General features: G+C 42.0%; 3 protein-coding genes across 5 annotated transcripts; all 3 read left to right on the top strand.

Moving 5' to 3' along the window:
- Positions 1–7,658: 7,658 nt before the first annotated feature.
- Positions 7,659–13,084, top strand: spo11 (SPO11 initiator of meiotic double stranded breaks). Its single transcript, XM_066702529.1, has 13 exons — positions 7,659–7,909; positions 8,000–8,113; positions 9,092–9,180; positions 9,499–9,565; positions 9,960–10,068; positions 10,418–10,504; positions 10,843–10,879; positions 11,136–11,245; positions 11,421–11,520; positions 11,748–11,785; positions 11,925–12,001; positions 12,235–12,346; positions 12,616–13,084. Exons 1-13 carry the CDS (start codon positions 7,809–7,811, stop codon positions 12,733–12,735), a joined length of 1,161 nt encoding a protein of 386 aa, XP_066558626.1. The 5' UTR covers positions 7,659–7,808; the 3' UTR covers positions 12,736–13,084.
- A 244-nt stretch (positions 13,085–13,328) lies between these two features.
- On the top strand, positions 13,329–20,362 carry rae1 (ribonucleic acid export 1). 3 transcript variants are annotated; one of them, XM_066702532.1, is made up of 13 exons: positions 13,329–13,437; positions 14,054–14,148; positions 14,419–14,523; positions 14,806–14,898; positions 14,987–15,073; positions 15,210–15,296; positions 15,762–15,833; positions 15,949–16,056; positions 16,351–16,457; positions 16,657–16,732; positions 18,671–18,865; positions 19,050–19,135; positions 19,840–20,362. In XM_066702532.1, coding segments are annotated over exons 2-13 (1,107 nt in total). In that variant the 5' UTR covers positions 13,329–13,437; positions 14,054–14,058; the 3' UTR covers positions 19,841–20,362. The 3 variants fall into 3 exon arrangements, with proteins under 3 accessions (XP_066558629.1, XP_066558627.1, XP_066558628.1); XM_066702530.1 differs by lacking the exon at positions 19,840–20,362 and having other exon boundaries at positions 19,050–19,139; XM_066702531.1 differs by lacking the exon at positions 19,840–20,362 and having other exon boundaries at positions 13,346–13,433; positions 19,050–19,139.
- Positions 20,363–23,700: 3,338 nt separating this feature from the next.
- On the top strand, positions 23,701–36,923 carry rbm38 (RNA binding motif protein 38). The gene is made up of 4 exons (XM_066702536.1): positions 23,701–24,285; positions 28,318–28,441; positions 29,205–29,259; positions 35,148–36,923. The coding sequence occupies exons 1-4, from the start codon at positions 24,076–24,078 to the stop codon at positions 35,449–35,451; spliced, it is 693 nt and encodes a 230-aa protein (XP_066558633.1). The 5' UTR covers positions 23,701–24,075; the 3' UTR covers positions 35,452–36,923.
- Positions 36,924–56,835: the final 19,912 nt, after the last annotated feature.

Raw genomic sequence — 56,835 nt, forward strand, 5'->3', positions numbered from 1 at the left:
GCCCCATGCTTTCTGGATCAGTTGTGGCCTGTGCATTTCTTAAAATAGATATATTTTTTATAGGTGATGAAAAGCTATAACAACTGTGTCTTATATGCTTTATTTGTTTTCCACGATTGACCTTGACCTTACTGAGACACTGTAAATATGCTGAAGAAGATTGGATAAGAATGTAAATAAATTGATACAAAAGTGGCCTGGTAGATTTGTTATTTAAAAGAATCAAATCCTGTTTGAGGTCAGCAAGGTACAGTGAGGGAAAAAAGTATTTGATCCCCTGCTGATTTTGTACGTTTGCCCACTGACAAAGAAATGATCAGTCTAATTTTAATTATAGGTGTATTTTAACAGTGAGAGACAGAATAACAACAAAAAAATCCAGAAAAACGCATTTCAAAAAAGTTATACATTGATTTACATGTTAATGAGGGAAATAAGTATTTGACCCCTTCAGCTTAGTACTTGGTGGCAAAACCCTTGTTGGCAATCACAGAGGTCAGACGTTTCTTGTAGTTGGCCACCAGGTTTGCACACATCTCAGGAGGGATTTTGTCCCACTCCTCTTTGCAGATCCTCTCCAAGTCATTAAGGTTGCGAGGCTGACGTTTGGCAACTCGAACCTTCAGCTCCCTTCACAGATTTTCTATGGGATTGAGGTCTGGAGACTGGCTAGGCCACTCCAGGACCTTAATGTGCTTCTTCTTGAGCCACTCCTTTGTTGCCTTGGCTGTGTGTTTTGGGTCATTGTCATGCTGGAATACCCATCCACGACCCATTTTCATTGCCCTGGCTGAGGGAAGGAGGTTCTCACCCAAGATTTGACGGTACATGGCCCCGTCCATCGTCCCTTTGATGTGGTGCAGTTGTGCTGTCCCCTTAGCAGAAAAACACCCCCAAAGCATAATGTTTCCACCTCCATGTTTGACGGTGGGGATGGTGTTCTTAGGGTCATTCCTCCTCTTCCAAACACGGTGTAGTGTGTTACCAATTGTTTTCTTGGTGACTATGGTCTCAGCTGCCTTGAGATCATTAACAAGATCCTCCCATGTAGTTCTGGGCTGATTCCTCACCGTTCTCATGATCATTGAAACTCCATGAGGTGAGATCTTGCATGGAGCCCCAGACCGAGGGAGACTGACAGTTATTTTGTGTTTCTTCCATTTGCCAATAATCGCACCAACTGTTGTCACCTTCTCACCAAGCTGCTTGGAGATGGTCTTGTAGCCCATTCCAGCCTTGTGTAGGTCTACAATCTTGTCCCTGACATCCTTGGACAGCTCTTTGGTCTTGGCCATGGTGGAGAGTTTGGAATCTGATTGATTGATTGCTTCTGTGGACAGGTGTCTTTTATACAGGTAACGAGCTGAGATTAGGAGCACTCTCTTAAAGGGAGTGCTCCTAATCTCAGCTCGTTACCTGTATAAAAGACACCTGGGAGCCAGAAATCTTGCTGATTGATAGGGGATCAAATACTTATTTCCCTCATTAACATGCAAATCAATTTATAATTTTTTTGAAATGCGTTTTTCTGGATTTTTTTGTTGTTATTCTGTCTCTCACTGTTAAAATACACCTACCATTAAAATTATAGACTGATCATTTCTTTGTCAGTGGGGAAACGTACAAAATCAGCAGGGGATCAAATACTTTTCTCCCTCACTGTACACCCGTGGCCCATATATATGTGTGTGTGTTTGTGTGTCCACCCCATTGCCATTTTAACATTTTCACTCTATTGAATTATGTATTTCCATATATAAAATGTAGCTGTTGTCTTACATTTTAGCACAAACTAAGTGGGAGGTAGGAGGGGAAGCTTATCTCTGATCATGGGCTTATTTATTTATGTATTTATTTGTTCATTTATTGGTTTGTTTATCGAATTAATGCCATTTAAATGCCTTTCAGCAGCACTTGCTGAGCCATGTAAACAGCTTTTTCCTGTTTGCTGAGTTACAGCCGCTGATTAAGTTGTGGTGGGTTCAGACTGGAGAGTTATGGAGGGCTTGGTTTTTCATAAGGCTCTGTGTAAAGCAAGGTCAGTCCCCACCCCCTGTAAAGTGGCACAATCAGGCTGAGGGATGTCAATCTTGGTGAGGACAATGGGAACAGTCCCCCTTTTGTTCCGGCCAAACTGCCCCTAATGACCCTCTCTGTAAACAGTGGCACGGGCTGAGGCCGGAGGAGTTCCTGCTCTGAGCAGTCTTTGACCAGGGGAAGCAGAGCGAACAGGAGACATCAGGCGTATATTGGCTTTCCATACACCCTACAGCCTAACACGCCCCTGCACCCTCACATACACTCCCTATGTGCCGATCCCTATGCTGTTGAAAAACATACAATTTCCTGCCACAGAGTTCTGACCTCAATCCCATAGAACACCTCTGGGATGAGCTGGAACAGAGAATCGGGGATGGGCTAATATGTGTTGCTTTACTGGTTCTGCTCATCTTAAAACAATTATTGCAGTATTAAAGCCCAAAGTCTGCCTACATCCGGTGAAATACATTGTGAACAGCTGTCTTTTGGTACATGTCTGTCATCATTACACTTTTATTTAATATAGTGTATTAGTCCTCACTCTCTCCCTGTGGCACACTCTAAGACACGTGCCTATCAGCTATCTTGGTGGACTCTCAAGGGCCAAACCTACCACCCTGTTACTGCTGTTATTGTGCAATCTAAACAAACTCCAACACAATACTTCCACCCTTCCTGGTCCAATTACAGCCTTCCCAAAACATAAATAAAAAGTTTTTCTTTAGAAAGTGAGGGGCTGGTGTTTTCTTATTTTGCTGTTTTGACCAAAATCCCCGCCCTTCGACCGTAATGACTCTTACACGCACTCTCCCCCACACAACAAAGACAGTCAAGCCTCTCTCTCTCTCTCTCTCTCTCTCTCTCTCTCTCTCTCTCTCTCTCTCATTGGCTTGCTCCAATCTACAAGTAGCCTGCAGGTTCAAGAATGACATCATTTCATGCACGCCTCAACTCCACTACAAAAAAAATAGGGGGCAACATATAACAGACGGCAATAGATGGCATTTGATTCCCTCTACTTAAAATGCAACACTTGTGACATTTGACCTCAGCACTAACAACTGTGACGAAGGTCAGATTAATATTTATTTCAATGTTTTCTTAAATACCAGAGTTGTGTGTTCCTTTGAAGACTGGAAGGAAGGCACAGCAGGCCATTCTACAGAGGATACAGTAAAACTTTTTTCCAGGGTAAACTGACCTTTAAATTAAGCAATGTGAAGTCAGAGGTCAAATTCTTCTCTGTCTACATTTTCACACAAAGCTTGCTGTGAGCTCCGAAGACCTGCCTCTTAGACATCTAACCAGGTGAAGCTGAGTGATTGCAAATGTCTGAATTAGCATTTGACACTTTGGCACAAAATGCCTATGAAAAACAACTGTTCACGTACAAAGATGAGATGGCCTGAAAAGCATTGGACTTCTGTTTTTATTAGTTTTTTGTTTCACTTTGGTTAATATGTCCCCATTAATTTTTCTTAGAATTGGAAACAGCTTGTTACATGTTGTTATTATTATTAGGAATTATTACTGGTATCTTTCATGCCCATAAGCTATCACTTTGTCGTATCTCTGCTTCAAACTTGTTGAGTATGAACGATCAATGGATAGTCTTATGATTTCCTAAACACAAAAGCATGTGATCCTTTCATCTTTCTGCTTGGCTGGACCCAGTGACGTCACTCAGCCCCCACAACCGCAACAACAGAATCAAACCAAGTGCGTCTCTTTCGTTTGTGTTACATTTGTGCCAGTGAAACCAATGCTTCAGCCATTCTACTTTTTAAGACTGGTAGCACAAACAAATTATATATAATTAATCGTTTGGATGGGGGGGGGGACAACTTCATCTGCTCTGACTGTTGCAGGGCATTTCCCCAGAGCAAAGAATACTAGTGCCTCTGAAAGTTGCTGTGCTGTATGGTAAGAAACAGACAATGACCTGGCAAGAACAGATCGTTCAGCCAATTCAAAGGTCGAATGTCATCATTTAGAAAAGCATCCATTTTAATTATGCAAGATCTAAGCACACTAACCCTTCAATGTGACTTGATCCTTTTTCACAGGTATTGATATTGAATTATATATTTTTGTGTTTTGTAATATCTTGCTTGATAATGTTGAGACTTTTTTATACATCATAATGCTCCTTGTCTGTACATATTTAATCTGTTAACTGTTAAGGGTTGTTTTAACAAGAAGGTGATGCTGAAGCAGATTTATGGTTGGTAAAGGTCTTTATTATCATTATAATAATTTATTTATTGGCAGATACAGTTTTAATAACAATATAAGAGTTTATTAAGAACTTTAAATATCTGTATTAAACAGCAAGAGTATTTCCGTACATTTTCGTTGTTTGTTTTGTTTTGTTTCTGTTAAAAGTCTCCTTTCAGCCACTCAGAGCAGGAGAACCTGAGCTGTCATCGCAATCTTGAACTGATCAATCACCACCTTTTTAGGCAACCCCCTTGATTCCCTGTAACTGTGCAACTCAGAGAGGGGCTGCGTTTTGTAACAGCAGATGGGAAACAGAGGGGGTTAGCCCGCTCTGTTTTCCATGTGTTGCGATTAATCTGACAGATCTCTGTGTCGTTTTTCTCCGGGCCTCTGACTCAAGCTAATCCCCCTCACCTGCAGTCATCGCCCCTTCGCTCCCGACCCCTTGCCCTCTGCTCTCAGCCAGTGAAAGCACACATCCCGAGACAAGCACATGACTCGGGGCACTCTCCTCGCTGCAGGTTAACACCTCACACTTGCCAAGATCTTTCACCATCCAAAAAGCATCAGGGGTCCTCACGTCTCAAACATCACTCCAGATGTTATGGCTTTCTTGCAGATGGAAGATTTTCTCAAAGAGATAGCAATTAGCCAACAATTTGGCTAAGCTCCTGCGGAAGCTGCTTGCCTTGACTTTAAGGAAGAGGTGAGGCCTCTGTTAAAGTTGATGGGTAAAATCAAAATGAGGGTCACGTTGGGGCAGAGGCCTCTTTCGTCTGTATCTAGGGAACCCAGATATCTTTCTAAAACAAAATATCTTTCAGTCCACTTGAAAGGCAGTTTATATGTCAATTGCCTGGCCTGCCCTAATTAGAACAGAACTGTCCCACCTATTATGTTGGGAAGTTATGTATTTATTTGTATTTTGGGTTGATTAAATGCTTTTATTTTTCAATGGTTTTACTGTTTTATGCTTAACATGAACTTAACGTATTTATTGTACCTGAATGCACATTTAATTGTATCATAATGCTAAATACGTTGTACAAAAATAATTTGATTCAGTTACAATAATGCTGAAGAAATATATCTTGAACAATGTTAAAACTGTCTTAATAACATTGAGAGAAATACTGTGTATTTTTTACTTTTAGAGTAACTATAATGCATTCCACAGTGACTGTTCTAGTCTGGATATGAGTGCAGTTACATTAAGAACACAAACAATAACTGTGAGATCACACAGCATCATTACTAGAAGGACAGAATTGGCATCTTGCATGTTTCGTGCTGGTGGTAGCAGAAGTAGGTCGTCCTGAGCTGGTTCCTTCACCCTGAACATCTGAACAACAGCTAGTGCAGCTGGGGCTCGAGACAGTGTTGTTCACCATACTTTATGCCATAAACTGCCTCAGGGACAGCGCCCTCTGAATGGAACAAGGCATTCATCTACTGTAACATTTGTCCCTGGATTCTAATACAAAGGCAAAGTTTGTCCCATTTATCCCACACTTCCCTGACTGTGAAAATGGAGCTCTGCTTTATATTTATTTGTGTTTTTGTTGCCAAAAAGTTCAGACATAATAGTGAAAAACACAGTCATAATAACATTATGGTTTGGTTTCATACAAACATACAAAAGCTCTGGGTCAAAGTGTCCTGAAACCTAATTTTGTATAAAAAAAAATGTACAAAAAAAAAATACACAAGACATGATATTTTGATGAGCCCAAATTAGAGAAAGTCGTGAAATATTAAAAAGAAAAGTAGCATTTAATTTAATAATTTTAATTTAAAGTATTGTTTGGTCAAATAAACCTGGAACATAATAGGAGGGTTAGGACAGGCAGTAGTAGTTGACATGGACTTTTTAACTCTTTACTACACACTTAAAGGACGATTTTAGGGCAAAAGAAGCCCATTTAATTTACTTACCCATAAACAAAAATTAGTTTGGCTCTTGTTCCTTAACTCGGTTACCAAGATACCTTGAAGCTGTTTTCTGACAATGAGAACTCTCTGTCTGAGGATGTGCGGGGCAACCGACAGGTTTGGAATTTGGTTTGGCTGCAGGGTCATGAAAACCATTTTTTTCCAGGGTCTCAGATTGAAAGCAAGCAGCCTGCAGCTGGAGTGGCGAGTGCACAACAGACCTCAGGCCTGCCAGCTGTAAATACACCCTTATTAGAAGCAGTTATGACATACTTTAAAAATTACAGCCGTTTCCTGATTTGCGGGATGACGGTGCTGTCACTTTATGTTCCACAGAAAACAAACATATTTAGGATTCAATTGCTGCTGCTGGGAGATAGTGGGAGAGTGGGGAGTGGTGGTGGAAAGGAAATCCTCACTATAAATGACACAATAGATTTGCTCTCATATCTCTCTGTGCTGAATTATGCTGCAAGCACGATATACTGCCTGTGACACCCATCAAACAATCATTCCAAATCTGTACCCAAGTCATTGTCTTGTCTGCCTTAACTGAATTGTTTCACGGGGGTAGCTGATGAGCCATGAAAGCTTTTAGATTCTATTATTGTTATTATTTAAGAAAAGTAAAAATAATAAATAATAGTGGTCAGATAACCTTCAACGAACCTTGCACGTCAGCCTGTTTGCTTAACTAAGCATTTTAGGCAGGGGGGCCCTTTACTCTTCCAGCCTCTTCAATTAATGGGAGGTAATCCCTCCTTCTCGACAGCTTTGACAATGTATTGACAAAATACTCTGGCCATTTATCACATTCAGTGTAGACAAACAATTTATGTCTAGGAGGAGAGAGACGTGCTGCAAGAGGTGCTAATGCGTCCCAGTGTGGCACAATGAGGTGCTAACTGCCCAGAGCCTGGGGCTAACTGCTCTGCATGACATTAATGTGTAACTGTGTGATGTGTGAAAAAGTGCAGGCACGTCTCTGAGAGGTTCATGGTCTTAGAAACTGGGCTCGAACTTTTAGAGCTCCGTGAAGCTAGCAACAGTTTCATTGTAGACATGTACAGAGCACCGCACATTATGGTAAAAAAGCAACGTAATTCTTATAATTGTATTTTAATACCCGTTCGACCATCTTCGACTCCCAAAGCGGAAGCTGCATTTTGTTGTCAGCAGCTGTTGCTCACTCACACTGGGAGCTTTACAGCCTCTTCACACGAGTAACCTGACAGTGCATACTCATATTTTAACACATCAATGCCGAGTTGCGATTTGCTTCGCTCCAAGAAAATAATTCTAATAATGACACTAATGTTTGGTTTCTTTATACAATCCAGGATGCTTGCGAAATGTAGACTACTAGATTATTACAGTTTCTGATAGCGCCACACGTGGAGTATGGGAACCATAGCCACTTAAAGCGGGGGTGAAGTGCGCATGCGTAGCGAAACCTGTTACGTTGTTTAGCATCTTTATTGTAGTGTTTTTAATAATTGTATTGTGGGGGGGATTATACAAGCATTTTTGTAAGACTATACATTTACATAAGACTGTTTATAATAGTGTGATAACCGTTCTTCACTTTTGAGTTTGTCCTGTTGTTTTGTTGAAGTATGTCTGAACAGCTCGCTGAGGTGGACAGGCTTCGGGCCTCCCTGTTGTCCAAACCCAGAGTCAGTGACCCGCCGCTGCCCGACGGCGGAGAGATTACCGGGTATAAAGAAATGGCAGCTACTAGTCTTTCCATTGAATGCATTTAAACCCGATAATACTCATAATAGTTATTTTTCACGTGTGTTTCCAGCGAGGACGTTTTGTTCCGTATCGAGCACATGGTCCAGTCGGTGGTGGGCAGCCTGTCTGCTGGGGAGGCCCCGGCGCTGGTTATCCGGAACAGAGCCTTGTGGTCAAACATCAGGTACTGTACCAGAGAGTAACTGTTTTTCTAATCTCTGCCTACTTGTCCAGTTTCCCTAATATCCCTATATATTTACATGTTGGAATCTTCCCAAGTATTTTATCAAAAGCAATTTAGTCTACAACGAATCCTTGTATACAATAGACCTATTACATACACGTAGAGTAAATATTTAGTGAGTGAGTGCTTAACATGAGTACATGGTTGACTGATACAGGTTTACTTATATAATGCTACCCTTGCAGAGACAGATTGCTTGCGATTTATGTCTATCGAGATTGGGAGTCATAATATTGTAATAGGTCTTCTAAAAAATTGCATTTATATGATTTAACATAAATATGTCATGTTGTTGAATAAATAAATATCAGTCATTTCACACAGGTTGATGTTATATTTGCAATGCTTTTAAGCCTCCTGACAGGCCGTTGATGGATTTATATTGTTTGAAAGGACAACCTGGAGACAGTCAGATAAACTGTTGGGTTTGAAATAAATCCAGAAAACACCTTGCCGGCAATGTGGCACATTGCCTGAGCCTTCAAGGGAAAATCACTTCCTGACTGTAGAAAAGTGTCATTTTGATGATGGATATGAAAGCAATGGAGGGAAAAAAATCAAAGCCAACCATTAAAGGCTTTAATGTATGCAACCTGCACAGACCTTGTGCCTGGAATGAGTTTGCACGTCTCGGTAAATCCACATCAAATGGTCGATAATAAAGACCCTGTCCCTTGCAGCGTTATGGATGAGAACAGTTGTCTCCAATGCAAAACATCTCAAAAATAGACAAGTAACACTGACTGGATGGAGGGATTTGAGATCTGTGAGTCATGTGAGAAATTTGTTTTCACCTTGATGAAAAGAGTCAGAAACAAAAAGATCACAGTGCTATAAACATCTGTGTTAAAGTTATTGTGATGCAGCGTTTTCTGCTTTTTCCACTCCTGACGGTGGTTCTTTACTGTATCGCTGAAGGTTTGACGACAGCATTGGCCTTCAAACCGTCTCAGACAGCACTGTCACTACAGTCAGAAGTGACTGCTCCTCATCTGTGGCAAGATTCGGTAATAATTCTCATTCCTTCGTTGTTTCTGCTCCACTGCACTGCAATGCTTATGTGACCATTTCAACCCAAATTGAAGATGAAATGCTCTTTATATAATTATGCTAGATAGTGAAGGTATTGTTCACAGGAAATTTATTTTTCAGTCCATGCCTCGACGGGTCAGGGCTGTTTTGGCAGCAAAAGGTGGACCTACACAATATTAGGCAGGTGGTCATAATGTTATGGCTGATCGGTGTATATAGACTTCATCCACTGCAGTATAAATTTGGGTGCATCTAGGCAAGCGATCTGAGTGTAACTTTGTCTTGTTTTGCAGCTTTAACCTTGAAGTTGCTGTCTGTGATTTATAAACTGGTACAGAGCAATACATATGCCACAAAGAGGTAATCTGATTTTTCACTCTACCTATGGTGTTTCTGGCTGTATTTCTAAAGCAATATAAACACAAACACCATTGCTTTTCTCTATAGATATTCACCCACAGGAATCTTTCCAATTCAGTCTCGTGGTGTCTTCTTTACCAGTCCCATCTTGACCTCTGAACCAAGCGAAAGGCTTGGATATCTTTTGTCATCCTCTGTAACTCCCATGTGATTTTTCCAGTCCCACAAAATACCCCTGCAACTGCACATCAACTTGACACCATATTGGAACTCCGCTCACAAACTGGTCTGACCCCTGAAGGAAAATAGCAAAAACAGAAAGAAATGTGGATTTAATAGTGCTAATGTTCTCCTCTGTGCTGCAGATGTGCATTTATTTTTCTCGTTTCCGCAGGGACATCTATTACAATGACACCCAGCTGTTCGGATCTCAGAGGACGGTGGATCTTATTGTGGATGACATTTCCTGTATGCTCAGGGTCCCTCGGCGGGGCCTTCATGTGGTGTGTGCTGTACATAACGTCGCACGTACCTTTTTTAGAAACCACACGCAAGAATGCATAAACTGGTTGGCTCCCAATACCCATCAATTTGGATTTGCCTCCAGACATATTTAGCACAATGTTGCTCTGAAAAATGCTCTGTTTAAAGGATGTTCCTTTGGTGTAGAGCACTGAATGGAAATGGAAATGTGTACATCTGAAGTGCATATGGCATTGGAACTAGAGTTCATGGCAAATCTCACTTCATAGATCCTTAAAGGTGTCTCTTAATGAGTGACAGTAATACAGTATTGACGTTGAAAGCTATGATGTATTTCACTGCTATTTATTTGTCCCTCTCACTTCCCAGCTTGCAACCTCTAAAGGTTTCATCACAGGTGATTTATGCTACACTGAGGAGGATGGCAGTAGGGTGAACTGTGAGTCCAGCTCTACGGTATGTGAATCGGACCTGCAGGCTGAGTTATCCACGATCGTCTTTGGTGTCATTCATCATATAAACTGACATTTACATTAGAACCACATAGCAATAAACTTTATAATGCCGTGTGACTTAAGGGCCTTGAAAAGGTCAGCCAACTTTTGAATGCTTTTGGCAGCTAATATGGGGCTCAACCCTTCTAACAGTGCATAGCTATAACATTTGAATAGGCAAAATGTGACGAGAGAATAAAGGGTCACAGCTCTTTGCGGTGACAGATTGTGTGAATATTGTGATTGCGTTCATGTAATTGTTAACACTCCACCTGAAGATGCTGCTCCGTTTCTGTTTAGCCAATCCTGGTTTCATCCAATGTGTGTGGAATAAAGAGTATCCTATACTTATTTAAACTTACTTACTTACTTAAGTAAAGGGGGGCATGAAACATGGTTATCATCTCTATGTACATCTGTATCTGTTTATAACATTAAATAACTTTCTCTTAGAAACACGAGTGTGGAATGAAATGTAAATTGATATAAAAAATCATATTACATAAGAAAATTGCCAGAATTGCTGTAATATGGCAGAGATCAGAGCAAAAACTGCATCTTAATTGCAAGTGCAGCTGACCTTAATGGATTAGACATCGTCTCGTCCGCAAAGTTTATCCTGATTGTCGAGAAAGATGCAACGTTCCAGAGGCTACTGGATGATGACTTCTGCACCAAACTGGCTCCGTGTATCATGATAACAGTGAGTCTCTGCCTTTAAACTGATTGAATCTGTGAGAGACACTGAGAGGTGGACAAGCAGTGGGACAAGATCGAGTTTTACAATTGCAAAGCAGATTTGTCAGTCTTGCAGTGTTACTGAATCGGCAGTCCACGCTGAAGAGGTCCCTGCCCTGTCTTAACACTGTGTCTCTCAGGGCAAAGGAGTGCCAGATGTGAACAGCAGGCTTATGGTCCGGAAGCTGTGGGACTCTCTGCTCATCCCTGTGTTTGCGCTGGTGGATGCAGATCCTCACGGTATTGACTTCATTGCCTGCCTGTGTTAGTGTGGCTCCTTCAAATCCTAGCATCTTAAATACTATTGTGTACGAATGACAATTTGTTTAGACCTGTTGAGTTCCTAGAATTTTTTTACAAGAAGAAATCCCCCTGCCTCTCTCTCCTTTAACTGTGCACTTTGTTGGAAGTAACTGGTATTGCCTGCAGTGAGCAAAAAGTGTTCATCTCATCTCTGCTTTTTCTAGGAATTGAAATCATGTGTATTTACAAGTATGGATCATTGGTAAGACTTGTTTCCAATTACATTTAAGAGGTCAATATTTTGTTTATGAAAAGAGATGAATGCACTCATCAGTGGCAGAAATTATTCCAAAACAATTGAGGGTCTGTTTATGATTGTGTGTGTGTTTCTTTACTTTAAGTCCATGTCATTTGAAGCCCACAATCTGACTGTGCCTGCAGTGATGTGGCTGGGACTCCTGCCCTCTGATATTGAAAGGTTAGACAGATGGTTATTACATTGTTCTGTAGCACAGCTCCAATTAATTTGGAAAGATTTCTTATGGAAATGTTCAAGTGCAGACGTTTTTAAAAGGTCATATGCAACAGTATCATACGAGAAGGAAGACCCCCTGTGCAGAATAGTCTCCCTACGGTTAGTTTGACTGCTACTATAGCACTTCCTGATAAAGTTATTAATCGTAAATAAATAGATTACCTTTTCCATTCCAGACTGAATGTGCCCAAGGATGCTTTAATCCCATTCACAAAAACAGACCACAGCAAACTCAATAGCCTACAGAAGAGACCCTACATCACCAGCCAACCCCTGTGGGAAAAGGAGGTAAGACTGCACAAGTTTTTTTCGTCACACTGGAGGTTTAACAACAGCTTACTCTCACTTGAGCACTGGGAGGTTATTAACCCAGACTCGTATTAATCAACATCAGGTGAGGAATTCTAGGAAAGAAAGAAATCTCAAATTGAATGATGAAGTTAAGTTTGTGTTCACATATACCGCAACCAATTATAATTATTTTACCATTGTTAAAAGACCTAGGCTCTATTTTGGTAGAAGATGTGAATGCTGTTTAATTAATTGTGTTGTTGCAGATGGAGCTGATGCTGAAATGGAAACTGAAAGCTGAAATCCAGTCCCTGACATCGATAGCCCCAGACTTCCTGACCCGCGTGTACCTTCCCAATAAACTGCACTACGGAGGCTGGATATGATGTCTTACTGCCCCCTTCTGGACGTGTCAGCATTGCATTAATTGTGAAGTGGAAGTTTAATTGTGTTAGTTCTGCTTTTTGTGTGTGCATTTTTCATCAAACTGCTGTTACAGCTAATTGCATTGTGTGTTGCTGAGTCTGTTGCCAAGTCTGCATGAGCAAACAAGATTGCTTTTATTTTTGTTCCCTGAAGGAATTCCGGCTAATATGTGTTATTATAAGGCAATCATTTACATGTTTTCTCGCAGTGTAATTTAAACTGCACCCAGTTTTCTGGTGGGGGATATGCGTGATTAACTGCAATTTTCTAGTCATTGTGTTCAAGGAATAAAAAGGTTCAAAATAAATGTGTCAAAACACAGTGAGTAACGTCTTTGTGGAGAGTGATTCAAATGAATACAGTGGAAGCATAAAAAATACTCCTACAGTTTGACTCTGCAAAGCTAAAGGAGTTAACGTGCTCTAGCATGTTTTGGGTGATTATGCCTTATGTTTTTGTTAGTCTTGTAGTCTTGTACGTATGTGTCCCGCAGCCCGACTACCCTTGTAAAAACGCTTGGGGAGATGGCGAATATTGTGCTGCTAGGCTTGCCGTAGATCCATGACGTCATCACAGTGCGCCGAAGCCGTACTGGGGGCGTAAAACACGGCGGCGGCATATTCCATTAACCTGGGCCGATTATCTGCAAATTGAGCTCGTGGGTAAATAAAAATAATTATATATACAAGTGTTTCTGTAACTCACTTATATGGTTTAGCAATTCTAAAGGGAAACGTTTTGATGTATTATACTGTTGTTTGTAATGCTTGCAGGGTACGAAATTCATTCAGAAGTCACGTATTTTATCATGAGAAAGGAAGCAGTAGTCTGTATCATTGTATTATTTTAATGTAACATGTCTTGTATTCTCTAAATGCTAGATCATGAACACCATAATCATAAGGGGAAATAAAGTTGGTGCGTTAGTTCCAATGCGGTAATCGTTTAAGCGGCATGAACCGCATACACAACAGCACTAAGAGCATGCGGTGAACGTTGAGAAGAAAACGAGCCAATTCAGATGCATTACACAGACATCGTAAAACAGTTTTATGCATATATATTTAATTTGTATTCGTTTGCCCTTTTGTTTCGCGACACATCATATTCTAAGCAAACATAGATTTTATATTGAGCTAACTGAACACGAATTAAATAACTACAATTAAGATTCCCACCGAACAGCGACTGTCATTGGTGATTCAGCATTCATTGGATAAAATAGTACGGAAAGCTGTATATGAAAGCCCTGGCCTGTATTTGTCCCTCTCGCTTCAGCTACGATGAGTTTGTTTGGGACGACTTCTGGTTTCGGAACCACAGGGTCCAGTGTGTTTGGCACCGCGACCACAGACAGTCACAATCCCATGAAGGTAAGTGTCTCTCTTAACCCCTCTATCCTGCTGGGGGATCAAGGGTTAAAGCCCCAAAGACTGAAATTGGGAATAGTGAGACATTTCATCAGAAGAGAGCACCTGGGCACATCCCCTGCCTGTTTACCTAGCAAAATGATCAGCCTCTTCTCCCTCAGTGGAAAAGAAAGAGAATTATGTTTTACAATGTATGAAACATTGGAGTTTGCATATGAGAGATTCCCAGATTACTGCAAATAGATAAACGTATAATTTGTTTATTTCCTGCAGGATGTTGATGTAACCTCTCCTCCAGATGATAGTATTAGTTGCCTGGCCTTCAGCCCCCCTGCCATGCCTGGAAACTTCCTCATTGGAGGATCCTGGGCAAATGATGTGAGTGACTGAAGCTGTAGTGGCAGAAGCTTAATGTTTTTGTTTGGGCAAAATATTACATGTGAAATGAGGCATGTTTACACCCTCATGTGTGGTGTTTGATGCACACAGCTAATCCAGTTTGGCTGTGGTTTATATCCTTTCCTTAAAAAACAACAACCTCTTACCCTTTGATTATTTTGGATTCCTTGGTGAGTCTGCTTCAGTTTTGTTGATGGATTTTTTTTTTTTTTTTAATTTGTTTAACATCACAATTCAAATCCCTTATGTCTGTGTGGACAGGTGCGCTGCTGGGAAGTGCAAGATAATGGACAGACTGTCCCAAAGGCACAACAGATGCATACAGGCCCAGTGCTGGATGTTTGCTGGAGTGATGTATGTCCTTATACATTACTTTTTTTTTAATTCTATAAGTTAAATATATTGTTAAAACTGAACATGTACTGTGATTTACATGTTTTAGGATGGCAGCAAAGTTTTTACTGCTTCCTGTGACAAAACTGCAAAAATGTGGGACCTTAACAGCAATCAAGCAATGCAGATCGCCCAGGTGAGAACTGTGAAAAAGTGAATAGGTATAAAAAAATTGATTAAATAACTAAATCAGAAATTGCATTAGTCCTTGGCAGTGCAGTTTTGCTACAGCTCTAGATTATTAGTATGACAGTGTGTTTTGTAAATTGCAGCATGATGCCCCTATCAGAACTGTTCACTGGATCAAAGCTCCAAACTACAGCTGTGTGATGACTGGTAGCTGGGATAAGACCTTGAAGGTAAGATTAACAATAACAGTACAGCCCTGTCTTTAACATGGTATTTGTAAATGACTGAACATATCTTATTAATGATTACCCTTTCAGTTGGAAGGAGAGCGATAGCAAGTTTTCTGGTGGAGGAAGGGGGAAAGAAAGTCAGTAGCGGGAGAGGGAAAACAGATAGAGGGAAGGTCAGATTTAGAGTGTTTCAGCTTAATTTAATGCATATTTAGCAGGATGAGACAGCAGAAAAGAGAGGAAGGTCTGGGTAATCAGCATAGAAATGGCAAGAGAATCCATGAGATTGCATAACTTCTGTCATGTAGTAGAAGAGATGTGCTTTGGTCCTGCAGATTTAAATCGATTCCTTAAAATAAACCCATTGTAAGGAATAGTAGTTAATCCCTTTAGGTGAAGGCCATGTAATAGTTTCCTTTTCTTCGGAGTATGTTGCCAATGTCATTTTTCTTGCCTCTCTTTCAGTTCTGGGACACACGCTCTCCAAACCCAATGCTGTCCCTGCAGCTCCCAGAGAGATGTTACTGTGCTGATGTGGTGAGCTACTACAAATCACAGCCATCATGAAATCAAATCTTCCATTAGTGCAAAGAGCTTTTTGTTTTGAAATGTGAAAGGAGTATGAGCTGGTGTCTCTGTGGTTGTGGTGCAGGTCTACCCCATGGCTGTGGTGGCCACGGCTGAGCGAGGCCTGATTGTGTATCAGCTGGAGAACCAGCCGTCGGAGTTCCGCAGGATTGATTCCCCCCTGAAGCATCAGGTGACCTCCTCGCTTCCAGTCTGCCTCGTTCCACTACATTGACTCGTAGACCAGGTTTAGGAACCACAATTAAGTGCCTCATTCTGTAAAATATTTTCTTTAACTGCCTTCAAAGGGGGAGATTCAATTTGACGTGCATCTACAGTATATAAAAGGTGCTGCTCAATCTCCCTCCTTCACCCTGTAAGATGCTCTTTAGAGCGCTGATGATGTCATGGTTTCATCAAAACTCTATTGTTCATTCTTCGAGGCCATTGGTTAATCCTAATCCGACTCCCACTGTCTTCCTCTCAGCACCGCTGTGTTGCCATCTTCAAGGATAAGCAAAACAAGCCCACAGGATTCGCCCTGGGGAGTATTGAAGGCCGAGTGGCAATTCACTACATTAACCCACCCAACCCGTAAGTGCACGTCCCCACCGGCTATGCTTGTTTGTTTTTTGTTGTATTTAGTTTCTGGTAGTACAGATGCACTCTGTTTATTATACGATTACAAAATCACAAATAAAAGGGAGAAAAAAAAGCTGCCAGTGATGCTAAACTGTAGTGTTTAGAAAAGCCCAAACCTGGAGGATTTTAAGTGAAAATTCTTTCTTCTCAGAGCCAAAGACAACTTTACCTTCAAATGCCACCGGTCCAATGGAACCAACACCTCGACACCACAGGATATCTATGCTGTGAGTATAGCTGAGCTTTCTCCAGGGGCTGGATGTATTAACAGGATCCAAGCTTGATCTTGATTTCAATTGTGTTGTACTAAACGGATCGGCGCTCAATCTGAGTTCAAATCCGAGCTCAAAACCAGAACTCGATCCGACTTTTTAAAATGGAGGAACTACGCATACTTCATTTAGTTCGCTGGCGTCAAACACGCATACTGTTGGTATTTAAAGTCTTTAGAGATTTTTGGTGAGGAAGGTGTACGAAAGCGGTACAGATTAACACAATGAAGCATATTAAACCCCACAGACATGATTGATGCTGTAGTGGGACCAACATCGAAGCGCAGTCATGTCTTACCCACACGTTTCAAGCTGTGTTTATTGTTGAGATTTTTTGCATCCTGCAGCTTTCAGCAAGTAACATTATCGATGTAGACAAGTCTGGTTAAGCACTGATAAACAACACAAATGTGACTTACTTTATTTACAAAGATTTGCACTTTCAGATAAACAGTATAATGTTGAACCGTGCATTCTGCTTTTGTGTCTTTTTACAATAATTTAAGTAAATAAATAAAAATTCCTTATTCCTCCAGTACCCCCATTGCAAACTCAAGACAACGGGTGACAGAGCCAACTGTAGCAGCTTTGAGAAGTGCCCCTACATTCCATAATATAAGACATTTCTTAACTCGCCTATTTTAAAAAGCTTTTAGTGATCTCTGTTAGTTGCATTTTTTTTTTTTTTTATATATATATATATATACTTTTGAGTTTGCTACTGCTGTTTTTCCTGTTTGGCCTTTTTACTGTCTGTTTTGACTGCTTGATTTGTAGTGCTCTGGGTATGAGAAGAGTGTGTTATAAATACATTTTTTGGCTAATTATAATAATAATAATATTATCTTTGTAGTTGAGGAGTTAAAGTGGCGTAGCTTGCAAGACACACACAAGTGCAAGAAACTGGAAAGGTTGTGTACTTTGTGCATTTTTTATGGATCCAATGGGCAGTGTCCTTCAACTGACAACTTTTCGGATGACGGACTACAAATTACGTGTCGGATCCACATTAACATGCATTGGGAAATGTAGTGAACAATTAAGATTGTTTAATTAAACTAGTCAGCAATATAGCACAGTATAGTTTTCTGAAAGGTTTATGATTGTCATTGTGTCATTAGAGTGGTAGACGTTCAAATAGCAGAACCAGTTAGGGACGAGTCGGTTTATGTATATAGGAAACTCCTTAGTCACCGCACACACTGCTTAATAATAGGATCAAAAAATCGGATAATTGGAGCCTGATCTTGATCTGCTTCATACAACATCTTTTCATGGTCTACCAGTTTTTTAAATGAATTGGACTGTTTTGGTTTGTTTTTTATTTTTCTTGTTTTATTTTATTTTTTTGATTTGTCCGATTCATTTTCAGTTATTTTCAATGTATTTGACATTTTTTGTTGGTTAGCAGGTTTGCTTTTAGCACATTTGTTTTTCCATTTATGCACATGTTCAGTTATTTTGAATTTAATCACTTTGAGATTTTAATTTTTTTTTAAGTGATTTTAGTAATTGATTTAAGAATTTTTTTTTTAATCATAAGTATTAAAAATTTGAATGTTTTTATATTTGTAAATTTAAAATACTACAACCTAATAAACAGTATTTACCAGTGAGGTAGAGCAGGCGCTGTGTATCAGGGCAGCTTAAAATACATACATAGCGGCTGTAGAAACATAAGTTATGTACTTACGTGAAATATATATATTTGAATCTAATAGCAAGACCTTCTCAGTGGCTGCCACTACAAGGAGCATCAATAAATCACATTGCTTTTTTATGTCCTAATAAAATATGAGAGCAAACAGAAGTTAAATTAAGTTGTTTTGATGAGCCGTCTTCTACTTAAACATTAATTAGTTACTGTTAATAAACTGATTTCTCCTCTGACAGGTTAATGCCATCTCATTCCACCCTGTGCATGGGACCCTGGCCACCGTGGGGTCTGATGGCCGCTTCAGTTTCTGGGACAAAGATGCCCGGACCAAACTGAAGACCTCTGAACAGCTGGATCAACCGATCACAGCCTGCTGCTTCAACAGCAACGGCAACATCTTTGCCTACACCTCCAGCTATGACTGGTCAAAGGTAATGACTGGTATTAAAGGCAAGACAGTCCGGAAGAAGAAGGTGATGCAATAAAGTCGACAGTGCCCAGTGCAATCTAACTGCAGCTTAGATTCAGAACTGTGGATATAGTATATAGTATAGCCAGGAGTGAGCAGATGTGTTGTGATGGCCCTAACTAAGACTCAATTGTGTTTAAAACCAGGGGCACGAGTACTACAACCCCCAGAAAAAGAACTACATCTTCCTGCGCAACGCCGCCGAGGAGCTGAAACCCAGGAACAAGAAATGGTGAGAGGGTCGGAGCACTCTGCCCCACCGTGGGGGAAGACCTTGTCACTGTCAGCTGCCTTTCTTCCATCCACTTCTTTCATGTCATGTGATATTTTCCACTGAGAACTTCATGGAGTGGAGTGTGTGCTGCATGCTGGGAGGGGTTTCATGTGGTAGAGACCTAATGATGTTAGGAAACTGTGCCTGGAGGAAAAGACTGGGTTTGTTTAAAAGAAAAAAGAAAGAATGTTGTGTTGGACAAGTAAGTCGGCTCGGTAAATAGAACCCGTTGTGTGGCCATGTTGTGCAGTAATGAGCGGTGAAAGCTGCTATTCACAACCAGATCATGTGTGGGTGAGCTTTTCAATAGCTTGATTTTGAAATGAGTCTAGGGATTTATTTATTTATTCATTTCTCCCTGTCATTCAAAATGTTATTTAGAAGAGCTGTGTGTACAAATGTAATTTAAGAGGTTTTAAAAGATTTTTAACTTTCTCAGTGTTAGATTAATAATATATTTTGGGGATACTAATTACTTTGGAAATCTATAGGAGCATGTTTTTTGCATGGAAGGGACTGGTTTCATTGAAACACAATCCCTGGAAATTATGCATTTTTTAAATAATGTAAATGTTTTTTTTCTCCTTATGGATAGAAAATAAAAGTAATTGCAAACAAAATAGGATGTTCTAATGACTTATTGCTCCCCCTCCTGTCTTTAGATTCTTCCAGCTGTGTCACATCTGTTTTGGAACACCAGAGGGCTGGGAGACTATAGAAGACCTGCCTTAATTTGTAAATAGCGAAGAACTCCTATTTGCTTGCACCTGGACCAGGGGTGGGGCACTGTGTATAAATGGACCAATCAGCAGAAGTCTTCTGCCCACTTTGATGCCAAAGGCAGGACTTCTGTGGTCAGGTGGTGACCAGGAGGGTGGGACATTTTCTTTCAGTAACGTTTTATTTTTTTTACTTTAGATGAGCGTCTTACAGATTTTGAGTTTGCTGTCACTACACGATGTAGTCCAGTATTATTTGCATTGTGTGGAAAAAACAAAAGCAGCTGTTCTGCCATTTCTCTTAAAAAAAAAAAAAAAAAAAAAAAGTTTGGGGGTGCGGGACGTTTTTGTTCACTCTTGGATGGAGTGTGTGCTCGCAGACAACAAAGCTGACGGCAGTTCATGTGTCAGCTACACTCCTGTACAGTGCCCATGTCACAAATAATAAAGTACTATATAAAAGTCATTTATAAAGTATGTAATTTATTTTGTTTGTTTTTTGTTTTATCAATTTAACACAGAAAAGCCCTGGTCCTGGTGTAGATCAAACCAATGCTGTGTACTGTTTAAGTTTTAAAAGCATGTCTTAAAGCTGAATCACCTTTCATTTTCTCTCTCCTCCTTTGTGTGTTTGGAAAACATCGTCGTCAAGGGCAGCACTTCCCTACCTTTTTTGGTGTCAGTTTATTAGCAGAGGCCTGCCAATTTCCTCAATGGTGTATTCTGCAATCTGATTGGCTACTATTTTTCTGTCTCTAGAAATCAGGGGAGTAGGATGATTTTTGTGCCCTCTCCTAAAATGTAGTTATACTTTAGAAAGTGTACATTAAAGTTTACACGGTAGGACATTACTGAATATATCTGACTTTCCTATGCTGTGATACAAGATGATACAAGATGCAAATATATATCTAAAATACCCTATTGTCCAGATCTGAAGTCCTGATTTTAGATCTGCATGGTGGCTATTTTTAATGATTAAACCGTTTATAAATTGAAAGAATGAAGTTACTGCTGTTTACCTCAGTAGTGTAGTTTATGTCTGAGAAAATTGTGTTTGAAGTCGAATAAATACTATCCAGAGTGGCACCACACTCTTAGGGTATATTTGATAAAATAAAATAAAAACTGTGCCCGAAAAATAAACAAACCAGGAAATCATGTCTGAGGGGCTTTCCAGTGTCACTGAAGAGGTATTCCTTAACCAGTTATTCATGTCCTTTGCGAACATTGTTTTATTCCTTTGCATGCATTTGGGTTGTGTATGAGGATATAGCTGGAAAAAAACAAAATATGTATTCAGAATTTCAGGTTGGTGTATAAAAATGTTGAAGGGATGATAGAAAAACTGGATCAAAGGCACGTTTGTTCAGGTGAATCTACGAGAGAGAGAGAGAATCATGAGGAATCGGGTACTTGGCAGCTTGGTATCAAGGGGCCGGCTGAACAATGGTAGGTGTGAAAGGAGAGCACGTTGGAGAGGTGAGAAATGGTTCTGAGGTGGAGGAAATAAGGCTACGGAAGTGAGAAGCATCTGGTTTATGGAGGTCATTATAAAATGACATCCCTGTGGCTGAGCTGGTGAGGGTCTGTGGAAGGATCTCCCAGGCTCCGTTCATGTTGCTGTTGTCTGAAGCGAATGTGAAGGTATGAAATATTTGAAATGTCTCTGTATAGGGTCACCTCTACCTTGGTTACTGAATGGCAGTGTTCTTCCTGATTGTTTTTGGTTATTCATGAGAAACTAGCCACAGGTTTTCTCCTTAAGCCCCATTATCTGTATGGTAATGTAACTTAAAAGTAGGAAAGTAATTTCAATTTAAATATGTAATTGCCCATTTTGAACAGAAGCCCATATGCAAATAGGGATTACAGTGTAAGGATGATGTGAAATGTGTAAACAATTCTCAAACCCTACTTCAGCTACAATGGATGTTTTTTACTTTTAAAGTCATTTTAAATCTAAAAGTCTTGATTTGCACTTGCACTGTAGTTTAATTTTACACTACACTAGAGTCCAACTTGCCCTTTGGCCATAAAGAGAATGTAGGTTGGCATGAAACAAAATCAATCTAAAATAAAATACAGAATGCAGTTAGGTCCATTGCTTTTATTGGCTTCTGCTATTGTTGGTGTGAAGTACGGGCTTGATGGATGCTCACACTGCCCTGCCGATAGTCCCATTTTTCAAAGGATCAGACAGACCCACAGGCTCGAGCCATTGTCTCCCCCTGCCCCCGGCCTTCCTGCAGTGCCCTTCCCACTGCTTCACAGCACACGGGACGTTGCTCAACAGAAAGCACAGACTCCGACACCTGGAAGTGCACAGCCACAAATAATGAAGCTACTGTAACAAGAAAATACACAATCATCACAAAATTGCTTGTGTAGTGTGTCAGTTTTACACTTACCCCTGGCTTATAGTGAAAGAATCTGTCGGGTTGGAGGGTTTGGCATCAGGGCTAACTTGATCGCTGAAGTTGGGATTGAACTGTTTGATTTGGACTGGTTTGGCACAAAGCTACAATGTCTGTAGGATGGACTGAGGCTTAGAGATAGATTTGGAGATTTATTTTAGGGCTTTTAAAACTGAGAGTTCAATTTATGGTTAAAGGTATTTGATCTAAACCTACTATTGTAATAGAAAATCTCTGTGTAAAGGATCCCTGTCTCCAAAGCCCAAACCTGCCCTGCACCGTCTCCGGGCAACCTGGATTCCGAGCAAACTACCCACAAAAACAACCTACTGTTGAGGACAGATGAGAGGGCCCTGCTGTCCACTGAGGGGCAGCATTGCCTGTGTGCCCAGTCCTCTGTGTATTAGTGTAGGCATCTTCACATAATCAGCAAACGGAAATCGCTCAAATGCACGATGAATATGTGAAGTTAAAGAGTAATCTCGAATCGAGCCCTCATGCAATATAGCAAATAAAGCAGGCGTTTATCAGTCGGAACAGCTCCGGTTGTCAGATACCGTTTATGTAGCTAATTTATACTTCTGATTCATTGATGATAACAAAAGGCGGTTTTCTGAGGCGGGTTTAGTATTTGCTCTAGAAAACAGTTTTTAATGTGTGGGTTTTTTTTTTTCTCCTGGCTTATCTGGCCTCTTCTATTAGGACAGTGTAGGCTTCTAAGACAGAGTATGTGCTGGTCAAATATTGGATTTTTTTTTATTTTTATTATTATTGTTCAAGCGACTTGCTCAGCAGCTGCAGTGCCCTTTTTCTGCACACGGATCTGTCCGTCAAACAGCATTTACCACCATTCTTTTGTGTGGTGCATGTTGTATTTATTGTGTGTGTGTATATATATACACACACACACAAATACAGGCTATAGTTCAATAATAGCTTCGTAGAGTGACTACAATCCTACTAGCTGGATATGCTTTTTGTTCTAAAGATACAAAGGCGATCACAACAAAGCAAATACATAAACAAAGCCCGTACACATTGCATTCATGCATTAACGGAGGTGGAAGGGGTCGCCGTCACTTCTGCATAAGTCTGTCCGTAAAATGCACTGATCTGAAACATTATTTGTAAGCGTGTAACTTCAACGACATTGCAGGGTAAAAGAAAGCGCCGTACGCAACGCTACTGTAGCAGGATCTCTTTGTGTTCAAGACAAAAGCAGGTGCAAGTCCAAAGCGTGTGCGCCGGGGGGGATGGGCGGGAGTCGGGTGACGTCACCGAAAACTACAAAGAGGTGTGACCCAGTGAAGGCCAGGCCGGCCGGCTATTGGATCGGAAGAGATAGGGGCGTGGTTTGCAAGCGGTCCATATATAAAAGCCTTTCCGGGAGCTCCAGCAAGCGGCAAGCGGAGCCACCTGCACGGTGTAAGTTGCGAGAGGAAACGTCATTCGTGCCCCCCCCAAAGGAAAGCGAAATTAAACCAAAGAAAGCTACATGGAGTAAACCTAAGCCTTCGAAGGGAAGACGGAAACAGCGGGGGCAGGATTAAAGAAAGAAAAGGAAAGAAAAGAAGAAGAAGAAGAAGAAGAAAAAAAAGCCAAGTGTCTATCTACCTCGGGATTTCCCCTTTTGTTTTTATGATTTATTACATGTTTTAAACGCTAGCAACACTTTGCCTGATGCGCTGTATTCAATGATACAGGAGTAGGATTGAAGCATATTAAGTATTATTGTTAATAATCTAGGAGTGATATTTATTTAATGCTTTTACATCAGTTTGTGAACGGGGCTCTGGACGCTATGCATCCAACCATCCAAAAGGACACTACTTTCACCAAGATCTTCGTGGGGGGGTTGCCCTACCACACCAACGACGCCTCGCTCCGAAAATACTTCGAGGTGTTTGGGGACATTGAGGAGGCTGTCGTGATCACGGACAGGCAGACCGGGAAATCGCGGGGTTATGGATTCGTAAGTATGCGCTAGAGCCCTTTGATCCCTCGCCGCTTAGCGGGTCGGTGATGTCACAGTGGTGCTCGCTCTTTTTGTGTGTTGCGTGCGATCTGAACTGTATAACTTAAATTGTGTGTGGGGGGGGTAGATCTTCATTTTTGCTTGCTCATGCTTTGTCAACTATCTAATTCATAGCGTGCATTAAACACCGCCGAGGCTGTCGCTGGAGGGCATGCACAGGCATGCCGACACCTTGGTTCTAGATCTCTCCCCCCAAAATAGTTCGCCCTGACCTCGAAGGCGTTTGCGTGCGGGAGAGCCCTTCCCGAGCCCTCCGCCGCGCTGCTTCGGGCAGTGATGACGGGTGATCGGGGCTCACTTTGTTCTGGAAATGGACTGAACGTCGGTCGCGTCCGTGTTGCGCAGATGTCCGTGGGGTCTGCGCGGGCCCGCCAATGGGATCGCTGGGATTGCGCAGAGCTGAGGGAATCTGCGCAACAACCGCTACTAAAAAGAGAAGCCACCAGCTCAAACCGCGCTCTTTCTCCGATGCGCTTCAACTTCAAAAGTCCAAATTGAGAATTAGACGAAGAAGGGGAATCGAGCGTGGTGGGGACATTTCCACGCACCGGAGCGCGTTTCTGCCCATGCGTGCCGTGCGTATTGTTTCGCGCTGAGAAGAGGGCAACTGCAGACGACCACAGCAGACCGTGCGAGGCGACGTAGCGCCCGGCTGTGGTGGCGGCGCGGGTCCGGGTTCGAGACCTGCGTGCCCAGGCTGGTATGCAGGTCTAGGGGTGGCACATGCTAGTGATCTGTAGAGTTAGTCTAATTTTAGTGGTGGGCTAGGCTCGACGACGTGTAATGAGAAAATCGACTGTATTTGAAATAAAGCTCGGCATTGATAAGCATCTCGGGAAGTACCTGTCTGTCCGCGATGTTGAAATCCACTTTCACTGGACAACCCGATGAGTGAAAGTTATCGTTGGAGTCTAACCCTGTGAATGACTTCATCTTGTGTCAAGGCATTTGCAGATTTCATATTTTATAGCGGGTAATGTGGGTATGTTAGAACGTTTTTACATCTATGTAGTAATTGTAAGACCTGGGGAATTGGACTTAATAGTATGGCAGTGACGAGCATTCATGCTTGGATTCGTCTTAATATGGAATTCGTAGGAACGGTGTAACTCGATTTTCTTGTTAAATGCACCATTTGTTGCAGTCTTCGACAGGGTTGTTGGCCAATTTTTAAAGGCATGTTGCCTTAATCAAGGTCTTTTTTTTTTTTTTTTTTTTTCTTCTGCATTACAAGAGGGGCAAATGCCAAAGCAAGATTCATTACTTTTTTCTATGCCAGCAATTGCACCCCTATCAGTCACGTTTACACGAATAACCTTCACTAAGAACCCTAAACATCCCAGGCATGGGGGTTTGATGTGGTCAGAGGGATTACAGGAACACAATAAGTACAATGCTTTTTAAGTGTGCCTGCTTGCCCAGTACCGTTTGAATGACTATTGACATAGTGGAGATTAAATGGCCTCTGTTTGAATTTCACCTGCTGCCCAGTTTGAAGGACACCTTATGTACCCACCACTGGACTGGAGTGTAAACCAAGTAGAGCTGTAATTTGGTGACACATGCTTCCAGTTCCTTACAAGTTAACTTCTCTCTTCCTTTATATGGTAGTTTATAGAGCAGAGCCAGATATCCTGTGTGTTTTTTGGTAAGCCAAGCAGAGCTGTGCATCGTTAGTTTTTGTTTATAGATGTATCAGGAAGGAGGGGTGGATTGTACTTCTCTCCATATGGACAGTTTCACACGGGTTTGACCTGGATAACTTCTTGTTCACACTTGGCAGTCCGATTATGGGACACTTTGATGTTAAACTCTACTTGCTGTGATTTCTTTTATTTAATTAACACGTGGGTCTATCCAAACACCTGCTGCTTGAGTCTTTGTCACTTCCATACAAAATGCAAACTTGTACCACCTGTTTCGCAGCCTGTCACTCGGGAATGTTTAACTGATGTAGTCAGGTTGGAGACACGGGGGGGACTAAAATATACCACACATACTGAAAGAAACTAATGGGAGTTTAATGCACTTTGGGTGAAACTGCTTTTAGTCAGACTTAAACATTTTCTGTAGGTCACCTAGACTTTAAACCGTTCTACAGTTCTGAAGCATTCTGTTTTGGGGGTCCCAGCTTTTATCAATGAAAGTGTAAAAATGTGGAAGTATCATTGCTGTTTTAGAAAGGATAGGATCGTTTGTCAAAAGGGGTTTATTGGCATCATGTGCTGTACCCAAATTAAGGTCATTAGGGGACTTCCTTGGACAGGTCCTGTTGCAAAGGCCTATAAACGATCTCTCTTTATCATGAGTAATGATGTCAGAGGTGATTGATATTTAAAGTATAATGCTTCCTTCCAGTGAAACTGCATGCCATAAGTTTTTTTTTTTTTTTTTTTTTTCTTCCCACACTCCCTCCCAGTCTTTGTTCTGCCTGATTTTATGCTAGTCTTCTGATTTGCTGAGAGGCTTGATCACAGCTGTGTGTGTAGATGTGTAACTGTATCTGATTGGTTCTGCTGATTCTAGCCATGAACTGAAAATGCAGTTCTAGGTTTACATGACAAACAAGAACTTGGGAATCCATGCATTAACGGATATTCAAAGCCGTGTCTTGAATTACTAGTTCTGCTGGTCCTCTAAATGGGAGGTGGGATTGGAACGCAATATATGTACCTCGCATATACCTTGCATCTTCCTTACATTTGCATCATACTCAATATGTAAGTGCACAATGTTCTTTGAATATTTTTTATATTTTAAGTCTGAATTCTCAACCCCAACTTTGAAATAGAAGGATTTCTGCACAGGGAAGTATCTTTTTCTACAGTCAAGATGCAGAGAAGACATTTTAAGCTTAAAATGAATGTAAACTTCCTCTATGCCCCTTCTGTGCTGAGGAGACAAATTGCCTTATCTAAACTGTAAGTATTGTGGAAGAGCACATTTGCTTTTGTCTGTGTGAGGCTGTGCAAGATGTGCTGAGTTGGGTGTGAAGAGCAAGTAGACCACCGCCAACCCCCCCCCCCCCCCCCACACATACACACGCACACATGCTGATGGCTGTGAAGTAGTTTTTAATATGAAAAACATGAGCCAATACATGTTAAAATTGTTTTATGTATGATGCTCTTCCGTTTTCAGTTAAGTGGCCATTCAAAGTTTAACTTCAATTAAAATAATTATATCAATATAGAGCTGAACAGTGGAGCACTGCAGCCTTGAACCTGTCACATCCAGTACAGCACTAATTGTCCGTCAGACTCGGAGTATGGCTTTCTTGCATGTTTGCTGACACCTGCAGCTGTGGCTTCATCTGTCAATGCTTCTGGTGTCACTGAGCAGTCCTGAAATGGACCATATGAATGAGTCTCTGCTTTCTGAATCTTTTATTTTAGTGTGCGGTTATTGTATAGTTTCTTAATCGTCTTAAGGATGGAAAAACATGCACGGCATACATGCTTTGTGTAGTGCTTTTGTGTTCCAGACTCTGGGCTATTGTGCTTTATGAAAACTACTGTAATGCAGTTGAATGTGCATACTTGCGATCAGATGTGGCTTCAACATGAAGAGGTGTGGCTTTCACATCTTATGGGAACACTTATTTTCCCTTCTGTCGCTACAGTGTCTGTTTGTGGAAGATATTGGCATTTAAGAAACGTTTTAGAGACCGAAGATCTCCTGGTATTCTGCATTAATCTGAATGCATTCAGTTTAAGTTGAAATGCATGCTTATACTCCGGATAAACACTGGTTTTGCTTACATGCTCTGTATTGTGATGCTTTTAGTGGATTAAGTGTAAAAAAAAATAAACAAGTTATCGTAAAGTAACAGCCTTTTTAAATTTGAAGACCTGAAGTACTACCTTCTTTTTTAGGACTTGAGGAATAAAAGTAGAATCTGTCAGTGTTTTTCCTCAGCAGCTGCTTGTCCTTATTGCATGTTCTGAAAACAGTGTATTTTTCCGGCAGGTGACTATGTCGGAGCGAGGTGCCGCTGAGCGGGCCTGCAAAGATCCCAACCCCATCATTGATGGCAGGAAAGCCAACGTCAACCTGGCTTACCTGGGAGCCAAGCCACGCAGCCTGCAGACAGGTAAGCAGTTGCCGCTTTTGCCCACTCTGAATACACCAGGAGAGGCCGCTACCCTTGTGGTATGATGACATTTCACAGCAACTTCAATAATTTACTTAGGAGAGGGAAAAACTATAAAGACTCGGTGGCCATCTAGTATTGCATCTGAATGCCCTTGTGTTAATTTGTCATCGGCAGCAATCCATAAGTTGCAGATCATGTTTGTGATTGGGTTCCCGTGGTTTTGTAACAAGACATGCAGTTTCCCTAATGTTCTTTTCACTGGTCCGTATGCCATCTACAGAGAGACCCAATAAGTCAGCTGTTCCCAGCGCAGCGGTCTCCACGCTCTGCTATTTATTAACCTGCTTTATCAGCGAGTTCCCTGAAAGTCATATTATTTATACTGGTATTGGTCATGCCAACTAATGGTAAAAAGCACTCTTGTTTTTAAATGTCTTTTTGGTCAGCTATCCATTTGAAAGCTGTGACTGTTTTCCCTAACGACTTGGTAGGCAGAATGCACAAGCTGAAAAACGACTCGGAATTTGAATGTGTTCTGTCATATTTAGCAATGCACTCTAAAGCGTGTCCCTGTCCTAGCTGTGATTCAGACTATCTTTTGCCTGACTGCACTAGGCATTTCTCATCAGGGCAGTAATGTGTGCACAGTCACTTCAGACGCCATGGATTCTTTTAATCGTGTATAAATCCACGGCAGTTGGGGACCTTCTCTGGGCTTTGTAAAATCCTCCACTCTGACCTACTGTTCCGTCTCCCCCAGGCTTGACCATTGGTGTTCAACAGATCCACCCGAGTCTAATCCAGAGGCAATATGGGTAAGTGAGGGGTTGGTGTGATGGGTCTCCCCGTCTGTCTTTGTTCTTTGTGCTCTGTTCTGGTCCACTCAGCGCTTTTTTTTTTTTTTTAAATAAGGCCGACTTAAGACCCTTAAAATGCAAGTGAAGGGTAATTATAGCTCTGCATTCTCGTAATTTGTTTTATTTGCAAAGGCTGGATTTGGTTTCTGCTCGGGTCACATTTGTTCCCACAACACTAACGCACCATGAAATTGGGCACAGGTGGACCCCAGTTGCTGCAAGGTCACAGCAGAGCGCCACAGGAATGTAGGAAAGGAGAATTGCCTTTTCCCCTGGGGAATTCTGTATAGTATTGTGACTCCCCTGTGAGTAAAGTCCCTTGGTGTCATTTTCCATTTTTTTTTTTTTTTTTTTTTTAGATAAATTGCATCACCCTATCTGCTGATCAGTATTGGAAGCATATCTCATCCTACATCAGTTTCGAACCATATGAACACCCTAGAATTAATGAAATCTAAGTTAGTCATTAGGCAAAAACAAAACCGCCAAAAAAAAAAAAAAAAACGGTCTGTAGGACCTCAACAAAGCACCTGGCTTACTCCATGTGTAGAGTGACTGTGCTGTGCAAACAGGCGGAAGAGCGAGTCATTGAGTTTATCAATTCATGGTCTAACGACTTCTGTAAACATTTCCAATGATGGGGATTACTGCTGACTTGTGTAAGCCCCGCAGTGCGCTGTCATTCTGCCAGTGGAGATGGCTATCGTGGTCACTGGTGTCGAGAGGTGGAACTGGGGCTGAAAAATGTTTAGCTTTACTTTCAACTGCGTTAGTTCCCAATTTCTATCAATTGTCTGAGATCAACCGTAGACTACAGTGAACCTACATGATCCAGTGCCTCATCTCCCCTGCCTTTCCTGGTTTTTAGTCAGAAGTGACAAATGTATCCGTTTGGTTCAGAGAAACTCCCTTGAGTTTTTGAATGTGAATCTTGAGCCAGTTGCACAGCTGCGCTCTCCCTACTTGACCCAGAAAAGGATAACTTGGTGCCACAGATGTGCCGTTAAAATGGCAGTAATCAACATTCTCTTTTCTGTTCTTAATACTTAATTTGTATTTGGCACTGGTAACCCTGAACGAAGACCTGTTATGTGAATTTAATAAATACTGATGCATGATGATGCCAGTGAGGATTAAAAAAAAAAAAAGTGTTTTTCTCTTTCTTAGAATTGTTTTTAATTCTCCAATTTTGCAAGGGATTAAGGGAGTGAAAGACCTTATTTTAGCTCATCAGCTTTGAAATTTTAAACAAGCTGCTCTTAATTATTGATCCAGATAGCTTTTAGGGGAACCAAGTGAACACTTTTGCCAAAAGGCCTCATAAATAAATGATAATTATTTGATCTCCTCTTCTGACACGCATGCAGATGCCAAGAGTTGTTCAATTCAATCAACAGTAAACGGACGAAATGAGATCCTGTTGCCATTTTCTGCAGTTGTCGTTCTCCAGGCAGGAGTTGTCCCGGGGGTTTAGTGTGCAGAGGCTTGTATCGTGTCTGCTGGGATCACAGGGCTGGAGTCAGGTCATCGCATGCTGGCAGTGCAGAATGCAAGCAATTCATTGTGAAACCGTACAGAACAAAAGTGATGTTTTGTCCGAACCATGCAGTTTTTGTGCGATGCAAATTTAAGTGTTTAAATTAAATGCTGCTTGACTTTAATCGGAAGGTCACTACTTAATTTTATTAGTTTAAATTTATTTTCCACTGGTATTAAATTACACATTTTCTTGTACACGGAGGATAGGTGGGGGATTGTTAAATTTACAGTACCCTTAAAAAAAAAAAAATGTAAGACCTTTTCAAACTGCCATCTTGTAAACGCAAAGAAGCAGTGGGTGAGCAGCTCGAAGTGCCTTATTGAGCATTTGAACAACAATTTTACATTTTACATTTCGAAACTTCAATTCCCTTATACTTTGGAGACGAAATATCGCCAATATGCCATGTGATAACAAAACACCCTGTTTGACCGCTGTTAACTGAGTTTTAAACATGGAGGATAGTTACAGACCTTGTGTGGTTTTATTAAATAAAAAAAGACCCACGATTGTTCATTCTACGCAAGCAGCTAGAATTTGACTCCACCAACTGTCTGTTCGGTGCTTAGTGCTTTGTGTTACTGAGGTTGGGGGTGGAGCGGTGCTCGGCAAAAAATAAATAACCTTCACAAAATTTGACAGGTGCGGCACGTCCATTCTTCTTGCCTTCAGTTCCATAAACAGCCTCAATAAAGGCTGGGGGGTGGCTTATGTTTCTGTGAATTCAGTTCATAGTTGTTTGTTTACATGCTCTTTGCCAAGAAAGCACCTGTCCTGACCATATTGTGAGATAAGTGTCCTTATCTCTAATGTCAACAGCAGATGGCCTTTCTGTTCTTGTTTGGGGGGGGGGGGAGGGGACAGGGGGAATTACTGGGCACCATGTGATTTGATTGCTGTTCATCGGTTTCATAAAGCGACTGAAAACGTGCATTTGGAGTGTTCTGTGGTCACCAGTTGCACAAAGGCCACTGTGGGCAGATGAGCCATGGTTGTGGTGTTGAGGGCACTGGTTGTCCAACTTGGCAGGAGCCCGAACTGGCGTGTTGCTCAGCTGGGGAAGCTGCACACCCCTGTGGTGGCTGCCAGGGAAGGCCAAAACAGAAGTGAGGTTATTTTGTTTTGTTTTTTTTGTAACGGAGGAAAGGGCTTTTACACATTTCCTGTGCAAACAAAAGCAGCTTGAGCCAGGGGGATTACAACAAAGAAAAAGTGCAAGACCGACTGAACGCAGAGCGCACAGATACCTCGGTGGGGAAGAGGTGGGGGGGAAGGGCGGTGACTGATTCTGGTTAGAGCAGGGGTGGCTTGCCTGTGCCGAACTGGGGTAGAGAAGGCTGTGTGTATGATCTGATTTTTACCTACTTATGTTTTCAAGGTCCCCATCTTCTTAGTTTTGCTGAAGAGGGAGGGGGGCTTGTATGTGAAAATTTGCCACAGTATTTAATAAGATGGTTTTGTAAGTTTTTTTTATATATTTTATTTTTAGTCAATCGAAAGGTATTCCGATTTCTTCAGTAAAGCTAAAGGAAACTAACATTTCAGCAGCCAAGCAGAGGTGTTACAAAAGTTTCCTAATGTGTGTGTTACATCTGTGGCTTGATTTTTTTTTTTTTTTTTTGAAGATAGGTGATTTTGGAAGGTAAAGCAACAATTCAATTTAAGCTCATTATAGATTTCCTTGTAATACATATAAAATATACAATTATGTCCATTTAAATCGATGCAGCATTTATTTCTGGCAAACCCATGCGACATTTATTCATGTTTTGATTTTTTTTTTTTAAGCTTCTTTCCTTGCTAACCTCCTAATTTTTATGTTACAAATAAATTGGCTTGGAATGATGTGAAGAAAGTGCTGCAGGCCAAAGGATTAGAGATTAACCAGAGATTAACTTCTCATAGATTCAGTTCTGAAGGACTGTCACCGTAGATTCACCCCCCCACCTTTCTTTCTCAAAAAAAAAAAAAAAAAGTGAAGAGGAAGCTTAAGATGTTGTTTTGCTGCCGGTGCGCTCTGGTGCCGCGCTGCATGGGGAGGGTTTGTGGTGACACCCCGGCCTCTCGTGACTCTTGACTACAGTGTGCTGGGAGGCTGCGGGTCAGGGGGGTGGCGGCCTGCTCGTCTCTGACAAAGGCTGCTGTTATGGGTGTACACAGTGCCAGGCCGGAGCACAGCGCCCTGCAGTGTGTGTGGATAAACAGTGTGTGGCTAAACCGTGTAGGCCGGGCCCTGGCCACAACCCAGCGTGGCACTCTGTGTTGGAGGACCCTTCTGTAGAGGCTTGAAAGGTTAATTAGAAACTGTCAGGCACATCATAGCACACAGGCCTTCCTTTCAAATACCAGCCCTAAAGCGACCCGAAAGGTTAACGTATGCTAGGGAAGGTTTTTTTTTTTTATTATTTATTTCCAGCTGCTTCAGCTTACAGGGAAATTACTGCTCTCCTCAACCTCTTCCATGAACTTGAATTGGTAGTGTTTTTTTGTAAGTCTCTTGTATTCCTGGCTTTCTACACTAAACTTGACTTCAAGTAAAATGCACAAAATCCTTAATTGCTTAATGAATGCTGTGCGGATAAGAGTGTGTTGTGTGTGAAGTATGGGGTCAGCTATAGAATAAACTTGTTTAAGACCGAAGGCAGAGCACAATAAATCTTAAGGTTTCAAAACTAGAGGCATCAAATAATTGTCTACAGAGAGGCACTTTATCTTTTAGTTCTTAAATCAACAATGGTCCCGAATTGTCCCTAATCTCCTTCTCTCTGGTGTTCTGGGGGCAGCTTGCAGCCGTCTGCACGGAGCCAGCCCTGCTCCTGTAGCGTCTGAGGTGTGGACTCTGTGTCCCTGACTGGAGGCCCCCACCCCACCCTCTCCCTCATGAGGGACATCGCCGGCGTCCTCTGAGACACAGGCTGTGGGTCTGGAGAAAGAGTGCTGTGCCGTGGAGTGTTTGTGTGTGTGTCTCTGTGTGTGTCCTGAAAATGGCTAAGGTTGTGTGTTCCGCCCGAGAGAAATTCCCTCCCTCTCCTAGCATGGCTTTGGTTTGCAGTGACAGTGGTGTTGATGGTTTGTTGTGTGACAATCACCTGGGGGTGGGGGGGGTGGTTTGGTGGCGGAGATTGTTCCACTAGCTTGTTGTGTGTGGTTTCCTCACTCGGACATTATCACCTGCCTGATTACACTTATCTGCTAGTTAAACTTTTTATTCCTTACATTTTAATTACCCAATTTCTAGCTATGAGCCTCCTAAGAAGTATACTTATACAGAATATTTCTGCATTTAATTGTTTTAGGAGTAGGTAAGGAAATAAGGCTCCTATGCCCTAGCAGTCTGAGCCATTAAATTTTTTACAAGCCTTGCATGATCAGACACCATTTCATCCTGGCTACCTTATTCTGAATAAACTTGCAAAGACTCACCACGTGGAGTTAAACTTAATGTAGCTTTTCTGCTTCATTTGGATTTTTTTTTTTTTATAACAGGAGCCTGCAAATTGTAATGCCCGAAATGGATCGTGCTGTAATGCAATGGGAGTCTCCTTTCCATGCCTTTTTAGGAGACGGACGCAAAGGCACGTCCGTGTTAATTGGATTATACGGTCCTATGAATTTGCTGCACACCAAAAAAAAAAAAAGTTCCTTGCCCGAATGTCATGTACTATTAATAGATCTGAGCAACACCGGGATCTAAAATGATTTGTATTTGCATTTGGCTCCTTGTGCCATTACAGTAGCTTTTGATTTGAAAAATTTCAGGCGGCTGTTTGCCCGTTCCTCTGGCACGAAGTCCGCACAGAGCCGCACATAGATGGTCTATTTTGCTGTCTGGCTTTTTCCGATTGTCAGTCCCTATAGTCTTCAGAGGAGCTGCACTGAGAGACCGAGGATGGAGGCTTGCGCTCTGAGGCAGTTAAAAATAGACCAACAAGACCCTCACACACACACCTCTCCAGCAGATAATCCAGATCCTGGACAGTCTCTGACTCTTGGGCGAGATGTACAGCATCACCACTGGGCCCTATATGCTCCTATGATTTTGGTGCTTCCTTGTCAGACTTTTTATTTCACTCGAAAGGCAAGAGACGCGGAGGAAGTCCCCAGCAAGTTCTTGGACTATGGTCGATGAGAGACTGCAGTTAAAAACTAGATTTGCAAGCCGTTACATTTTGGGTGCCCCAGGACTAAGACTGGATGTTCTGGTTCTTTCCAATCATTTTTACAGGCCTTGATTTTTAACCACTGATGCTTGGCCACAACAACTCTTCCCCTCTCTCTTGGCTAACCCATGTCTTTTTGTTTCCAGGCTAGCCCAGCAGTACATGTACCCCCAGGCCTTCATGCAGCCAGGACTGGTGATCCCCACCCAGATGTCCTCCGTGAACTCTCCCTACCTGGACTACAGCGCCGCCTACGCCCAGTATGCCTCCACTGCCTTCGAGCAGTACCCCTACGCCGCCTCGCCCGGCTTCCTGGGTTACAGCTATCCCACTAACCCGGCCGCCGCCCCCACCACAGTCCAGCAGTCCCTCTCTGCGGGAGCCGCGCCCCCCACAGCTGCCTTTGTCCAGTACCCCCCCCAGCAGGTACACCCCGACCGCATGCAGTGAGAGCTGTCTGGTGGGTTGGGGAATGAAGTATGTAAGAGTGGAAGGGGAGCGAAGGAGGAGGAGGAGGAGGAGGAGGAAGGAGGTGGGGTGCCCAAAGTAGGCTGGGGGAGGATAGGAGGAAGTGTGACTGTTTATTGCACTATGACATGATACAACCCGTGACACCAGGATGATGTTCTGGGCCTGAAGGATACCTGGCCGCATCAAGGGCTTCCAGAAACTCTTTAATACACTTATTTTTTATCAAACAATGGAAACCTGACCCATGTCTGTTGCCAAACGCAGTCCTGACCTGAGCTGTGAGGATCCAAAGTTACTGAAGATCGGAGGAGGAATGGCCAACGTCAAGCTCCACAACTAGGTTCAGTGCAGGAGTAGGAGGGCTGAACTGGAGGCTCAATAAACAATACCTGTGAGCAGAGGAGGAAAACGAGACCCTTTCACCTGTGAAGGGATGGAGGTTTTTTTTTTTTTTTTTTTTCTCCCCATTTCCCCAGGTTCCGTCAGACGCTGCGGGCTGGGCTCTTAAAGAGTCGGCCTTTCTCAGGAGTGGGAGACCCTAGAGGGGAATTTAAAAGTTACAGTCTCCCTAAAGGGACAAAAAAGTAATTTCTGGTCTGTTATGAAGAGATCCTAGGATGAGGACAATTCTAGACTTGACATGTTCTTGAAGAAATTAAAGTTGTCAAACAAAAATAAACCTGCAGGAATACTTATTTTATTTCATGAGGCCTTAACTACTATTTCCAGATTCTCATTTTCATACCCCCCCTCCCCCACTGTGATTATCATAAGCCATTCTTTATTATTTTTTTAAAGGAAAATAAACCTGAAATGTAGGTAGGACTATCTTTCATTGTCTTTCACATTCATGTTCACTTTTTCTATGTTAAGTTATTGTAGATCAAAGTAGCTCGCATTTGATTTCAATATGCAATCATACAATTGGGGGGGGAGGGGACAAGGAGTATTGGCTAAATATTTATAAGGTAGTTCACACTGTAATACCTGTGTATTTTGTATAACTGTTAATCATAAGATAATCATGTCAGACAATGCTTTAAAAAAAAAAAAAAAAAAAAAAAAAAAATGCTCATGTACACTTAAATATATTGCTGCAACTTTAAGGTAAATCTACAGTATTTATGTTAACCTATTTAAAGGAAAGAAACCGTTACATTCTTGTTCAGGATTTTTTTTTTTTTCTTTTTTTCTTCATCCCCATCCTGGGAAATGATCAAAACTCCTTTGAAAGCTTGAACAATGAGATGTTTGATTTTACCAGCAGGACACGATTAAAAGCATGAGTTGCAGAAGGATTTTTTTTTTTTTTTTTTTTTGGGTCGTTTCTCCTCTCACTCCACAGCCAGTTGTCTGTCATGCAGGTGTTGGAGCATTTTCATGTTATTTATGTACAATGAAGCCATAAAATTTAAATAATAAAAAATAAATTGTAAATATTGAAAGAAAAAGGAACGAAAGAATAACGTTTTGCTTTCACACTCACGGACGAGACCTGGCCCCATCCACAGGTCTAAGCAAACCTCAGCTGTAGTGGGAGGATGAAGGGAAGGGGGTCTACATTGTCTAAACGGACATCCTTCCTTGCGTCACTTGCCTCTGTCAAGTTCCATTACATTTTCGTGGGCACAGCTCACTGACTCACTGCGCTCTCTCTTCACGGTCTGCCCTCTGGGGTGAGGAAGCCTTTGTGCAGCAGTACAGTGGGAAAGGATTAGGAGGAGCGCAGCCTGTGAAAATAGAAAGCGCAAGGTTAAATTGCAGGCGGTCAGGACCTCGCATTCCTTCTGTGCGAGGCTTCGAGGGGCGCAGCACACTTTGCTCTCATTTCTATGACCGTTTAGGATTTGATTTATGTCGAGCTTGCAGAATATACGTGTGGTTTGCAGAGAAGGGGGGAAAAAATGTCACGTACTATGCAGTGTTGGAGTCTATGGAGTACTAAGCTGCCTGTTTTGTCCCATGGATTTGGGAGCCTTATAGTCATTGTCCCTTTGTGTCTGAATCCAACTGAGGCCTTGCTCTCTGTGGGGCAAAGGGAGCTGGACCCCCCAGGCCTGAGTCATGGTGAACCAGTTAGTCTCATCGGACCGACGGGCCTCTGGGATGTAGGTGGTACACTGGGAGGGATAGATTTTTAGTGACTGAACTTGTGTTTGTGCGTGTGTCGGTGTCAGTCTGTCACTGTCTCTCGATGAAAACTGAAGGGAGACCAGCTGGTAACATTTTTATTGTTTAGACAGAGTAGGAGGAGGAGTGTTTTTGTTTTGGCACGAGATCCCGTTCTCAAGCAGGGTGCCTCCGACGTAGCTGCCGCTGTTCCTGCTTCTGCCTGCAGTAAGTGCCTCTCTGCATTTGTTCAGATTGTCTGTGCGCTCTGCGTTTGTGCGCAAGTGCGTTATCGGGCCGAGCTGTGTTCAGGCGGAGATACAGGGGATGGTGGGGCCCTGGGTTATCAGTCTGTGCAGGCAGCCGCGCTGTCTCGGCCAAGGACTTGGGGTATTTCCAGTACGGAGATGCCTGACTTCGGAGGCTGTTGCCAGGGAGCAGGTAGAAGATCACTTGCAGCCAGTGCTGATTGGGTTTGAGGATCTGTTTTCGACTGCAGCCTCCCAGGCAAGAGATTACGAGCTTGTTCTAAATGCCTCTGCTGCTGAAGAAATAAACTATGAAAATTATTCACACCACCTGGTTTTCCCTGTATGTTTGCAAACACTTATTGCAAACTGCACACATGCAATTGATTTGGGTTAAAAGTAGTAGAACATTATATCAAATAGTTTTACCTTAACTGTTTTGTGTGTATACTGTGATCTGGACTCTTATTTGGCATATTTATATCCACATTAACTAATAGACATTAGTGTCCGGGTTATTCGCACGGTGACATTGTCCTTTTGAAGTAATTCAAGTTGAAGGGGGAAGGAAAACACTGCAGGAGCAAATGACTTGGCTAACAAAAATACTTTTTCCCTTGAGCACTTCTCTGTGGCGGAGACGCTGTCCGCTTACTGAGGTGAGAGAGAGCATTGCTGACTTGTTCTGCAGAGATTACTGTCTCTTTAATGCCTCCAAAGCTCGGTTTGAATTAAAGGCTGCCAGTAGCCCTGTTGAATAGCAAGGTCTTCTAGGCCTAGGAGTGTTTTCTGCTGAGTCACCAACAAACAAGCACCTACAAAATATTTATACAGTGTGTATATCTATATAGGGCATGCCAGTCCTGTCAAATGCTGAATTTGTAGTCTCTTGTATCACTTTCACCTTTTTCTGTAGTATGTAAAATGTATACATTTACAGTTACCCTGGCTGGAACCCCCCACCCCCACCCACGCTGAAAGTGATGTAATAGAACAACAAGTCTGTTGTTCTATGCATTTTATGGTTCGTCACAGCCTGAGCCCTTTGATTTAAAAAATGAAAACCCATACACCCACCCACTATCTCATGAAATCCCCACTTCAGTGTTTTCATTCAGTGTATAGTGGCACAAAGTTTTAAAACCAACCAAGAAATGCTTATAAATGATAATTTTGTTGTGAGGGAAGTGTGTGGAGTCAAGTCGCGTCTTCCACAAGGTTTTGTTGCTGCAAACAGTGGGTAGCACAACTGGCACGGCAAAGGAACAGGCCATCGATGGAGAGGAGATGGAAGCCGTATCTGTTCCTTAACCCCACATGGCAGCGGGGCAGCTGTGAGGATATAGCTATTCAGTCGAGGAAGACATCTGTCTCTTTGACTTCAGGAGGAGCTGATTTGTCTCCACACAGTGACTTCAGTAATGGGCCTATCCCTCTCTCAAAGAGGGGGTGGGGGGAGAGAAGCAAGGCCAAGTTAGGAGGTGTGTGGATTGCTGTACTCTGCTGGAAGCTGTCAGTGGGGCCTGGGGAGGGAGACATTACAGACTCCCAACAGTGTGTGGCGTGTGTCCCTGTCAATCCAACATTTTCCTGCAGCTGTCACTGGAAAAAAAACAAAAACAAATAAAAGATCTCTGTATCGGAGCACTAGCTTCCCAGGAGGGCTCTGAGGTCTGCTGTTGTGCCAGTGACAAGTGCCCACTGGCCTCTCTGTCTCTCGCACACACAACATCACTGACAGCGTTTGGCTCTTTGCAGCTGTGTTGTGTCAAAGTGCACCCTGACATCTCCAGGCCTGGCTTATGTCACTGTGCTGGACACTGTCCTTTCGTGCCGCTGCTATATTTACTGTGTCTTCTCGGAGCAGGGAGAAACCAGATCTGGCTGCTGAGTGACCTGTGACTGCCTTCTGCTCTGTGGAGCCAAGACTGATCTGATTCAGATTGAAAGGAACATTTTTCAAGTGCGCCTTGAGTGCAAAGGGATGGGTGATTAGGCTGAGGTTATCTACCTCCTAAATGGCTTTCACGCACCCTGGTTTGTCCACTGTAAGTGCAGTAGAAGATAACGGTTCTAACTGCGACTAAATTAAAGTCGGAAAGTGCAGATACTGGTTTAGATAGATTACTGCTAGTTAACCAGTGTATCTGAGCCAGCTTTGCGTGTGCATCTTTGTATGTATAAGGGATTTAATGTAGTTGAATAAATAATACTATACGTTTTATAAATAATACCTTAAGAAGTTGTTTTTGACCACTGATTCATTGTTCCGGATTGCTATAAATATTATATTTACATATAATTATGCTATTACTTCTGCAGAAGCCTGAAGTTTGTTTGTTTGTATTTAGTGTTTAACGGTTGATTGCAATTGTCTGTTTGTTTTTCGACTTAGGCTCTCACTGTATCGACAGAAAGCCTGGAGTCTGTAAGCCTGTTATTTGATCTCTCCGTGTCTGGAACAATTAGAGCCTGGGGGGCGAAGGCAATGAACTGTAATCAACAGCCTTGAGAATAAGAGGCTTCACGAAACTTAATGTTTTATGTATTGTCTGGACTTTCATTTGGCAACGGAAGGTCTTCTCTCGCACTGTAAGTTGGAATGGGAAATCTGACTACCATGTGATATTATGAAAAAGGCATCTCCGTTGATTGAGTGTTAAAAACAAATTCAGCGTACTGCTTCTTCATTGGGGGTGAATGATAATTGAAGCTCCCGCTGTTGCACAGGGAGGCTGTCTAAATGAAATGAAAAAGCTGTTGAAGGCATTGCACCGTGACACCAGGCTTGGTTTAACTGCTCAGCTGTCCTGTGCTGAACACCAGTTGCTGCTGTGTTAATAAGCCTTTGGTTTTTAATGCAAGAGTACAATGGCTGAAGTGTAACAGAAACCTGTTATATTGAAGCATAAGGGCCTGAAGTGAAAACAGTGTGTGTAACAGAATCTTGGTCAGCCTGCATATGCGTGCGTGCGTGTGTGTGTGGTGTGGTGTGGAGGGGAGGGGGGGGAGAAAAGCTGTAGGGTCCTGATTAACCCTGCTCTCGTCTCCCTCTCCCAAGCAGAACCACCTCCGCTAAGCATGAAAGCCTGGTTTCCTTTGGGTTGATTCTGTGCCAGATTTCCTTATCTCCTCTCCGCACTTGCACACCCATGACCCCACCCACGTCTCCTCGACCCCCAGGTTGGACCCCTATCTCTCATCCTCCCGAGGCGCCTCACGCACACATACACGTACACATACACCCCCCCACATGCACACACAGACAAATATATATGCACGCTGATGCATAAACTGCTCCCCCAGATGTTCTCGACAGCTGCAGGACCTCTTTCTTAATGTTAGCAATCGCAGTACCCCCTCCCTCCCCCCCAGCCCCAGCCCCAGCCCCCACACACACTCATACACTCCTGAGACAAGGTCTCACTGGAAAACGAGGCAGTAACCCCTGTGTACTGTAACTATAGTCCCTGGTTTCGTTTATTTGCATGTTACTGAACTGAAATAAAAAACTAAAAAACTTGTGAATTGTAGAGACTGGAGTTTAGATCAACAAAGCTTGCAATACAGGGGTGCCCAACTTGTCTCTGGTAGGACCACTGTGTCCCTGATCCTCAAAATGATTGGCTTTACTGCATCCCTTTTTTCAAACTTCATAAGGTGAGAGCTGTATCAAAGAGTCCCCATATCATATCTGCTGGACTGTCCAGAAACAAATGCTATGGAAAACCAGCATTTCTGGCCAGCCTAATTGCATTCTGGGTATTTCATGGTAAGAGTCTCTTTGTTCTTATACGTACAGTAACACATGCTTTGAAAACTCTTTACTTATGATCTCGTTGTTTTAGATTCACGAAACTCTACTGCTTCACTGACTTCTCTTGCGTTTCTCACATTCAGGGAAGTGACAGTGGTACACTTTAACACATGAGTCCATAAGAATTTTAATCGTTATCAGCCAAAACCTAAATATAGCTTCCACACAGCTCTGGTGTAGCGCCTTATGGGGTTGTTTCTGCTGGCATTTCAGATTTTTACAATCAAGAGACTTCTCTGTCGTCATACAGAATACAAATAGAACTTTTCTCTTTTTTTTGTTTTTGTTTTTTCATGTAGCTGAAAAGATGTAAAGTATCTTGACTGTTTAGCCTGCAGTGTCCCAGAGGAGACCCCTTGTGTTTTACAGTACAGCTTTCTGATTACTTCCTTCAGGCTTCAATCCATTAGGTCATATCTCTTCAACATTTAATGTGCAGTGAAGTGACAGAGGAATTCACGTAATGCAGAGTTAATTTGCTTATTTTTACTGTTGGGAAATGCCTGTCAGTATTACAGAATACCCTTGTAATGCGATTTACATTTTTTTTTCAACTAAAGCTTGAGCTTTTCTTTCTAGTCAGAAGACCACTGTAAAATCCACTGAAATGATAATTAAGAAAATGTCCCTTTATAAAAAGAGCTCAGGAAAACTAGCAAGGCAACCTTTGTGAACTGGGTGCATTTTTTTCAGTACTGACACATTTGTCAAACTGAGTTTTGGAGCAGTGGATTGTGTGATTGTAAAACAGACCAACCAGAAACCTCAGGTCCTCAATTTCAGTTATTTTGATATTCCATCCAACTGAGCTCGTGCAGCCAGGCAAATTGTGTTGTACGTTAAAAACAATCTACATGTACCTACAAATAAAAGATCTGTGATACAATTGTATTCTTCTGCACTGGTGAAAGTCTTGTTGGTGAGTCATTGGTGAAATGTGGTTGGGCCTCTCTCTGGCTCAGCCCCCAATCAGTGGTGGTGGAAGTCATGTTGGTGTTGGAAACCATGGGCAGATCAGAGTGCTGTGTGTGGGGGAACTGCCAAGTGAAGAGCTGAGTCTTTAATGGGGAATGTGACAGGCATGCACAGTGGCTTTCCTACTGCAGAGCTTCTGTTCAGACCAGTGGCCGTCATCTGCTTCTCAGTTCCAACTGCAACTTGTATTCAATGTAGGGGAAATTGTTGTATTTTTCCTTCAAATCCTCCTTCTGTCAGAGGTGATCAACCTCAGTGTTCAGATGTGTATTCTTGACTTTTGTGCTTGTCACTTTATTTTAGGTTATGTCTGTTTCTTTTCTTTTTTTACCCAGTAACCCCAAAGAACACTTTAACTGGTCAACTCCAACACAGTCATCTCCAGATTCTTGACTATGGACTCTATTGATATAATAGTGTGTATGTGTACATCCATGTTAAACTAGTATTATTGATTTCAGCCTTGTTCTGGTATTTATATATGGTATCTAAGTAATGGTGATGTTAATTTAATAATGGTTAAAGGGGGGCAGGTGTAGGATGGAAGCTGATTGATGGATGCCGGACTGCTATTCGACTTGAAAGGCAGCCAAAGCAAACACGCTAATCCCAGAGTTCATCGTGCTCTGCCTATACCCCATGAAATTGGACAACAGACAGTAGACCAAGCCCACAGTCCTGCTTTGAACACGAAAACTGATATTTAATTAAAGAAAGGAAAATAAATAGTCGGTTGAGGTGGGCGTCCGCTCTTTGTGTGCAACGTGTTTTGGCCTGCCTGTTGTGCTCCGACCTGGGGAGGTTCGGCCCACCTCTATAGACACAGGTGACTCTTAATGGGGCTGCCTGCTGTTTGCTCAACATCGGCAGTATTTACCCTGCCTCACAATGAAGTTGATTGAGGCGCCATGCTGTACCGCCACTGGAGACCAGAAGAGGTGTCCATTTTCCAGCTTTCGCAATGCTTAGTGAAGATCCTCTCTGCAGCTGGAAACAAAAGCGCCGGCCTGTTGACACAATCGTCATACTCTGTCATTACTGACTATCACAGCAGCAAACAAACCCTTTTTTTAATGAGCAAACCCAGAAACATGGCTTGAGATTCAGGTTTTGTTTTTGTTTGGGTGTTTCCACATTACAATGGGTTCAGTCTTAACCATTGCAATGAGAAAAAGCTCTTAGTGTGTAGCCAACAACGATGCATTACCTCTTGGAAATATGTCTACAGTATCTTCTAGAGCTTCTGCTTCTCAGTTACAGGTTATCCTTCATGTTGTGGTAATGAATAATTAAACACTTAGAAATACTCAAAGCGATAAATAATACTAATAACTTCATCATTAGCTTCCCCCTACAAGGAAGCACTCACAAGGTAAGATGCTGTCATACAATCGATTTTATATGGTGGAAATTCAGTAAATTGTTCAACTTGTACCTTACCATGTATACACACACAGCAACTAATGCTTCTTCCCTAACTCCGTGCTTTGTTTCAGGCCTTATCTCAATCATATCTCTGTAGCAGTTAGTGGTACATGGTTAGTGGTAGTGGTAAGTGTCATATTCCCTATCTGGAGGATGTTGAATCTTTTAATATTAACCAGATAGCACTGCACATATCAGGATGTGGTTACAGAGAAACAGGCAGTGATGACTTCTGAGCTCCTTTGAGCATGTATGGATTCCCAAGTACCTGGTCTCCATATCAAGGGGCCACAAAGCACAAGACACAGTCACAGACCTATCAAGTAACTACAGTTCATTATTATGAATACTACTAAAATGACCTTTTCCCTCTCAGAATACCTTTCCTTGAACAGGGAGCAGATACGCTATCTTCATATTTGATCTCCCTCCTTACAGTCAACTTGCCTCACTCTACACTCCTCAACTCTCAGTGATGCAGTGTCCCAGATTTTCACGTCTCATTCGATTCACAATTGAATCATTTCATACTCCACAACTTCCAAATGAAAAAATATTCTAGAAATTTGTAGAAAATGTTTTACAAATGAAAACTGAAAAAGCTTTGTTAGATAAGGGCCCACCCCCATTGTAATAGCAATCCTTGATTAATTCTCAGGTGTAAACAATCACCTTCAAAATCAAATCACATAACAATTTATGTGGCCTCCACCTGTGTTAAACTATAGTGATTCACATTATTTCAGGATAAATCCATCAGTTCCAGTAGGTTCCCTCTGCTGGCTAGAGCATTTCAAAGCAAAGACTCAACCATGAGCTCCAAGGAGCTTTCAGAAGAACTCCGGGACAAAGTTGTTGAAAGGCACAGATTTGTGGCATGACTTGAAGATTACTGTCTATCAACGCTCCCCAAGGAACCTGACAGGGCTTGATCAGTTTTGTAAAGAATGGTCAAATCTTGCCAAATCTATGTGTGCAAAGTTGGGAGAGACCTATCCCAGCAGGCTCACAGCTGTAATTACTACCAAAGGTGCTTCAACCAAGCATTTCAGTTTTGTATTTTTAATATTTTTTTTCAACAATAAAAACTTTTCCCCTTTACACGTATGGTGTGTAGATAAGAGGAACAAAATTGAGGCTCTGACAAAAAAATGGGAAAAAAGTATAGATTTTCTATAGGCACTGCATGTATATATATATACACCGATCAGCCATAACATTATGACCACCTGCCTAATTTTGTGTAGGTCCCAAAACAGCCCTGACCCGTTGAGTCATGGACTCCACTAGACCTCTGAAGGTGTGCTGTGGTATCTGGCACCAAGACGTTAGCAGCAGATCCTTTAAGTCCTGTAAGTTGCGAGGTGGGGCTCCATGGATCGGACTTGTTTGTCCAGCACATCCCACAGATGCTCGATTGGATTGAGATCTGGGGAATTTGGAGGCCAAGTCAACACCTTGAATTCGTGATTCATCAGACCAGGCCACCTTCTTCCATTGCTCCGTGGTCCAGTTCTGATGCTCACGTGCCCATTGTAGGCGCTTTCGGCAGTGGACAGGGGTCAGCATGGGCACCCTGACTGGTCTGCGGCTACGCAGCCCCATACGATCAACAAACTGCGATGACCTGTGTGTTCTGACACCTTTCTATCAGAACCAGCATTAACTTTTTCAGCAATTTGAGCTACAGTAGCTCGTCTGTTGGATCAGACTACACGGGGCAGCCTTCACTCCCCACGTGCATCAATGAGCCTTGGCCACCCATGACCCTGTCGCCGGTTCCCCGCTTTTCCTTTCTTGGACCACTTTTGATAGGTACTGACCACTTCAGACCGGGAACACCCCACAAGAGCTGCAGTTTTGGAGATGCTCTGACCCAGTCATCTAGCCATCACAATTTGGCCCTTGTCAAAGTCGCTCAGATCCTTACGCTTGCTCATTTTTCCTGCTTCTAACACATCAACTTTGAGGACAAAATGTTCACTTGCTGTCTAATATATCCCACCCACTGACAGGTGCCATGATAACGAGATTATCAGTGTTGTTCACTTCACCTGTCATAATGTTATGGCTGATCAGTGTATATATATGTATATATATATACTCACAGGCCTGGAATAGAAGAAAGTGGAGTCAAGCCAGAAACATGTCGAATCCCCTTCTGTGGTCCAAGGCCTGACTGTTAGGGCTTGTTTGGAAGCGTTTATTATACCTTATATATATGCATATGTGTCTGTGTTTTGTCTGTGTGTATACTTTATATGCATGCTGTATATATTAACAGTCATTTAATTCCCCGTTGATCATGCTGCCAGTTCCATAATAGGAAATCAGAGAAAAGCCTTTGCTGAGGACTTCACACCTTAAAAAGAAACACTGGGTTCCTCTGAGCCAGAGCCATAGCAGTGAAAGCACTGTGGGCTATGTGTGTGTGCCAAAGCCAGGTCCAGCAGGGAGATCTCACACACACACACACACACTTCCTCAGGACCTCGCCTGTTGGACGAGTGGCAGCCAGCTGCAGCCCGGCGCTGGGCAGAGTCGATCCTGACGGCTGTGTAAAAGCATTTCACACTTCTCCATCTCGAGCATGTGGCCGCATTAGCAGCGATTTAGCACAGCCAAATACTGCCGGATGGGTATTTCTCTATGTATGGTAAGCCTTGAGGAGGGCGGTTACTGAAGCTGTGCGTCTAGGCCTCAAAGCCCTGGTTGCTGTTTGTTGGCAGGGCTCCTGGAGGGGGATGTTTGAGAGTCTGCAGGGGAAGAACACTGGTGGGCGGTTTCACTCCTCCACTCAGGCAAAAGCACAGGAGTGAGAGTGACAGGAAGTCCGGGCAGCGTCCCCTCGCTACTCCACATCAATACAGTGTGGGCTGGGGTCTCCCTCCCTCCTTGATCCCCCCATGTCTCCTAGACTCCTCCAGTCTCTGTCTCCTTTGCTCTAATCTCCCAGTTCGCGGGAGTCTGTAGAACACTAAAGCTGTCTGTGGCAAAGATCTTTAAAGCAAATCTTTAAACTCAGCATTGTGTCTGTAAGGATATGATGACAATGTTGAATTGCTTGTTTAAGCAGCTTATCTGTGGAAGAGTTAGTAACTTAAGAAGAAGAGGCACAGATGGACAATTTCTGTGGCGAAGAGTTACTTCACTGGCCCTGCTTTATAAAGTTATGTTGTGTATTATGTATTGTTAATTGCACATTTTTCGAGAAATATATACGGAATTTAAATGCAACCCCTCCCCCGCCATGCACACACACACACACACACACACACACACACACACACACACACACACACACAGTTTAATTTTAGCAGTACTTTTTATTTTTTGCACTCGCTTGTTTATAGTTCTGGGGAATTCCCAGGTTTCGGCCTGCGTAGTATAAACCCTGTCAGGGAGCATAGGTTTCTGGTCTGAGAAAATCGAGCGAGAGAAAGTGTAATCCTGTCAAGCTCTGGAATAAGCAAATTCAGCTACGTTAAAGAGCGCTGTTAAGCAGCTGTAAAACTTTCATTGCAAGCAGAGTTGCTGGGTGTCAGTCTGCTGATGAGGTGATAGGCCTGGCCCAGTGGTTAAACTGTCGACCAGTGCTCAAATTTAGCCATTTAAAAAAACAAAGATCTGTTGAATCCTGAGTTGAAATTGGAAATGAAGCAAAATCAGAAGTGGCTTTAGAATCACATTGAAAAAGTCTGTCTGAGAGGATTGAAGTAACTCAGTATGCAGGGCCTTCTGTCAGACTTTCTGTCGTTTCTCTCCATCGTAACCTATGGACCCTGGCTGTGGATGTCACTGTGATTTGGGTCAGATGGGAATGACTGTAGAGAAGATTCAATGTCGTTTTGCCCTGACGTAAATTAGCGGAGGTGGAGTGGAGCTGCCACTGGGACGGTATTTCTGCTTGACAATCGTTGTAATCCAGAACAGCATCTTTCCGACAGTTGGCGCTTCGTAGAACTAACATGTATGGGTCGTGCTGATGCAGAAATTATTCTTCTAATGAAAAGAATGTTGACTTCTTAAATTTGTAGTTTTCATAGTATAATTATTTGCTGGATTCAATTAAAAAATGGACCTATTCGCCAACAGCAAACTACAAAGCTAAACTTCATAGCGGTTACTTTAGAAGAAAGAGGCATCTTTCCAAAAATCATTGAGTACAAATTTGGAGTTTTTTATTAGCAAGTGGGTCAAAGATTTATTCAAAATGTGTCATTCTGGTTTTGAGTAGAGACTGACATTTGCATATTCGTAAACACAAATAAAAGAAAAACCATCTTCATAAAGGCGATTCATTTGTAAGAACAATCCTTCCCAGCTCTCTTTAACTGAGCTGAGTCTTTAAAGAAGACACCATCAGCTGCTGGTAACAGCCGTACAGAGTTTTATGAGGACCTCCGCTCGCTACTGGAGAGGTGCTGGTTTTTATAGCACGATTAGATAGCAGGCCGCCGGAGTTGCCGCCATGTTAGTTTTGCAGGTTGTCAGAGCAGCAGTAAAAGATGGTTTCACTCCTGTTTACACTGCCCCCCCCCACCCTATTCTTCATAAGCTGATAGCACCTGCATTGCCATCTGTGTAGTGGCAGTGATTGCGGAGTGGAGATTACGGTGTATAATATCCGTCAGGGCTCCTGCTTTGGCGGGGGAAGGCAGCTGTCTATTTGTCGCAACACTTTTAAACAGTTTGACAGAGGAAGTCTGGCCCAATGTGCTCATGAGCCCTGACTGCACTGCCTGCACCGGCGGTCTGATTGATGGAAACTGAAGCGGGGAGGTCAATGGGCATCTGTTCTTTATTCAGATTGTGATGGCATGGACTTTTCACAGTTGTTTTGTATTGTAAGAGGCTGCTACAGAACTGTTTTTGTTTCTGCTACATTTTAGTCCACAGTTAATACATCTGTTGAAAATAAAATTGCTTTTTATCAGTAGTTAGTTGACAGTAAGTATTTCATTTGTATTTATAAATGATATCCAACAACAGTTTCTGTTCTCAATATGATTAATATACTATTTTGTTAGTAATAATAACAATAATCACAGAAAATATGTAATCTATGACAACTGTGAGAAATAAAACAAACCCATAAAGAATGAAAGAAACAAAGAAACAAAGAAAGAAAGAAAAAGAAAAAGTTTGTATTATCTGGTGTATTAATCAAAAATAATAAACTACTCACTACCTAACTACACTGGAAAAAATGTAAACACAACATGCAACAATTTCAAAGATTTTACAGAGTTACAGTTCATATAAGGAAATCAGTTAATTGAAATAAATTAATGAGGCCCTAATTTATGGATTTCAAGTCTCAAGTTTTTAGGGAGTGTGTGATTTATCCTGCAGGAATGTCCACAATTTCTGCGATCTTTCCTTTCAGCTCATGAAACATGGGACCAACACTTTACATGTTGTATTTATATTATTGTTCAGTATAGTTAGTGCAGAGCAATGTATGTGTTCATGTATGTATTACCTATGAGGTTACAGTTAACAACAAACAAAAAGAGGCCCCTTAAAAGAAACTGTGATGGTTTTATGAACCGCAAAGGCAAGAGCTGGACAGGGACCCTTAAGCGTGCGGGTGTGCCTTCTTTCTGGGAATCGTAACAGGAGTTTGTTTGTTGTTCCGCTGTGAAGAGAGAGAGAGAAAAAAATAAAAGAATCCAGGCCTCTGTTCCCAATCTGTTAGGCCGTTCTGCTCCCAGAGCTGAGCCAAGCTGGGACTTCAGTGGAAGGATCTGCAGAAACACTTTATAAGGACAGAAAAAAAAGCCAAGAGAGCTATATTTAGAGAGCATTTATCACGGTGTTGTATTCGTGACAGTTAATAATCTCAGCGAAAAAACATGCACTTAATGTTGCAGGACTTGCAAAAAAATATAAAAATACTTATGACGGTTTACAACTTTATAAATCAGACTCACACTTTTTCTTTTTTTTATCCATTTTGTTCGAATAGTTATAATTCTAATCCGACTTGATCTGAAAGTTTTAACATCTCTGTTTTCAATGAGCAATAAAGATTAATGACTAGATAAGTACATCCCTTATACTTCAGAACATCAGACCCAGTCATTCTTGAATTGGATGGCAAACCTATGCCATTTGAGAGTTTAATTTGTTGATTTATTCTGTGCTTCGTTAGTTTAAAAATGTGGATTCCACAGCCATTAAGAGACCGCCATTGGTTCAAAATAGTAAACAAAGCAAAACACAAATAAATAAGTATGAGGACTGTTTCAAGAAAAAGATAAAACTGCTATTAAATAATACAACTTTGTAACAAACTGGAGTATAAATATATCTTCTGTTACCCTAAATGGTAAGCTCCAAAAAAAAGAAAAAGAGAATACATTACAAAAACACAATGGAAGTGTTCTTTGTATCTTTTGGTGCTCTGGTTCCTTCTCAGTTTCTTTTCTTGGTTTTTGCTTGTTGTTTTGTCATTGTTTGATTTGGAGTTTTTCGTACTTCCGTGGAAGTTGAATGGAAAAACTCAAAATAATAAGGTATGGTGCCGTCTGTGATTTTTGTGGAAGCATAAAGCATAGGATTTCAACGGCTCGGTCATTGAGTTTTCATATCGCTTGCTCGTTGCCAGTGCACATGAATTCTTTAAAAAGTAAAAGAAAGTAAATGTTGGCACAGAAAGGAATGTTGACTCGAATTTCAGTAACAGCGTTCAGATTCCCTCCTTATTTTGTCTTTCTGTCCGCCATCAGAGTCTTAATTGTGTGTGTGGTTGTGTGTGTTTGTGTGCAGCACATACCACGCTTATCAGTATTACTTTGATTGCCATCCTTGTGCATAATGTGCCTCTCAATCACTTTGACCTTTACAACTCAAACACTGAAACACAAACGGCACTAAAAGCTGCGCCCTGCTAAACTGTAACGGCTTCTACTGTTAGCCAAGGCGTCCTGCAGTTACAGGAATATATATACAGAACATATTAACATTGCAGTGTAATCACTTCAACAAACTGTCACTGCGGAATATAAACTGTAGCCACCCAACGTTGAAGAGCCTCAATAAACTTAAAGGGCTGTTTGGCGGCTCTCAAACGTGTTGGGGGCCGTGTTATGGGCAGCTAGAGCAGGTTATTTCAAATGCATGTATATTTTTATATCTTTAATCTTCAAAATGTGCTTGAAATGGTACAGAGCCCTTTGAAACCTTTGCTTTGTGCATGTTGTGTTCTAGATTTTGTGTTTAACCACACTATACTATTGAACTTCTTGTGTATACTGCAGATTATGCAAAGCTGTCAGGTGGGTAAATCTAAAAGTGCCAGATCTCCAATGTTTTATATAGGAGGCAGTATACCTGAATAGACAGGGGAGGCACATTCATAGATTTCTGAGCATATGAATATTATTATTATGAATATTACTGTAATGTTATTGTGTAATGTTTCGTCTCCATCAACAGTCACATAGATACAGGTCAACAAACAATCCAAGTGAGGTAAAAGTATAGTGCTGTGAAAGTGGAGCAAAGCAATATCACAGGGGAATATAAGGAGCAAGTATGGGAGAACCATAATAAATCTCAGTCTCTTAGGAACGGGAGAAGGATATAAATCGCAGTCCTGGGGAATTCTCAAAGCTGCTGGGGCTGTATAAGACATTCAACAATCCTGCTCCTGCAAGAGCCTAATGCACCAGGTCATGCATTAAAACACATAGTCCTGCTCGGTTCAACGAGTCTTTCGGTACATTTAATACTGCATATGGCTTTAATATGGCTTTCCTTAAAGAATTGATCAAGCACTAACAGGGGTTCCCAGTCTTATGAAACTAGGGAATGAGAATGAGTGAGGTCTCCCCTGCCTTAGAAGAATATTGGGTATCGTCAATGCGTGAACATCATGAAAGATTGATTTTATGCTTGTTTACTTTCATGGTGTACCTTTGCTACTAGTTCAGATTTCATCCCCCACTCTCTGACTTCTGCTTTTCAGTCCCCAAAGGCTGCTGAGCGTTTTACCCCTGTAGATTTCCATTCAACCACCGTTAGGTCAGAGCTCATGCAGAATCACTGTAGAAAACAGCATGCTTTGTTTTTCCTTACAGGGAAGTGGGCAATGTTTTCCACCATCGTAGAGATTGATTATTGCCCATCCAGGGCTGCTGGGTAAAAAAATCAGTAGGAAGTGCCAAATAGCTGTAGTGTGGCAATGATATGCACCGTGTGGATAAAGTGTCATTCCACGAGGAAGCTTTCAGTTGAAAGATGCAGACAGCAGTGTAAAATAAAGAAAGATATACCATTTAAGTCAATATAGCGTGTACACTGAGCCTTTGATACAAAAAGGAGCTAAAGGTCATACTAGTGTAAGAGTGCTCAATGTTGCCGCGATATAGAATTTAGAACAACAACAAAAAAACAAAAAAAACAGAGGCTGATTTATCACCTGACAAGGCAAGGCTTTAAATCTCGTCGGAGTGTTTCGCTGCCCTTTGTCTCTGTTGCCATGGCAATTTTCTTTATCAATTCCCACTCACCTGTGCATACCTGGGGAACTGCAGCCCAGCCAATATCAGGTGAATCCATCTGGGGTTCAAAATCTCTCTCTCTCTCTCTCTCTCTCTCTCTCTCTCTCTCTCTCTCTCTCTGTGCCTGCTGCATTTCCATTTTTTTTTCTTGGCCTTCATTGTATAGTCCCTTACTCAGATCAGTGTTCACATTGTGCCGTGCTGTGTATACTGAATTTCTCTTTTCAAGTTACATTTTTTTTGTGGGGTACTATATATACATATACAAAAAGCTGTGCATCAATCAGTTCCCGCTGCTGGAAATGCACAATGGACTTACTCTGGGAAGACAGTGCTGTCCTGGTATGAACTCATCCCTGAAACACAAAATCCTTCAGTCTGCTGTCTCTGCAGGGCTGAGATGACAGTGTACAGTGGAAAAGAGTCACCAACAGAGCCTTAAGGGCCAGGCTGACATTAGCTAAAGTGCACCAGTGCTGTGTTGTTTCAAAGCACCACAGTGTTGTGATGCTTGGAAAAAATAAAATAAAACAACACACACATTAATGTGATACCACTGTGTGCCTCGTCACTGGACAGATCAGTGTAGAGGAAGTTTCCTGAATGTAGAGACAGAGACAGAGACAGAAAAGAAAGGAATTGGAGGCAGGTGTGTGTTTGTGTGGGTGGGTGGGGGGTGTGTTGATTTGAACTGAACCATGAAAACTTGGGTACTTTCACTGAGGGAAGAGGAGGCTTCAGAAATGAAAAGAAGCACATTTGCATCCACCTGCAAATCTGCAAATACCTGGACAATAGCTCCAACTGCCAGGCAAATGGCATGCAAATGAAGGAAGTCTGGGCCTTGAGGCTATTAACTGGAGCGAGTGAGTGAGAGAGAAAGAGAGAGCATGTGAGCGAGAGAGAGAACAACAAAACCATGTCTCCTAACCACCACCACTTATATGTACAATAACTGCACCTGTAAACCTGTAAAATCTGTAAAGCTTTTTGAATTTTTACTTTTTCTTTTATTTATTCAGTCCCCTTTACATGAGCAAATGGTAAATGCTTTCTCTATTTCTCTGTCTCTCTCTCAATTCAAAATTGGTATGAACTCTTTCTTTGGTATTGCCAAGGCATTTATTGCCAAAGCATCTACAATACAGGTGATACATAAAGTCAATAAAGCTAATTTTGAATTTGAATTATATATATATATATATATATATATATATATATATATATATATATATATAGCCATAACATTATGACCACCTGCATAATATTGTGTAGGTCCCCCTTTTGCTGCCAAAACAGTCCTGACCCGTCGAGGCATGGACTCCACTAGACCTCTGAAGGTGTGCTGTGGTATCTGGCACCAAGACGTTAGCAGCAGATCCTTTAAGTCCTGTAAGTTGCGAGGTGGGGCCTCCATGGATCGGACTTGTTTGTCCAGCACATCCCACAGATGCTCGATTGGATTGAGATCTGGTGAATTTGGAGGCCAAGTCAACACCTTGAACTCGTGATTCATCAGACCAGGCCACCTTCTTCCATTGCTCTGTGGTCCAGTTCTGATGCTCACGTGCCCATTGTAGGCGCTTTCGGCAGTGGACAGGGGTCAGCATGGGCACCCTGACTGGTCTGCGGCTACGTAGCCCCATACGCAACAAACTGAGATGCGCTGTGTGTTCTGACACCTTTCTATCAGAACCAGTTATTCACTTCACCTGTCAGTGGTCATAATGTTATGGCTGATCAGTGTATATATATAATTAAAATTCAAAATGAGCTTTATTGACTTTATGTATCGCCTGTATCGTAGATGCTTTGGCAATACCAAAGTAAGAGTTAATACCAATTTTGAATTGAGAGAGAGAGAGAGAGAGAGAAATTGAAAACACAGGTTTCATGCCAAACAAATATATTATGCCATGGGGAAGGTGGTGCAATAGGCAGGTGTGTGGATGTGTTGTCGAACATTGTTAGCTGTCTGGATTTTCCACAACACCCCTAACAGCTTCTGCACAAAAAGTGAAATATAGATGGGAAGCCATAGTGTTTTTCTTTATTATTATTATTTTTCCTAATGGTGTTATTCATTTCTTGGGGAATGAAAGCTTTAGGGCACTGGTTTTCAAAACGGTCCTGGAGTACCCCCAGCCCTGATGGTTTTTGTGCCAACTGAGGCCAATTGCTTAATTGAATCCTTAATTGACCTAACAAAGCATTATACCATTCAATTAAGATATTAAGACCTAGGTTGGAACACAAACCAGCAGGGCAAGGGATACTCCAGGACCGGTTTGAAACCCCCTACTTTAGGGCAACAGACAAATACCAATAGACAGCTGTTCACAATGTATTTAACAGAGCACTAATTGGGTTAGTCAAAAATGGGCCCTCCCTATAGTATGGACCTTCAATAACCAAAACAAACTAAAAACAATCTCTTAACAGCACATCGATTATTCACTCTATTATCAGAAAGGTATTAATCCCACGTACTTTTGGTTCTGAAGTGTGTAAAAGTACATAACCTTTCTTGAGTAACCTCTAACATGCTGGGAGGGACAAAGTAGGTTGATGGGTTTTTGTTTCGGTGGCGCCAAGTTAAAGTTTTAGTTTCACTGAGGGGGATAAGAAGTGGCCTTGTGGAAATGCTGATGACTGTAAAATGGAGCAAACAAACTGCTGGACGTTCCAGCAGTAACTCATACAGTCCCGTCTTCATTTTACTGGGACGGGCCCATTGCATTCCTCAATTCAGCTGTCTGTAAATCCATTTTACTAGCTGTCTTGACCTCCCATAAAGTCCTTTTAGAAGGACGTTATAGAAAAGGCATGACCTGTAATATGAAAAGCCAGTTAAACCGATCTCCCAGAAAAGTACAGTACTCTTAAAAGTCTTAGAAAACAGCAAACAAAGCAAAGAGAGGGTCACCATAGTGGTGTTTTTCATTGTGTGTCACGGGGGGGATTGTATTTGCCTCATTTTGGCTGTATTGTGGAAATGTCACCAGCTTTTAAAATCAGATCCCTTTATTAATTGTTTTCCACAGATATTAACAAGACCAAAGGATTAATAAATCTTAGGTGCAGTTTGACCTCACAGTCCAATTAAAGTACATAGTGTAGTAAAATAATGTCATCCCCTGGCTTTGCACACTCAGGCTGGATAATTGGATAACTTTAGCTATTAAAGATATATTGTAAGATACTGTATGCCATTTACTGAACTTTGGTTTGTCTCTTAAGATAAACTGAGAAGTGAATGCATGCAAACTGTTATTTGTTTATTTGTTGATTCAAGTACTAATCAACTGCAGTTAAAGAGAAAGCTGCCAAAGCCAAACTATAGCATGTGTCCCAGTCTTTTGGAGCCAAGATGGTCAGAGATACTCAGAGACGATGCATCAGGGTTCGAGGCTGCTCCCTGCTGGAACAGCCACAGCCGCAGCGCAGCCTGCCCTGGTGACCCCTGTATCCCCTCGCTGTCCTCCTCCTGCTTCCCATCTGCCTCCCTCCCGCAGCTGAGTGCTGTAATTCACGAGCCGTTGCCCTGCTCCAGAGCCAGGGCTGTTTTGTGTTCTGGCTGCCAGAGGTCTTTGTGCGATGGCACTGTAATTACTGCTCCCTTCACACAATGGCGCTGCTTGAGAGGAGGAAGGAGGCAGCGGGGTAATCGAGGTCACCGGGCTGAGCGGCAACAGACCAGGGCAGCACTAGTGAAAGTGAGGCAGGTCGGGGGGCGGTGGAGCCCTGTACCTGCCTACTAATGAGCGCCGGCCCTCAGGCACCTGAAGGGTTATTATGCAAATTATTCATATAACAAGTTTGTTTTGCCTGGTATGACAGAAGCATTTCTCATCCAGATGCAAAGGCATTTTGAGTGCATCTGTACTTTGATCACATATACAATGTTTATTGGCTTATCTTTACCTTTATCTACATCTATATCTATATGAATCTGTTTATTTCTCCATATTTAAATAAAAATATATTTAATTTACCTAAGGTGTTTCAACGTGTTGCCCTTTACCATTCAACATACATTTGGTTTGTGTTTGATTTGAATCAAATCTTGCATTCTTTTCTTTCTTTTTTTTTTTTGTAGATGAAATCAGCCCAATCTGCTCACTTTGACTCTGTTTCCTGACATCGGCATAGGCTGTCTGTTAGACAATCTGAGCATCTATTTAGCGACTATATCTGTTGAAATTTGCTTCTCAAAACTCTTACTGGAGAACTTGCTTACACAAAGGCAGCTTTTGTTTAATCATGTTTGGTTAAAATG

This window comes from Amia ocellicauda, chromosome 4 (assembly GCF_036373705.1).
Source record: "Amia ocellicauda isolate fAmiCal2 chromosome 4, fAmiCal2.hap1, whole genome shotgun sequence".
NCBI lineage: Eukaryota > Metazoa > Chordata > Actinopteri > Amiiformes > Amiidae > Amia > Amia ocellicauda.

Bases quoted from the DNA above. Each gene is read 5' to 3' on its own strand.
- spo11 (XM_066702529.1), top strand. From the start codon at position 7,809: ATGTCTGAACAGCTCGCTGAGGTGGACAGGCTTCGGGCCTCCCTGTTG. The intron at 10,069-10,417 runs GTGTGTGCTGTA...CTCACTTCCCAG, and splicing joins CTCGGCGGGGCCTTCATGTG to CTTGCAACCTCTAAAGGTTT. The intron at 11,786-11,924 runs GTAAGACTTGTT...CTTTACTTTAAG, and splicing joins TTTACAAGTATGGATCATTG to TCCATGTCATTTGAAGCCCA.
- rae1 (XM_066702530.1), top strand. From the start codon at position 14,059: ATGAGTTTGTTTGGGACGACTTCTGGTTTCGGAACCACAGGGTCCAGT. The intron at 15,074-15,209 runs GTGAGAACTGTG...TGTAAATTGCAG, and splicing joins AAGCAATGCAGATCGCCCAG to CATGATGCCCCTATCAGAAC. The intron at 16,458-16,656 runs GTAAGTGCACGT...CTTTCTTCTCAG, and splicing joins TACATTAACCCACCCAACCC to AGCCAAAGACAACTTTACCT.
- rbm38 (XM_066702536.1), top strand. From the start codon at position 24,076: ATGCTTTTACATCAGTTTGTGAACGGGGCTCTGGACGCTATGCATCCA. The intron at 24,286-28,317 runs GTAAGTATGCGC...TTTTTCCGGCAG, and splicing joins AATCGCGGGGTTATGGATTC to GTGACTATGTCGGAGCGAGG. The intron at 28,442-29,204 runs GTAAGCAGTTGC...CGTCTCCCCCAG, and splicing joins GCCACGCAGCCTGCAGACAG to GCTTGACCATTGGTGTTCAA.